Source organism: Pinus tabuliformis, chromosome Q, assembly GCF_031772625.1.
Source record: "Pinus tabuliformis cultivar Carrire ecotype Pingquan chromosome Q, CPIR1, whole genome shotgun sequence".
NCBI classification, from domain to species: Eukaryota; Viridiplantae; Streptophyta; class Pinopsida; order Pinales; family Pinaceae; genus Pinus; species Pinus tabuliformis.
Window position 1 is genome coordinate 1153557807 of NC_142296.1, and position 72089 is coordinate 1153629895.

The window sequence follows — 72089 nt, forward strand, 5'->3', positions numbered from 1 at the left end:
CAAATATATGTTCCATTTATAGTATTTATTTTAATCATAGCTATGATGACTAGGTTTTGAATCTTAATACATTTATTGTTACTATAACTAGGTTGCTTACTATTCAAGGCCTATGATTTGTGCTCTATATTACACCATACATACATCTGCCAAAAATACATAATGTAATTGTGAATTTTTTAATTTTGGTAGCTCTATTTACTATGAATTTCAAAATATGTTAGATGTTTTAATCTTTAAATTTGTGTTGAGTGTGGATGTGCGGAAAAAGATTTCATTACACTTCTCTTATATATCTCTACTCTACATAATGAAAGCTTCTTCCACACCTCAGAATGAAATTGATGTACTGATATATATAGCTTGGTGTTTGTTTTACTTTCATTTAATCGTAATTATTTATTAGTAGATAATGCACAATAACTTTTATTATTTTGATTATCAAACTAAATGTTTTAATCTTAAGCACAATGAAATATTCTTGTACTTTGTTTTTGTTTTCAATGAACATGTGAACGAGAACAATTGCATAGAGCTATGAATCTATGTGGAATGAAGGATGTGTAGAAGAAGGGGTATGTGCGAGAGAACGAGATTGGAAAGGGAACTTTACTCCGCAAACACTAAATTATTTTAATTGTAAATAGAAACTTAGCATCTAATGCAGTCTCTTTTTAATGCATGTGAGAAAGGAACGTTGTGCGGGAAAATGTGTGTGCGGAGCTAGAAACATAAAATTTAATCCATAATGTTCTCTATCTCTGGATACATTTTAGATTAACCCACAACTATTAATTGTGTTCAGTGGCTCTAAGTACAGAGGTGCAGAAGAAGCACAATGAAATATTCTTCTGCATCTCAACACTTCACATAACTTTAACCTTTTAAAACATATAACATGTTTTGAACTTTATAGTAAAAAGAACTAGAAAGTTTGAGGTTTAGTATCTAATATTAAATGGAGTCTCTTTTTAATGCATTCGAGAAAGGAATGTTGTGTGGGACAATGGGTTTATTGTGCTAGCAATAGAAACTTTAGTTCATAATGTTCTACATCTCTGGATATATTTTAGATTAACCAATAACTACTAACTGTGTTCAGTGGCTCTGATTATGGAGATGCAAAAGAAGCATAGTGGAATTTTATTCTGCACATCCACACTTTACATAAATTTAAATGACTGAAACATATAACATATTTTGAAATTTATAGTAAATATAACTACAAAAATTTGAGCCATGAAAAGTTTTGGTTACATGTATATTGGATGCGATTTAAGGGTAGGCGATTAATTATCCCTATTGTGTTTACATGGAGTCATTATAATTGAGCTTCTTGAATACTAAGTGTAATTTCACATTTGTGAACTAAGTGCTTATTATCCAATATTAAATTAAGTGTGACTTGCCCCCTTAGGATGAGTTAGTTAGTTTCATTGTGTGAAATATGAACGTCAGAAGAAAGATTTCATTCTACACACAGCATAAATGCAACATTCTCAAATAATGAAAAAAAATTAATATTGCTTGGTGGTTATATTTCTTCCATTATTTAAATTTAATTAAGATAACGAAATAATCTATTTATGCATTCATTCACACATTTTAGAATTCCTTTCAATTCACCAAAATCGAGGGATTTTGTATAATGAAATGTGAAAACAGACTAATAGGAGAAAATTGAATAGGTTAAACTATGCATGTTATACAGTTATTTGGAGTTTCTTTTCATTCAAGTGATTTCTAGATACATTTAGATAGTGCAAATTCATCTTTGATGGGACTCAAAGAATGCACCATGAACTCTCTTACTTTTGGCATATTTGTCGTTAAATTTAAGGAATGTTTTCTTCATGCTTCATTTGATTATCATTCTCTAGAGAACTGGTAAGACGAACGGAGGAGGAGACACACATTCTTTGCACACACTTTCTTCTACACTCCCCGCATATAGTTTCTACCGCATTATCCACATAACTTGACTTTTCACATGCACTGCATCGAGTCAAGATTTTTTCTTTTGCACTCAACACAATGTGTATTTTAATATTGTAATAAATTACTCTACACATCAGATGGAAAATGATCTATATCAGTATTTAATAAGCTTGATTAGAAAAATTGATAGTTTCATTTGCAAATTATTCTAACATTGTAGATTCTTCAAGGTTTCCCTTTTCCTAAAAAGGAATAGGAACCTTTCCCCTCCCACATTCTTCTACTATACACCTACCTCTTTGATTGTTCAATGGAAATGTAAGCGATAATAAAATTAAAAATTAATTAAAAATTAGCAATGTAAGACAATAGAAGTTCAAGTAATTATCAAATTTAGTTGAACAACATTATTTTTTAAATAATTAATGAAGAGGTGTGGACACAGTTTCCATTGTGCTTCGTCCATACCCACAGCCAACTATACCTCAACACTTAGAGTGATTAAACATAGTTTTGGGAGCTAGACATCAAACCATTAGCAAAGCAATTTTCAAAACTATGTTCATCCACTTTCATCCTTCACTAGATTATAAAATTATATGTTTCAATATTTACTTTTAATTAAGTTAATTTCATTGGGCTTCCTTCGCACTTCGCACTGCACACAATAAAATCTTCCTCCTTACCTCTACACTTCGTACAATGAAAAGATTCACTGCCCCTATGCACTCCGCAAGATATTCAATAGTTGAAATTAAATTGATATATTAATTTTGTTGGACTATTCATGGAAACAAATAATTCATATATGAGTTTAATAACTCTAATATAATTTTATCGAAGTGTAGACGAAGATATCATTTTGCGGAGTACGGAGGTGTGGAGGAAATTTATACGAAGGTTTCTTCCATTATGTGGGATACAGAGGTGCAGATGTAGAAATAATGATAGATTGTGGAAATGCAAGAATTCTTGAATAACCAAAAAATGCAGGCCCCACACAAAGAGGCATAGCCTTAGTTAGGCAAGGACTATGCTTGCGAAGTAAGCAACAAAAACTTTAACTCATAATGTTCTGCGTCTTTGGATACATTCCAAATTAACCCTCAACTATTAACTATGTTTCGTGGCTCTAAGTGTAGATTTGATAATAAAGAGGTAGGTGTATGGTAGAAGTATATGGGAAGTAGAGTGGAAGCTCCACGAAATTGAAAGTCTTTGGTTCATCATGCTTGAAAATAAAGTTCTCACATGGGATAACATATGGAAGAGGGGTTTTAAAGAGCCTGGGAGATGCACCATTTGTAAAATAAAGGAAAAGATAGTTACATATTTGATGTTACATTGTTCCTTTACTATTGGGATATGGTTATAGTTATGAATTTATTAAAAAATTATTTAGCATGGAATTTGACAAATTTACAAGATTGAATCGAGGAATGGAAGCATACCAACCCAAGTTATGTCTCCCTTCCATTTTATATTATGTGGGGTATTTGGAAAATGAGGAGCTCAATTGTTTTTAAAGATATGTCCCCAGATATAATGAGAACAAGCATACAAATTGTGGGTTATTTTAAAAAGACGGGTCATATAGATAAAAGCATAAGAAAAAGAATTATTTCTTTTCCGGATAGCCATCTACAATTTCCTACAGGCTACTTTAATGAGGTAGCAGATTCAAACAAATGTAGTTGTGGTGGACTTGTATTACTAGAGAGAACTCATTAATTTAAACTGTATTGAGCTGGAGGAAGAGGAACAAATATGAAATCTGAGTTAATTTCACTTTGGGGAACTTAAACTTTCACTATGAATGTCAGTGTCTTTTCTAAATGCATTTGGGGATTCAAAGAATATAGTAGAATGGGAAAATGAGTAGGGTGCTTTAAATGCCTCCTCATTGAAACATTGGAAGGACAAGGTTTTTGATCTTATTAATTGCTTCAACTTTATTTCCTTTACACCTATCTATAGGGAGATCAATCATGTGGGGGACAATCTATCCAAGAAGGGTTTGGAGATACAACCATGAATTGTATACATTGAAGAATAAGAAGTAGATGCACTAGTAGTTATTGGGAGATTTTGTATTTTCTAATATTATGGGGAAAATTCTTTTTTTTGTTGTTTTATATTTAGTAGTTTTTGTAAAGAGGGATATGGTGGCTATCTTTTGAAAGATTTGCTAAATCTATAACTATGATCCATAGGTAGTAATTTTGAAGTCTACTCATATGATGTAATAGATTAGAGAAAATAATGTTGTTTGTGCACAAATTGTGTATAATGCTTAAGAATAGTCCACATATACCCTTAATGTAAACTATTATAAATTAAGATAAGGTGTTCATTTTTTTCTTTTTGAAAAAAAACATGCACCTTTACTATCAAATGCTTGGGCGCAATGTTGAGCCTTACAATTTCACATTACTTTGCCTCGGAGTATGGGAATTCTAAAACAAAGAAAGCATGTTGACAAGTAATAACGAAGAACAATCAGTTTAGATTCATGTTAATTTTAGTTCTATCATGTTTGACATGATCGAATGCATAGACATGATCAAATCTTTAGAGATGTAAGTTTTTTCTTAGATTTTAATTCTTAAGTATGATAGATTGGGTTTTAAGAAAGATTTACATTGGTACTTGATATGCACACATCTCCCTCGTATTGAAAAAATATCATTCAAATTTTTTAATCATAAGCGATATTTTACTTTCAATTACTTGATATAAAATAGATTTGATAATAAAATATTTTGCTTAATATACACATTGAAATTTTTTATTTATGGTCGAAATACTTTTTTAATTATTAATCATTTTTTACATATAATTCCATAATTAATGAATTACACCACTATGGGTTAATCGACAGTGGTGGGGGTTTATCACAACAGATGCTTCAGATGAAAATGTGAACCCCAAGGTCAGGCCAGTCGTGTGCCACAAGGATGTTAAGAACATGGGAAAGTTGTCATGTGAAGGTCGAATGGTTGATGGGTTATCTACATATATATAATATATTTTTATAATTCTATTTTCTGAAGAACATGAACCCATTTTAGGTTACTTTAAATTTTTTATATATATATATAGATATATATATATATAGATATATATATATATATATATATATATATATATATATATATATATATATATATATATATATATATATATATATATATATATATATATATATATATTCACTTTGTATATGGGTTGCGAAGCGAGGTTTTTATATATTTGTTTTATATGTGGGCATGTTCGTGCGTGAAGGACCCCACACATATTTATAATAATTATTTTGTTTATTTTTGCGCTAAGTGACAAACACTGGGGTGTCAAGGTGGCTGGCCCACATAGACAACATATGTATCAACTGATAATGATATGGCTAGTGAGGTAAAGTACCACATCAGCCATGTGGTAGCAAACTTGGAAGTTAAGAAATTTGAGGGCACGTGAGCACCATATTTCATAATGATGTGGGCTTAGAATAAATGAAGGATTAGGGAAAGAGTGAGTAGATTTTGTAGGGCCATATCCTTTTGTCTGAAAGTTAGAGTTTGGACCATGACTATTCAAAAGAAAGGTAATTCTGAGAAAAACATAGCCATCAACCCAAATATTGTGTTGAAGTCAAAGTTTTATAGAAATTTTAGAAGGAAGCTATAAGAGCGTAAAGGGAAATCGTGCTTAACATGCTCAACCTCTGGAAGGCATAAATTTTTGCCACGGTATTGGAATTATGCAAATGAATAACCAATAGAAAGTTGTTGACATGGAAAACATTTTTTTCAAACCTATAATTTGAAATAAGATAAGATTTGTGAAGAAAAGATCACAAAACGTTATAAGATTTTGGAAAATAAGCATTTGAGTCTAGTTAAAAATTTCAAAGGGCATAAATTTTATCCCAATTATTGGAATTGAATGAATGAGTAGTCAATACAAATCTATTCATAGGAAAAATACATTAGTGACCCAAAAATTTGAATTTGGGAAAAAAATATTGTGAAGACATTTTCCTAGAAGGCTACAGGATTACAATAGAGGCGTTAAGTGTATTTAGCAGCATTATGATCACTCAAAGCATGAGTACATGGGTTAATTGAGAACCAACAATGACTAATATAAAGTTCTGTAATGCAAACATTGTATTAAGCTTTCAATAATGAATTGGAGAGTTCTAGTTTCCTGCATTTCCATGGTGTATATGTTTGTCTAAGTAACAATGATAGAGTTTTGTATAGTAAAGGATTGGATAAAGTGATAGCCATTATAACATTCTAGTGATGCAAGTATTGTTGTAATGGCAATATTAATATAAGATACAGGTGGATAGTAAGACATATATAAATAATGAGAAAAGCCATTAAACAAGACAACTATGGGAATTGAGTTATATGATATGCAAGGAAATAAGAAAGAAAATTTTCTAAACCTTCTCTAGTTGATGAATTATAAAATATTACACGTGATGTATATACATATATGAATTTTATGTATGAGTATGTGCTTCGTGACTGCATGTTTATTGAAAACTATATGTTGTAGTATCTATGTAATATCTGATATAAGGATTAATCAGGGTTATTGTATTGTTGATGATGCATTTTTTCAAGATAGCAACCTTATGGAGAACAAAGTTCATAATTCTACACTTTTATTTTACATGAAGGCCTTAGAAAAATTAACCAACTAAGGGGTTGTTAATTAGTGAAAATTATGCCTAAACTTGGAAGGGAAAGTGTGATTAGAAAAGATGATTTAACTAAATCTTTTATATGTACAATGCAAAGTGGATCACTCGAGGGCCTGAAGGGTACCTGGAGGCCCCAGAAAGCAACAAAAACTCCTAGAGCCACATACTTTTAAATTTTCTTAACTCAAAATAAGCCACCCTGGAGGTTGTGGCACGAAACCTGAGTCGCTATTGAGAGAAGTGAATGGGTGCACGACTTGGGAGCACACTGATGGGGGGCACGAGTTCATAGGTTAGGGGGTGTTTGGGTTTGGCACATTAACCAGTGGAAGGTAATGAGTATGTACATGGTGGTGGGAAAGTAAATGCCCTATGAAGCCAACATCATAACTACTCTTAGAGATAAGTATCTATTCAGTTTGCATATCTTATTCATTTGTATTATGAATATTTGAATTATAAATTGGAATAATTAGGAAAAAAATGTTACAGATAAACTATTGGTTTTCTGGACATGCTTAGAGAAATGCTAATCCGTTGTCATAAATTTAGGATCTAATATTCTAAGGAATTCTTAGAACAAAGTTTCCAAGCTTGGTAAATATAACATTAAGGAAGTTGTTTGGTGCTTTGAGGTGGAAGGTAAGGATCATGGAAAATTATTGTAGCTTTGCAATAACACAATGTAGACATTGGAGAAACAACACCCTTGGCTGAAAAATAGATTCATGCACATGGTTTCATAGGATTGTGACAATATATGAGAATTTTGTAGCAAGAATTGTAGACAAGAACAACAGTTAGCGAGGTTGTATTGGATTGAATGTAGGAATTTTATGTAGAGAATTTATATAGGTTTTATTATAGAGATTAAGTTAATCTAAAATATGTTTATCTTTTTTGAAGAAGACAAACCTACCCCTATTGTATTTTTAGCAAGTTTGTAACAACATTATATCAATATTTTTCCATGGGGGATTCACTCAATGAACCTATGACCTATCACGTGCATTACTGGCATATTAAACAATACCCTTAATTTGACTAAATATTGGAAAATGCCCCTAAAAATCACATTATTTAGCCTCCTACCAATACAAACCCAATACACCTTCCCAATTAAAAAAACCCCTACTTCCACTAGATATTGTAAGTATCAATTTTTCAATTAACATTTTGTATACCCCTTTATATTTTATCATTAATTTTGAGCTCCATTTTTTATAACTACTAATATAAAAACCCTTTACCCCCTATATCCCCAATATATTATGTCTTTTTCCCTAAATATAAATCCTCCAATATGAACCCACATGGTATATTATTGCTCCCCACGTGAAGCCCCTTTTTATTTTCAACACAATGGTATTTTGATAGGCTACAAAGCCTTGATTGGACTAATATAGTATCAAAAATTAAATGTTTTATTAGTGTACAAGGGTTTCATATTTTGTTTCCTAGAAATAGTGAGAAGGGGGAAACCCATGGTCGTAGCCACAATTGTTGGGTGGTACCCTTGCCATTGATGTATGGTTGTTTTTGGTTTACTATTATTTGTGAAGATGCAGTCCTGGCTAGGGGGTGACTTGTGGTTGAAATTCATGAACCACGTGGTCTATGGCTGCCACTAGCTGGAACATGGAGAGCCTACACCCAATTGAAGATTTTATGCAGATAATTGTACATATGTTATACTGTGCTAAATTATGGATTTATGTTGAAACCCTAATTTCAGGGTTTTGTGCTTAAATGTCTGTAATTAAGTTGTATTCCGTTGTGCCACGTATTTGTGTGTCATCTTTTACAAATATGTGCAGTTCTATTATAAACCCTAGTTTGCTTTGGTAATCATGTGTATATAAAAATTATTCTATCGTGTGTGAGTTTAATATGCAGCAAATAAGCCCTAGTTGTTGCGAATAAATTTGAATGGTAAATACTAATGCATGAAACACTAATTATTAATTTCCCGTTAATTATACTTATTCTTAATGGAATCAATGTTGAGGTTAATTATACTTATTCTTAATGGAATCAATGTTGAGGTTAATTATACTTATTCTTAATGGAATCAATGTTGAGATTAATACCCGAAATTTACAATAAAGTATATACCTCAGCCAAAATTTAATAACTAAAAATCAAAATTATATGTTTCTCAACACTTTTCACATATATTTTTTAAACTTTTTATATATTAGTATTTTTATATATTATTATCCTATTTAGTATAAATATTTTATTTATCCCTTATACTAAACATTTTTTAAACATCCCAATGAAAAATTCATACTGCAAAAATTGCATATCTCTGGAAAATAATTATGTATGCTAGTAATACCGACCTATATGACTACAATAGTAGTGTAGGAGTTTCCTATTATCATTAGAAAACTTAAAGAGTGCTGACTGCATACAAAAACAGTGTTTCAGTAAAGAAAACATTTTAAACGTACCTCGCTCAGAAATGCAGCAGAAACAGCACTCTTCGCTAGCAAGCTGTTACGCAGGATGCTTGGAAGATAGACTTAAAGCAACATAAGAGGACACTTCATGGAGAAGATACGAAAAGGGAGTAGGTCAGATGGAAGTAGTCACATGAAAATAATATACCACCGACAATACTGACAAGGTGCTCAATCCAAAATAATGTTCCCTGGAACACCACCGTCATTTCACAAACAAATCCAACAAAATTTAAGCAATTTTTTTCCGTTAGTTAAGTTGGTTTTTAAGTGAGAATTTGCTTAAAATTTTGCATAATAAACTCGAAAAAGTAATGGATAGATTGGCTGTTTTGGTGAACGCAATGATCCATAGCCCGCAATATGGATAATGATGAACTCAAAGTTCTTACAACACTGCTGAAAAGCAGAACTATGGGACGCACAAGTACATGTATGTCCAAATATTATGTTAGTGTGTAAATAATGGCAGAAATACTTAAGCACATCTGTTTGTTGTTCGTTTAGAAGTCATAGCTTTAAATAAGGGGTAAAATATATATATAGTTTTGTATATTTTTTTTTAATAAAAGAAATTAATTGCAATATTAGAATCAATTAGGGTGTTTTTTGTTTCTTAGTTTTTTTTTGGTATATACACTGTCAATTTAGAAAAGCATTTAGAGGAAGCTTGGTAAGGAGTTTTTATAATTTTAGTAAGAATTTAAGAATCCTTTAAAATTTCTATTCCAAAATGGGTATACAACTAAGATTTCTTTAACATTTATGTTTCAAGATGGGCATGCAAGTAAGAATCATTCAATATTTTCTTTCAAAGATAAGTATGCAACTAAAGATGGGTATGCAACTAAGAATTCTATAAAACATATATTCTAAGATGGGAATGATGGTTGATACCAACAAAATAAAATTCATAATAATTAAATAGAGAAAGATCACATATAAATTTTTTATATGACAACTACAACTTGGAGGAAGTGTATTCCTTCAAATGATGTCGATATTCATTAGAGGCTCAACTTAACAATTAGAAAATTATTAATGAAGGGTGCAAAGCTTATTATGAACTTGAAAACAATTGTCAACTAGCAAATGTTTAAATATGTGATTAAAGAAAAAGCTTATGTTTGAGACTCTAGTAGCTTCTAGTATTTTATATGGATGTGAGGTTTGAGGATATGGTATCTTCAAAGAGAAACATAGAACATAGTGAAATCAAATTATCACCAATAATTTGAAAATTAAAGGAAATAATCCATATTCTATCATCTCCATCGAAATAAGTTTTTCACCCACTGAGAGCATGGCTATGACCAGGCATGTGATATATAAGAAGATGTTAAAGAACATGGAGGCAAAGATGGGAGGTTAAATAATATGTAAGACAAGAGGCTTCCCAAATGGGATGAAAGATTTTGTCACACTTTTGGCACTAAGAGGGTTGAAAGTGAAAACACTTTCTCTTAAATTATCCATTTTATACTCAAATAAAATTTAAATTTCAAAATATTTATCACATTACCAACCATCTTAACCTTTTAACTAAATAAAATTATTATAACTTTGAAACACTTCTCTTAATATTTTTTAACATTAAAATAAAATTCTAAATTTTTTAAATAATATTTTACCTTTTTAAATTTCCTCATTTTAATTTTAAAAAAATATTAATATTCCCTATCCCTCTTCATCATTAAAATACATAAAGGAAAATAATAACTCAATCTAACCTAGATTCAAGCTATCACACCATCATGGAAAATTTTTGTTTTACTCAATAATTAAATATAAACATATCTAACTATTGAGGATGTTTACTCAACATCCCCCACTATAGGCCAACCTTACAAAATGTAATGACAGTATATGTTTCTCCTCAAACCAGTGAGTCATGTGACACGGGGTCTACGTGTCTTGGTTGTCACAATCCCATCATCTCAAAATATATCCCTATGCTTACAATTCTAGGGTTCATTCACGGGTATCGTACTCCCACAAGAGGTGTGAAACGAGAGATTGAGAGTGTAAAAGAGGAGGGCATCGTCTACCTGACAAAAACTGGAAGAAAGAGAAGGGCTCACGGTCTTCCATGGAGGAAGCGGCCAATCACATCGCATTGCTAAATCGAATCACTCACTCCAAAACTTTAGCGTACCACACAACTATTTAAAATATGTGAGACTTGAGTATTAATTAAATCGTATTTTATTGTGTATAAATTTTATTTAATGGACTTTTATATAATGATAAAGTTGTGTTTTTTTAATGATGTATTTTAAATATATTAATTTCTAATATTTTATTATATATTTTATTAATTTTATTAAAAATTTAGTTCTATACTTAAAAAGAATAATTGAAATTATTATAAATATCAATATTGAAAATACATAATAAAAAAGTTTTTTTAATTATTTTGCGGCGTTGTATATATATATAGTAGCAATAATATTATTAAAATTTATGGTAATTTTAAAATGTTAAAAATTTAGAATAAGTCTGGTTATCTTAAGGAAAATCTGAAAAATATTAAAAGGAAAATCTGAAAAGTATTGAAAGTATATAAAGATAAATAAAAAACTATTATAACTGAATTATGAAATAGAATTTAAAGAATAATTTTTTTTTATTATAATTAATTTGAATAATTTGCATTTAATATAATAATATTCATAAAAATATTTTTATTTTGTTATTTTAATGATGAGAATATTTTAACAATGATAATGATGGTTAATGTCTACTAAAACCAATGTGGTTTATCAGACCTTAAGAAAAGAGAGTCTAATTGTCATTCTTCAAAATCTTGTTTATGTGATAAAAAAGTAGGGAAAGAAGCATTCCAAGATCTCTATAGTTGGGTTGGCTTAATAAGTCAAGAAAATTAGAGGTGTGACTAATGATAGGGAATTGAGAGCGGATGTGGCCAAGAGTCGGTTAGTCTAAAAGGAAATGTTTTTCATCTTCCACCTTCTTAGTATCACAAAATTGACAAATTCTATCGTCCCAAGGAATCTTGGGAGTAGACCATTGCCCGGTCTCACTTCGAAGCTCATGAGAGTTAGTTCTGATCCTAGCGATGTTCATTTTCTTCTTAGTGCTAGTGAACATAGAGAGATAATTCTGGTTATTGAGGGTGGGGTTGATCACCTCCTTATAGTACCTTAGCTTCCTTTTACCCCCTAGCTCCTTAGCATCCCACATCTTGTCCATAAAATTGGAGGTAAGAAGATATTTGATATTGTCCTTGCTTCCCATGATGATCTCCTCCTTAATCCCCTAAAGGTTGAGCCAAGACTGAGCATCCTAATGCCACCCACGCTTAAGGCGTAGGTGGGGGTTTTGACTAAAGCTAGAAGCAATTTTTGGGAGCCTCTTGGATTGCATATTGTGAAGCTTCTTTGTATACATCAGACATCTAAACATGGCTGCACTTTCAATGGTGGACATGCCAACTTCGATCAAGAGGATAGGATAGGGAGTATTTCCCTTGATCTTGGGGTTATAGGTTATGAATTGCTTCTAGATCATCTCAATATTTTTCCATGACTCCCTAGATATACTGCACCCCCAAAATTCACATCCGTATAAGATAACAGGGGTGACGAGAGTCTTAAAGAGAACATGATTTTACTCCAAATGTAAACATCGGTTGACTTATAGTTGTTTTGAAGCTCATAATAAGCTTTCCAACCTCCAATAATTCTTTTCTTGATGCTTTAATTCCAGTTGAGGTGATGAGGAAAGTCAATACCCAAATATTTATAAGAAGAAACATGCTCAAGGAAATGGTTATCGTAGATGAAACTACCATGAGTGATATTTTTGGATTTAATGATCATCACTTTAGCCTTGGCAGTATTAACTGTCATACCCATCTTGGAGAAGTAGACATGAAGAGTCTTAAGCTACTTGTCTAGGTCATCATGGCTTCTTGCAAGAAGAATGATATCATGAGCATAAAGGAGAAGAGCAATGATAATACCAGCGAGCTTGGTGCCTTTGCAGCCATTCCTCTAGCTTATCGATGTAAATACCAAAAAGGATAGGGAAAGGGGACAACCTTTCTTAACCCTGATATTACATTTAATATATTTAGACCACCCCTCATTGGTCTTAAGCTTAGCAATGGCAGTCTCGTAGAGCTGGATCACACCAATCATCAATTCAGGAGGAACCACGATCTCTTCAAGCCTCTCCCAGAGCTTATCTCGATGGACAATGTTGAAAGCTTTTCTAAAATCCACTAAACAACAAAAGAGATCGATTTTACTATTGCGACATTCCTCTGTGATGATCCTAATGGTGACAAGGTGGTCGATGATCGAGTGATGCCTCCTAAAACCAGCTTGCCCATTAGCTCTTTTACTCGGGTTCTCAAGCCAAAGGCTAAGATTTTTTTCCAGAATGAGCCCATAAAGCTTGGCTAGGATGTGGCTAATCATAATGGTCCTATAGTTAGAGGGAATGTTGTTGTCCCCATTTTTCAAGATAGGCACAATAAGGTTTTGAGTCCAAAGCTTATTGAAGCCATGCTTTACAACCAAATTAAGAAGCTTGTGGAGATGAGGAATGAAGATAGATTTTTCCATTTTAAATATCTCAGCTTGTTAGCCTTCAATATCTTTGTATTTCCCATTAGTGAACTTATTAATCCCAAACTCAATGTCTTCCAGAGAAAAAATATCATCCTTAATAGGAGTGTTTAAGAATGTGCCCATGGTGTCCGGAGAGTCATACAACTTCTTAAGATAGTTATCCCAAATTTCTAGGAGGATAGAATGATTATCTCTAGTTTTACAAACAAGCACATTCCGCCAAAACTTTCTGGGCGCAATTTTAGAAAGGTGGAGAAGATGCTCTTGTCTCTTATTAATATATAACCTCTTCTTCCTCTTAATGAGAGCTTTGTATATACTTATAGTCTGGAGCTTAATTCTTTCATTAGGGGTGTCTCTGATAGCTTCCTTGGAAATTTTACAGTCTTTGTCATACCAAGGATTGGAAGTTCTACTATTGTTCTTATACAAAGTCTTATTAGAGAATTTGTTAATGGTGGTGCAAAGGGTAGTAGTAAAATGGGAATAGATTTGACCAATGTTGTTATTGTAAGTCAGGGAGCCTAAATTCCTTTCCAAATCCCTTAAGAAAAGATCGACCTTACTTCTATCGAAGTAAATGTGACTTTTTCTTTCACTATTTTCTTGCATGTGGATGGTATGCATAGCAATAACGAGGGATAAATACAAAGGTGTGTGGTCAGATTCATGCTCATACTCGTTAAGAAACTCAAAGTTTGTAATATGGTTGAGGACATGGATGTCAGAGATTGCATAATCCATGACGCTGCTATCCAACCCATGGGAAGAGAGGCCATTTTTTAATACCATTGCAAATGATTAGGTCTTGGGAACTACAAATTTTGAGGAGCTCGGTGCCAAATAGGTTCTCGATTATGTCTTCATGTTTTCTCGTGAATCTATTAGCTAAGTGACCATCCTCATCAAGCCACAACGGGTCAGGGTTAGATTTGTTACTTAACATAATAGCTTGGTTAGTAGCAGTACAAGCATTAAAGTCCCCAAGAAAAAGGATATTGCCTTCATTCCTTAGATTGTAGATATCTTTTTCTGAGGTATTGAAAGGACAATTCTTATCCAGGTTGTTTTTCTTATAGGATGTAGAGTTGATAGGGGTGAAATAGAAAATTGCAAGGAAGATCATATTGGTTTTAAAATCAGAGATCTCGATCCAAATGTATTGATTGAAGGGGTTGGTTTTATGAAGATGGATGTGAGAGGAAACAATGTTCCTAATATAACAGGCTATACCACCAAAACCTTTCCTAGAGGATTTCTTATTCTAGGCAAACCAAAGAGTGAACCCATAAATGTGAGGGACCCTAGATTCATCATGTTCCCAAGTTTCAACTAAAATAATAAGATCAATATCACTCAGGATCCAACTTAACATAGGACCTTTACACCATGGAAAACCACGACATTTTAGAAGAGGATCCAAAGTAATGTTATTCCGTATTTATCATTCGTGTTTGGGACTTTGTCTCTAATAATAACTTTTCTATTCCTAACAATTTCTCACTTCCCTTCTTTTCTTGCCTCCTTGTCCTTTTGTACTTCTTTCCTAAGCTCATCTTAGTCTTCCGGAATGAGGTCTTCATTTATAAAAATTCTTGTTCCTTTTAGGCTTGGGGATTTCCTAAGTATATCTAATTTATGGTCATTACAATTGACCTTGACACAGATAAGTCTATGTTTATGCTCAAGTATCTTTCCTACTCTTATAGCTTTGGTGGGATAAATTGTTTGAATTTGAGATTTTGTCTTTAATTGTTCTTTAACTAATTCTAATGTGTCTTCATTATTTTGTTCTTCTATACCAACAATTATAAGGTGTAAGGCTCTTTTGTGGCACCCATGGTCGAGTACAATTAGTTTAATTATTTCTTATTTTATGGATTTAATATCTAATTTATTCTTTGTGTTATTTAGGGTTGAGTTATTATGGAGTTGTTCTTTTAGATGTTTAATTTAGTTTTTCAAAGTTTCATTTTCTTTGATCATTGCTTGTTTTCTATGTTCAATTTCTTGAATTCTACCTTTCATTCCTTGGAGTTTAGTCTCGAGTGAGAGTATGTTATTTTCTAATGACTTATGGTTATTGTCAAGCATTGTAGTTAATTATAGTTTAAAATGGTTTTCTCTTTCTTCTCTTCGTCTTTCTAAAGATTCAATGTACTTATAAAGAGTTTTTAGAGTAATTTTACTTGGTCTCCCTTTGCTAGAGGGGGGTTTAGAAAGATGAGGGGATGTACTCATAGTGGAAATAAGAAAAACTTAAACAAGAGAAGAATAGAAAAATAGGTGGGAACGTAGTTGACTTGTTGTTTGCCTCGCTCCGATTGTGCATTCTTGAATAGCTATAGGCCTTTTGATACCAAGTGTTATGCTACAAGAATTCCACCCTTCTTCGAACTTGATTATCCACGTCTAAGCCCAGAGTCTCTGTTTAACTTCTGATTTGATTTAGGGTACGCTTGGCAACAATTCTTTAGTTTTGCGATATGCTTTCAAGTTCGATTGGCTATTTTGGATATTCTGTTATCTTACCATATGTCACTTGTTCAAGGTTTTAGAATTACGGTTGTAGCCCACTTCCACTACTACGGGACTTCAACGAATAGCTATATATTAAGTTCGTGGACTGTTATATATTAGGTTCGTGGACAACCAGTAATTTTCCTTTGTCAAAACCTTATCTACAGACATATGAAACCCCTACAGAAAATATTGAATAGTCAAGAAAGCTCCAATCACAAATGATTGTAGCATGAACAAACAGAGGATGCGACACTATTCTCTATCTATGCAGACTTGATGGCTTAGTTTCACATTAGCATGATCCTAGCACCAGTATACAAAGAAACATCAAACTTTGATAGGTATTATTAAACACACCTTTTCTAACCACGTATTCCCGCCTTCTTCAAGTGTCTTCGTGCTGGGACATATAGTTTTTTCTACCGCCACGAGTTTTTGATACTTCAGTGTTTTCACTAAATTGACTACATGTGGCCTGCACTAATGAAAGACTGTTCATTTTTCTGCAACGGGATTTTGATACTTCCGAGTTCTATTGAATTTACCTTCGAATAGCCTCAAATAATTCGATCATTAATCACTGAGGCAAATGAATAATAAACTGAAATGCATGCTCAATAATAGTCAATTCGTTTTTTAAATTGTATTTTAATAATAATAACTTAAAAATAAAAAATATTTTATATTTTATTATTACTATTTGAATAATAAAAAAATTAAAGGGGGAGGATGGTGAAGCGAATGTAGGAAAGGTTGGTGTGCCCATGACCTGACACGAGGTGGCCCTTCCGGATGTACAACTGGGGCCTAGGCACAGGCGTTGTCTATATTCCGTCGCAGTCTTGGTTGTCACCTGCCTGGGAACCCCGTTTACCCTCCCCTCCTACTTACCCCCGGCAACTTTGAACTTGTGAATGCGGTTTGCAGTATTGCAGTTGTAAGGTTTCAATTCAGCCTGTGTCGGTTACTCCAGTTCTCAACGGCAGCTGGTGTAAGCCCCAGAGCAACATGGAGGGAGACCTAATAGACTACTCTAAGGACCCCCTCGAAGGCATCTCCATCTTCGACAGACCGGCTAATAGATACGTGCGCTTTCCATTCAGTAGTGAACCCTCGGAGGTAATTTCCCCTCTTCAGTCACTTTCGGGACAGCCAGACTCTGTGATCAATCTTCTGGAGCTACCTATGACTTGGCCATCTCTTTCCATGCCTTGATGTCATTCTCCCATCTCACTGACCCCAACCCCTTCGCATCTGTACGAGCAGCCGAATCCTCTGGCCTAACCTCCCTCCATCCCCCTGAGGCTATTCACTACCCTCCCTGTTCCACGCTCAATGAAGCCCTCCCTTCACACTCCTTCCCTCCCCTGGAACAAGCACAACCGTCTAGAAGCCACATCGCCATTCCCCCCCTCCCAGACACTTACTCGCCTGAATCAGAATAGTTGCCTCCAAACCCTAACCCTAACCCTAACCCTAATGGTAACCCTATCTCTCATCCTCCAAATCCTCGCCCTAAAGAGCACCCTGAGCAAGAAAAGACTACAGAGACCCGGGGGAAGAAGCAAAGGTGTGTAAAGTTGAAGCCACGAGACATTTTCATTGACTAAGAAGAGGATTTCTAGTGGCAAGACACTATGGACATGGCGTCCTGGTAGGTAGAGTCAGAGGAAGGACCTATTCCACAGCCAGATTGAAGCAATGGATAACCAAAATATGGGGCCATCATTTGGCAGATCTACCTATTGTACAAACTTTTGTTTGTGGTTGGTTTTCCCTCAGATTTGTGTGAGTTGACCACACAAATTGGGTTCTATCATCCTATTGGCACATCGAACAAGCTCCGGTCATGCTAAGGAGATGGAGCCCACTCTTCGACCCTGACAGAGAACAGCTTGGGTTAAGGCCAATCTGGGTTAGACTACCCGATTTTCCCTTACATTTCTGGACCAAGGAAATCTTCATAAGAATTGGAAACACCCTACGAAATTACCTGGCTTATGACAAATCTTACCTTTCCACTAGTTTCATGGCCCATGCGAGACTGTTGGTGCACCTAGATATCAAAGGAGGCTTGCAAGAAAACGTTACCCTTCGCTAGAGGAACTATGATCAGACGCAGATCCTAGACTATGAAGGGGTTCCCTTCCATTGCAGGCGATGTCATAAAGTTGGACATCTCTATAAGGACTGCCCTCTCCTCGCAAAAAATAAATTAGGGTCTAGAGGGAAGCCCACAACTGTTGAGGGAACACAGACATGGAAGGAACAATCGGATGAAGTTGACATGATCAACACTGAGCCGGATGAATCCAGGCCTAACCTGGAGATGACGAAGAAGCGAGGGACTGCACCCCTTCAGCCACCTTCACCACCACTGACCAGGTCCAAGGCGGCCGCTAGCGAAGCGCTCTCTTCGGGTATGTCTTGTCCTCCCTTACTCTCTGCTTCCATTAAATTTTCATCTGCTCTATCATCTAGTCCTCTACAATTTGGGGCTATCTCTGTTTCTACCCCTTCCACAAACCACAGGATCAGTCCCCTCATCTCTCAATTGGACCCCCATCCCTTTGTTGAGCCTCCGTTCATTCCCCTAGCACAAGAGATCCCCATCCCTAGGACTGCCCCTGAACCTCATCGCTACCATCTCCACTCCCACACCCAAGCAACTATGACGGATGCCATTGGACTTTGCATCTCTCCATTCCCCTCTATCCTGAAGCCCACTCAGGGTAGACCGTCCTCTCTGTCCAGAGCAAAATAGAAGGCGAGATTAGAGGTGGTTTCTGGGAAATAACTTTCACTAGATAGGGTCCTTAGAGCACAGAGCCCTCCTCTGGTGTTCTCCCCATGAAGGCCATCTCCTTGAATTTCAAAGTGTAGTATACATAGGGGGGATAACATGGATATTTTTTTGGGATATCCTTGGATGGAATCCGTGGGTACTATCAATATTAATGTGCAGAAGAAATTCTTGAAGCTCTAGTATAAAAAGAAGAAAATTACATTACAAGATATTTCCATCAATAAACAGGTAGAGTCCAAGGCGTTTGAAGGAGAAGATGTTCCAGGGACTGAAATATCAGATGATGAGCCATTAATGGTCGAAAACCACACACAAACATCAAACCAGGTACCAAAAAAACAGGTAGAGGCGAAAGCAGAAAATGTTACATCAGAGGGGGACTCTGTGGTTGAAGTAATATTGAAAAATAAGAAACAACAACAGACACCACAACACGTACCAGATACCCATCAGGCTCCATTAGGTGGTGAATTAAAGAAAGATACATCGTTGGTTAACACTTCAGCATATCGCCACCCACATCACCCCACAAGAAAACAACCAACAAGATGGCAACGAATTAGCCATAAGGACAGCAACCCCTACATGACAGATAGAGAAGAGCGAAGATCCACCTACTACACATCAACACAAAAGAGCTACCACGGTCAACTTCCATCTCAAGCGAGAAAGGCACCAGTAAGATCGAGGGTTCACCTTTCTCTTGGATGGCTAGATGCACGTGTATGGTACCAGTGGACTACTCTTTTGAGTAGATCTTATTATTTATGTTCTTCCCATGTTTCGGGGATGAAACATGTTAAGGGGGGTGGAATGTAGTATACCTAGGGGGGATAATATGGGGTACAAAGGGAGGTACCCAAGGGAATAATGTAATAATGGGATGGACCATAGTAATAAATAAGGTGGTTAACCCGTATCATGTAAGGGACCACAAGTAGTTAGCAATAATGTAATAAGCCCATGGTATTAGATAGATGGTATTGAGGGAACCATGGTATTGTCCCATGGTATTGAATGTATAAGACCTATATAGAGGCTAGAGACTCCCCATTGAGAGATGTCAAAGATTATTGTATGAACATGCATATGGCTTGTGGAGTGCTCTCCTTCCTTAAGGAGTGAATGTATGGTGTTGCCCTACCTTAAGGGTTTGATCAATAAAGAGAAGCATTTCTATATTCAAATATTGTTATTTTTGGTGATTATTTGCAGTTATTGGGTATATTGGTATTATTTTCATATATTTTCAGATCAGATCTATAACACAAAGGGATAGCTAGTCCTGACAAAAAACTAGCACTGAGGAGACTCCTTCGAAAAGAGCCTGGTGATTTAGTTCTTCTTCAGGAAACCTTGGGTACAGCAGCCATCATAATACCTCTTATGGAGTCCATGCTCCCTGGTTGGCATTTCCATGCCTTGGATGTAAATGGTCAATCAGGAGGCATAGCCCTAAGCTAAACATCTATGGACCCTGCCACCATAGAAAGATCTTCTAGGAAAAGCTATTGGGAACCAGCATTTTATAGGCAGACAATCTTATCATAGGGGGAGATCTAAATTTTTCCCTATGTTTCTCGGAATCCTGGGGTCTTCAGGCACAAGTCAACCCCCTTGCGAGATTTTTTGAGCAACTCCTCAACTCTCATAAGCTCATTGATATTCCAGTGGAAAAAATAACCCCAACTTGGAGCAACAAATGAATTGGGGAGGCCAGTCTTGCAAGGAGACTAGATCATTTCCTCATCAAGTAACATCTATTGGAGCAAGGGTACACTTATCGCCAATGGGTGGGATCTGGCGGGCTCTCATATCATTTTCCTATTCATCTGGAAATCTATTGCACCGTCAACAAACCTAGAGCCCCTTTCAAATTCAACTCCTCATGGTTGAAAGATATCTCTTACACCATTATTGTGACAAAATTTTGGAAGACCCACCCTCCAGATAGGAACAGACACATCACTGAAGGATTTGTGGCAAGCTAAAGGAATTAAAGAAAATTTCCAAGATCTGGGCTCACAATAAGAGATGTGAAGAAGAACGTCAGGGGATCGAAATTGAGAATGAGATAGCCATCCTTGAGGAAAATAGCAAAGGCACCTTCCTTTCGCCCGAGCTCAGGAACAAGCTTATGGAGCAAATAGCTCTAAGAGGGAAAATTCTCGAGGACAAAGAGGAAACGTGGCGACTAAGAAGTTGGGTTATTTGGCTGAGAGAAGGGGATGAAAATACAAAGTTTTACCATAAATTCGCAAATAGAAGAAGGGCTTATAATACCATCTAGAACCTAACTAATGAACATGGAGCTGTGGTTGGCACTTTCCCCCATCTGGTCTCATTAGCCACCTCACACTTCAATCAAGTCTACTAGAACCCTCCTAATGCTACCCTGGCTGAGGTCATCAAAGTAGCGCAATTGTTTCCTCATTTTACTAATATGGAGGAACCCGAGCATCTCAATATAGAAGTTACCATGGGGAAGATTGAGGCCACTCTAAAAGGGTTCAAAAGGGATAAAAGTCCGAGCCCAGATGGGTGGACAGTCGAATTCTACCTGGATTTCTTTGAGTTTCTAGGGAATGAACTACTCAAGGTCATTGAGGAATGCAGGATATACGGGAGCATGCATGGGACCATTAATACCACTTTAATTGCCCTCATTCCCAAGACTGAAAACCCCTCATCTTATAATGACTTCCATCCTATCTCCCTTTGTAATTGTCTTTATAAAATCATTTCCAAAATCATAGCCAATCAAATTTGCCCCATTCTATCTCCCCACATTTCCCCTAAACAATTTGCTTTCCTAAAAGATAGACAGATTCACGAAGCTATTGGATCAGCTCAAGAGGTTATGAACTCAATACATTCCAAAAGGATCAAAGGCATGATTCTCAAAGCCGACCTCTCCAAAGCCTTTGACAGAGTAAGCTGGTTATATCTTAGAATGCTCCTTACGCATCTAGGTTTTCCTGTTGGATTTATCAAATGGATTATATGTTGCATCACTAATGTATCCTTCAGTGTATTGGTTAATGGGGCAGCCTCTCCCTTCTTTGGCTCTGAAAGAGGCCTTAGACAAGGATGCCCCCTGTCGCCTTTGCTCTTTCTTCTTGTTATGGAAGGACATGCATCACAAGGGTAGACTCTCTGGTATCAAAATAACTAAGGACTATACTATAACCCACCTTCTCTTTATGGATGATGTTCTTATATTTCTAAACGGGGGATTAGGGGATCTCACTACCATCCAAAACACTATCAACCTCTTCAAAAAAGCTACAGGCATGGCCATCAACAATTCCAAATCCACTATTATTGTCTCTGAATGCTCCCCCCATGAAATAAACTTTGCATTACGAATTGTATCCTCATGGATATAAGCTCACAGACTAGATATGGTTAATTACCAAGATGGAGAAAATACTTCATATTTGGTACCACAAATATCTCTCCAGAGCCGGTCGGCTGGTGCTCATCAAAGCAATTCTTGAGGCCACCCTGGTCTACTGGATGTCCCTTGCATGGATTCCTAGAGGCATCCTCAATAGAATACAAAACCTCTATAGAAAATTCCTTTGGAAAGCTAATCAACCTAGGAGAATATTTACTTAGGCAAGATGGACCTCCTATCTATACCCAAGAAGTGGGGTGGATGGGGCATAAAAAAATTGGAGGACTTTTCCACTGCATTGGCGGCTAAGCTTGGGTGGCATCTTCTTGCCTCCACCAGTCTATGAACCAATATTGTTGTTGCAAAATATATCACACTGCTCAGGCCATTGGAGTGGTTGAGACAACCTAGCTGGAACAAAACAGGAATATCTAATATATGGAAAGCAGTTTTGAATGCACTTCCCCTTATACGGGATGGACTTACTTGGAGAATATCTGATGGGGCTTCTGTCCAAATTGGTCGAGACCCTTGTATAGGATGCAATAAATCACATCAACTCCCCCTGGACTTACTACAAATCCTCTCTGAGAAAGGAATCACACATATTAATCATGCAGTGGACCCAGAGCAATCATCCTTTCTCCATCAAGCATGGAAGACATCTCGTAGCCTGCTCCTCCCTTAACAATGGCATCAAGCATGGAATTCCTACAATTCTGCCGTACTGGAATCCCACATTAGACTCAGAGAAGGGGAGGATGAGATAATATGGGCCATAGCCAAGAGTGGTCAGCACTCCCCTAAAGAGGGGTACCTTCTACTGGCTAGCAATCACAAGCCACAACTCATTGAACCATGGTAGAAAGACAAGTGGAAATTGGAAGCACCTCCCTGCACAAGAGTACTCCTGTGGTCAATCCTAAAAAACAAGGTGCCGACTGGGGAAAACTTGAATAAGAGAGGTCAATATGGGCCATTTTGGTGTTGCTTCTGCAAAAACAATTCTGAATCTCTGGATCATCTTTTTCTATCCTGTTCAATCACTATTAGCCTATGGACCTCCACTCTTACCCACCTTCACCTGCCTATCATCTAGGGGGGTCTGACTACCAAGGAAGTGTGGGAAACTTTGTGGGCATCTTCTACATCGGCCAAAACCAGAAACCTCCCCCTCCTCTTCTGTTGGGAAATATGGATCGCCAGAAATCACTACATCTTCTGTGAAACTGCCCCTCATTGGACTTCCATCTCAGCCATAATTATAGTCGATTTCAACTCTCTCACTGAGTACTTGACAACCACACTTCCCAGGAATATCATTCTTGAATCCATAGATCACTCAAAACCCTAGGCATATTTTGATGGCTCCGCTCAAGATACTGGATGTGCTAGTGGGGCTATACTACACATTTCGGCAAGCAACTATTATCATATTCAAATGGGACTTGGGATTGGCACCAATAACTTTGTTGAACTCTCCACGACACACGACCTAATCAAATTTACTATAGAGAAAGACTGTCATAATTTCCAAATCTTTGGTGACTCCAAAATTGTTTGTGACTGGATAAACAAAACCACAACCTGCCACATATACACTTTGGGACATATATTGGCGGAAATTCATAGATGCATCTCACATTTTAACAGTTTTGTTTGTCATCACATCTACAGGGAACGAAACACCATCGTTGACCAACCTTCCAAAACGACAGTGATCAGGCCACGCAATGTCTGGTTGATACAGGAGCAGTGGGGAGTGGAACATTTGTAGTACTACCACTGGTCGTATATGGACCATGCAGACTAGGCTCAATAAGAGCTTGAACTTATGAAAAACAAGTCTCTTTTAATTTGTCTATTTTGAATTATGTATATACATAACAACTCATGTTTTTAGCAATACTCTCTACGTAGAGTATGTTTAAATTTTGACTCAATTATGTAATACTATTTAAAGACTATCTCCCTGCGTGGAGATCTTATTTTGGAGATCATTTTTGGGATCTAAATATTTTTTGAACTGACACACAACCACACCTTATGCATATGCACTCACATCTACAACATGTAATTTTCTTATATTAATGAAAATTATGATTTTTCCAAGGGAAAAAAATAAAAAAAAAAATAATAAAATAATATATATATATATATATATATATATATATATATATATATATATATATATATATATAATATTACAATTCTATAAAAAAAAATATTCAATTTTAAAATTAAATGAAAATTAATTTGATTTATAAAATTTATTTAAAAATCCATATATAAATATTCATATATACCATTATTATATCATTTTAGATATTTAAAAAATTATAATTAATAAAATAATAAAAAATAATATTTAAAAAAACATGAATTATAAAAACCTATGTACTAAAGTTAATTAATGTGACGTGTATATGACGAAGCTTTGAATATGTAAATATATATTAATATTATAAACTAAGTTAAAGTATAGTTGATTTTATGAAATATAAATTAATAGTATAATTCAAAAAATTGTTTTTTTATTTTTTTTATTTTTTAACTTTTTTTTTTTTTAATCTTAACTAATATTTTGGTAGATATTTTTGAAATTTGTAGAATTCTAGTGCTTTAGAGATGTGTCAGAAACTTGAATCTATTTATGCATTCAAATATATATTTTAAATAATAAAAAATCACATAACTTGACATCATATCACTAAATTCCAATAAAAAACTATTTCATTTATAGATTAAACTAAATCCAAATTAATTAATTTTTATAAAAAAATTACATTAAAAAATAAATAATTAAAATAAATATCATCTTTATAAATTAAATAATTAAAATAAAAATAATTATTTCATACTTATACATTACACGCGTATCATATTAATTTAATATGCATTAAATTTTAGAATCCAATCTTATAAAAAGAATGAAACCAAATATGAGGAGAAAATTATTACAAAATGATATATATATATACATATATATATAAAACTCAAAAACACAAAATAAATTAAATATTTAAGACACCCACATAAACATAAATTTGTTTTAAAAAATGTATTTATTTCTTTTCATATTTAATAAATAAAAAATTAAAATGATTTTATATTAATTAATCTGAAAGAGCTTAAATTTAACACAAAATAAATTAAATATTTAAGACACCCACATAAACATAAATTTGTTTTAAAAAATGTATTTATTTCTTTTCATATTTAATAAATAAAAAATTAAAATAATTTTATATTAATTAACCTGAAAGAGCTTAAATTTACACTTTGTAAATGAGGAAACACCAACTATCAAGTGGAAATTTTGAAGCTTCATATTTATATTAAAAAAACAAGTCCCCTATTTTGTACTAAGGTGTTATGGTTTATTTTGAAGTAAATGGAAAAATTAAAAATGGATAAATATTATTTTAGTATTGGAAGTAATGTTTCCATTTGTTGTTATAAGTTATTATTGGGAATTTCCAAGAGTCAATTTAGAATTTGTTGTTTAGTAAATATGAATTGTAATCATGATATAAATGTGTCGAAGTCAGTGTTTTATATCATACATATTTGCAACTATTGTGATCAATACAGATATCAAGAGTGTGATTCGTTGTTATGATTCGTTATATGCCGTTGCACTCTCTGCTCTCGATCTCAATTTGTAACATGGTACCCAAGCATATTTCGGCTTATTTCCCTCGCGGAAAAAGTCCAGGAAGATGAAAAAATTTTGTTGATTAAATTCCTATTGTGTACATAAAGTAGGCTTAGCTTAGATATTATTTGTGTTGAGTTTGATATGTGTCTGTGTTTATGTTGAATGTATTGTCCCAAGAAATTCATTGTAATTTGCAAATAACATTTTCTAGCTTTCTAGCACTGCCATAGCCAACGGGCTTGACAAAGCCTGCCAGACAATGATAGTTGTGCTAACCTCTTCTTCACTACTGGGAATCGTGGCCATGAGATTTGCATTCAATATACATTACAGATGGGTTGGATTGTTCATGCAAGACTCAAACATTTTAATGCTCACATCGGTAGCGTTAGCCATTTTAAGGCTTTGCGAATTGGGCAACTGTCCGCAGACGACGGGGTGCGATCATGAATCTGAGCTTCTTCTACGTCATCGGAATGCCTTGGATTGTTCGGGAAAAATTCCACCTGTGGTGCCACTACTGGTCTCTCTGCTCTCCATGGCAGATTCCATGCATAAACCCATCAATGCCCAGGAACTTTCAGTTACCGATGATTGGCTTGGTAGTGTTGCTCACAATACCACGGTAGTGAAGAGTCCGGTCTCAAATCTTAGATGTGAGGTGCGTCCCCTTGGATTCATGTTTTCCGTGTTTCTTATGCTCACGGAAGTTCATCAACTATACACACCCAATTAGAAAGCCATACAACGTGAAGTTCTCGTCGATGGATTATTCTCCTGTAACAAATGTGTGCAAGGCCCCATATTATGATAAAAAGTAAAGTTGTTATGCTTTCAAGGCCTTGACCTAAATATGACCAACATACAACACCATTCTCCCATAGAATTCATACCTCAACTTAGTTGGATCCTATCCAATGGGTGTGTTTGTGGGTCGTTGTAATGAGGTTTCAGTTTCACTTTTTTATAAGCTACGTGCTAGATCTTTAATGATTCCGACAACTAAGTTCGTTGAGAAGACAATGTGATTTGTGTGAGAAACTTGTTGATGTTTTTGGTATGATTTGAAGTAGTTTTTCATTTTTTTCAATTTTGGTTATAAAAAAGGTTGGTGGTTCTTAAACTAGAAGCTCCAGTGTCTAGAACATCATTCTTGTGTGTTAGTAAAGTCAAGTTGTTTGAGCAACATTTGAACACATTCAGTGTCCAAACCTCCCTCCTAGCAATTGACAGATAGCCAAAAGTGAAATATCTGACAGATGGTGGTTGATCCATAGGATGGTTCATTATTTGATGACTCTTATCAAAGTCTCAACGAGCCGAGGTGTCAATATTGTTGATCTTGCAATGTTCATCAATGATAGGCAAAGACAATTACTTTTTAAATGGAATCCAAGAGACAACTGGAAGATGTGGTGGTGAAAGAGTGGTATTTGTGAGATTCCAAAGTGGATATGAAGACTACACTAGCCAAACATAGATTATCCTTATTGTTGTAATATGTGTTTTAAATGTTTTCCATGTAAGCATTAAGGGAGAGTATTACAAGTAATATTTCCATATGTTATTATTAAGAGTTCTCAAGAGTTAATCTAAAAATTAATTGTTGTTTCCTATGTATAAGTTGTAGTTGTGATCTAAATGTGTGAATGAGTGTTTTATGTCATATATATTTGTAATTGTTGTGAACAATAAACATATCAATAATGTGATGAGTTATGTGCCATTTCTCTAAATCTCAATTTCTAACATTTAGGAGTTATGTTTCTATAATTGTAATATATATATATAGAGGTGTACTTTCATTTAAAAAGAAAAAGAAAAATATTTTATAAAAGGTATTTGTTATATTACTATAAAAAATTATTTTAAGTGATTTCAATTTTTTAAATAACAATTAATTTTAAATAATTAAAAAAAGTAATTTAATTTAAAATAGTATAAATTAAAAATAACAATATAAATTATAAAATCAACATTTATACGAAAATTAATTATATAAAAAAATGCTTAGAAGGTAAAAAAATGAATTAAATATATATAAATAAATAAATGTATTTTCATTTAAAAAGAAAAAAAAATATTTTATAAAGGGTATTTGTTATATTACTAAAAATATTTTATAAAGGGTATTTGTTATATTACTATGAAATTTTATTTTAAGTGATTTCAAATTTTTAAATAATAATTAAAAAATAATAATTTAATTTAAAATAGTATAAATTAAAAATAACAATAAATTATAAAATCAACATTTTTACGAAAACTAATTATAAAGAAAAAATGCTTATAAGGTAAAAAAAATGAATTAAATAAGAGAAACATAAGAAACTAATTTAAATGAATGAAATATGACAAAGAAAAAGAAAAAGCGTAAAAAGGAAAAAAGATAAAAAGGAAAAGAAAAGATACCAGAGTAAAACTAAAAGGAATTGTAAAGGAAAAGATAATAAAAATAAGAATGAAAGGAAACTTTATTCATGGAGAGAGCTAAGAGAGGGGAACATTTCAAAAGGGAGGCACAAATTAAGTGTTATATGCAATGACCAAGATGATGAATACTAAGGTCTTAAGGTTGGCTTAATTTCTTTGTATTTTGTTTAAGTAATGTTATTGGGGTACGTTTTATGTTAATAGCTCCTCTTACAAGTGTGGTATAATATTTGTGTTTCAGTAAGATTTGCAATTTAGTAAAAGGATTATGATTTTGGTTAGATTAGAATGTTTAAGTTGTAACACATGTGGTAGTTTGTTTATGGTGTGTGATATGTTTTTTAAGATTAGTTTTTATGGACAGTTAAATTTAACTATTATGTAACATATGGGGTATATGGGGTAGTTTGTTTATGGTTGTGTTAATAATATGTATTTTAAGTCAAGTTTTTATGGAAAGTTAAATTTGGCTTAAATTTGGCTTAATAAGGGTATTATAAATTTCTTAATTTAATAACAAGTCATATTTGTCATTAATATCCTTAAATATGTTTTTAAAAAATGAACAGTTTGAAAATAATGTTTTGTTTTTCTAAGGAGGATATAAATATTTTCTAGGTGAGATCTTGAATGTAGAGAAGATATTACATTGGTATAATGTTTGAAAATAATGTTGTGTTTTTATGAGGATATAATCATTTTCTAGGTGAGATCTTGAATGGAGAGAAGATATTACATTGGGTACTTATCGTATCAGTCTTAGGGAAAGACATGTCTGTTAGGGTTGTTAGCTTTTAAAAATATATTTATTTATCTAAGAGTTCAAATCTATAATACTATGTAGAGATCTCTTCTAAGGTGGATTATTTCTTATTCAAAGTGGTTTTATCAAATATAATGAAGGCTTTGGTGACTAAAGTGTTAATTAACACATTGAATTCTATAATATGATGTCACTAAACAAAGTTACCGATCAAACGAAACGAGAGCTCTAACAAAAAAAAAATGAAAAAACACCATGAAAAATGAAAACTTTTGATGGTGGAATAACCTTTTTTTTTTAGGGTTAATTTTCAACATTTTTAAAAAATGGAAGTAAAATTCATTTTAAGTGTTGACGCTAGAATATTTTCTTTTTTTTCGGCATAAATTCTCAACATGTTTTAATAATAACGTTAAAGATAAAATATCATGACTTAAAAAGACCTTAAAATTCCAATGATAGGCATGACATTAAAGATAAAATATCATGTCTCTAAAAAATCTTAAATTTCCAATGATTTTCAGGCATGGTATTAAAGATAAAATATCATGTCTCTGAAAAACCTTAAAATTCCAAGGATTTTCAGGCGCAACATTAAAGATAAAATATTAGCTCTATGAAAAGTCTTAAAATTCCAACAATTTTCAGCCATGGTATTAATATTATTTTAAAAAATGATTACCATTTAATTTCTATTAATTTATTTTTATTTTAAGTTTATCATTTTATAACAATTTACGAAATATATTGTTTTTTTTATATAATATATTAAAGTCACTGGATAGGAAACACTTCATTTATTATGAATGAACAACTTTAGAAAAAAAATGAATTTATATGTGATTTGGGGGTTGTTTATACTCGTTGCATTAAAACATTTATTTTTTTGGAAATTTGTGTAAATATTTTATTTTGAAATAAGGATCAAGGAACACTACAAGTAGTATCGAAGCTCTTTCCTAAGGTAGCACACCATCAAAATTTAGAATATTTCTTTTAAGACAATAAATATATTTTGACCTTTAAAAGCATAGTGATATATTATGTAATAGGTAAAACTATAGTTGAGGAAAAATATATATAGGAAATACAACTTAATAATTTTATTTGAAACCCTTGTAACTTTTGTTCATACCACTTACAATAGTATTGCATCAGACAACACCTGTATATAGAATCCCACTTCCGTGTACCTATACCAAAAACCACCTATTCAACTAATCATCAATTTGTTTCTATAGTGCACCAAGAACAACATTCAATGTAATGACTCTCTATTACTTGCGAAATTGGTTCAAATGACTAAGGGCATACTTGAGCATTCTTAGTTAGTGCCTTGAGATATCAAGATGAGTACTAGTGATGGACCCCACAAGAATATCAGAGAGATATAGTGGTTAGCACTCCCTTGTCTCTAGGAGCATACAAACCTTAGTTTTTGCAACCAACTAGTAAAATTCTTGTATTTTTCCGTTCAAGGGAATTTAGAAATTGTGTCATATCGTAGTTATAATCAAGAGTAGTATTTGAGGTTAAAGAAGATTCGTAGACCTAATAGTATAATTATTCAAGTTATATATAAATAGAATATTTTCAAGCCATAAATCATAAGGAGATAAGTGGAAAATAAAACTTCCAAGAATTCCTTGGTTGTCCCATGGTTAATGCCTACAACATGGCCAACTTAGAGAACCAACCCAACCTACTTAGTGCCATGGTGTAGATAGAAAGGTTGCTAGCATTAAGGCTACACTCCATGTTATAAATCAAATAATGAAATCACATGGCCACAAATTTAAAATATTAGATGCCCACTTCAATATTAGTTTTCAAATGTTGACCCCAGCAAGGAGAAATCCCAATCCAAGAATGTGGTCCATAACATGATGTTTCCATATAACCACCATCCACACTTTTAGGATCATAATTCATGGAATTGTTTCCTAAAGGTGAACATGAATAAAATTGTTGGGTTTCATCCCTAGTTTTGGGCCACTAAATTGGAACACTATCTCTTTCTCCACGACATTATTGATGCTCTACAAGAACTAAAAGTGGGGGCATTATATTTAGATGCTAAATGTTGGCAGTGTTGGCAACAATGTAAGTAGTTATGTCAAGGTTACATTACCAAGACCCACTTTGTTTAAGTACAATATGATTGTTTTGAATCAAATACTCCTCATTTGGGATGCATAACAAAATTACACCAAACCAACATTTTTATGGACTATAACCTTTTAACAAGTATAAATATATATAGAAGGCCAAAATGATTCATTTTTAGATAATGTTTCACCATTGGTCTCAAAAAATAAATTTGAGCACATCTCATGATGAAATAAACACATAAGACAAGATATATTTATTAATAACTCATGTTAACCCTCCTACGGTGAATACCCTCAACTCATCCAACTCATAGATAATCATCACGGATAATACATCTCCAAAATAAATGGAAAAATGAAAATTCTTTCTTGTTTTCTATAATTGTGATGAGCAATATTTGAAAGGGAACAAATGTAAAGAACATAAATCTTTTCAAATGGATGTATCTTTATCAAGAATGTCCTTGGAGTAGTCATTCCAAATGGATGTATCTCCACATGACTACTCCAAGGACATTTGTTGGGTCCCTATAATACTAGTGATTACCCCATTACTATTGTAGTTATACCCCTTATTTACATTTTTGTGCCCCCATTACCCCCATATTGTTATTAATGTGCCCATAGAATCCCTCTATTGTTATTTTTGTGGCTTTATATTATTATTGTTAGGTCGGCTCGATTATATTGTGACTCCATAGACTCCTATATATAGAAAGGAGGTTTTGTCATTTGAATCATCCAAGAATTGTTCATTTATGTAACGTAAAGGAGGTTGCCCCCTCGAAGAGGCTGAATTATAAGGCGTTGATCTATCTTTTCTATCTTTTCTTGAGCTGGTTTCATAACATTTGGTATGAGAGCTTTGGATTCTAGGGTTTCGCTGCTCCAAACAGGTCATCGTGGAATTTTCGCTATAACATTTTTCTGTGATGTTTCAGAAGTCGCAAAAAAAACCCATTTGAGAAGAAATCATGTTGAACCTTGTGTCCAAATTTCAAAGCTTTTCGCGCGATATTTTCGGAGATATGATCTCAGGAAGTTGGCCTTTTTGTAGACTCCTGAATTACACTCAAAACAGGTGACCTGGGGAAAATCGTCATACCTTCTTTCTGAGCATCGGATTGAAATTTCGTAAGAAGGTACAGAAAGAGGACGGACTGCAGTTTTATTTTTATATATTTTTCAGAGTCAAAGGTTGAAACAGTGACACTTGGCACTTCATACAAATTCGCTCTACTGAACTAGTATATAATCAGGTCATTGCGGGAGATTGTGCATAACTCTTTCTTGGAGAATCCAATTTGGTTCAGACTAGTGGCATTGGAAAGAGAACATAGAAGGCTACTACAAGTCACAATTTTAGAACTGGATGATTCGAAATTACAGAGATACATCAGATTCAATATCAGGCTTCTACAAAGTAAAAAAAGGTGTGTAGTTTTTATTTTTATTTTTGCATAAGCTTGGTTTGAAGGAATTCAAAGGGCATAGTAAAGCATTATTATCGGTAACTGATGCCCCGAGTAAAGAAAATGAAAACACCTAGTAAGGAACCTGAAAGCTCTAACATGACTCATGAAGAAGAGGAAGAAATGCTACATGATATATCAAAATTACAAGAACAAGTGCAACAAATGTCACGCTCACAAAAGCTAACAGATGCTAAGATAAATGGCGTGGAATCTAAGATAAAGGGCATGGAAGCTAAGATGGATGATCTGAAGACAGATTTGAAGACAGACATGGCAGATTTGAAGACAGATTTGACAAATTTTCTACAAGAAATACTTACTAATGGTGAAAAGGTTGTAAAGGAAACTCATGATGTGAACAAAAGAAATGTTAATCATGATTCCATAGACTCTAATGTTGGATCGAAGACCCACCATATTCCAAAAATCGATATGAGGAAGTTTGATGGCAAGGATCCTGCCACATGGATATTACAGATGGAGCAGTTCTTCGATCTCAATAATGTGCAAAACACACAAAAGGTACTTATGGCAACTTTATATTTGGAACCAAATCAATTTGTATGGTATCAATGGCTTTGCTCTCGTAAACAATTTATCACTTGGGCAATTTTTACGGAAGAATTGATAGCACATTATGAGGATACAAAAAGAAACATTTTTTTTAGCCAATTGATAAGTCTCAAACAAAAAGGTTCAATAATGGAGCACATTGAGGAGTTCCAAAAATTGAACATAAGGGTAAAAGATATTCCAGAGGAGCATAGGATTGATGTGTTCATAGGGTCTTTAAAGGATAATATCCAACATGATGTTCGACTTTGGGAACCTGATTCATTAGAGAAGGCATTCAGGTTAGCAAGAAAAATGGAAAGAAAAATTATGGCAACCAGGAAGCATACCACTCACAACTATAAAGACGGAAGTGTTGTTGCCCCTAGTCTTCCACAACCTATAAGGTTGACACCACAACAATTGGAAGAAAAAAGAGCAAAAGGGTTTTGTTATAGTTGTGATAGCAAATACACTAAAGGTCATAAGTGTGCTGAGAAGAAATTATTCTACATAGATTGTGAAGAGGAAGAAGAAAAGGAGCAAGAAAGGTCAAAAGAAGAGGATATGCTCCAGGAACAAAGCCTAGATGAAGAACAAATAAATCCGACCATATCTTGTAATGCATTGGCAGGAATTACCACTCCTCAAACCATCAAGATAGAAGGACAAATCAAGAAGAAAAAGGTAATAGTGTTGATTGATTCAGGAAGCACCCACAATTTTATTCATTGTAGGGTAGCAAAAGAATTGAATTGCTTCCTATATCCAGCACCAGAGTGTCAAGTGATGATTGCAAATGGAGGAACAATAAATTTCTCTGGAAAGTGCCATAATATCAAGCTATCCATGGGAGAATATGTATTGACTAGCCCAATGCTTTCCATTCCAATGGGAGGTGTTGATGTTGTACTAGGAGTCCAATGGCTACAATCCTTGGGTACAATAGCTTTTAATTTTCAAGAACTTTTCATCAAATTTTCTGTGGAAGGAAAGGAAGTTGAATTAAGGGGTATTGCAGGGAAACCAGGAAAGATAATCAGCTCTAATGGTATGACAAAGCTTCTAAAAAAGGAGCAAAGGGGTGTAATTGCACAATTATGTTCGCTAGATGTTTCCACATTAGAATCATCTATTTCTCCAGATCTCCAAAAAGTCCTGGACAATCATTCCAAGGTATTTGAGACTCCCAAAGGTCTCCCACCTATGCGTGATCATGATCATGCTATTCATCTGATTCCAGGAAGTGTTCCTCCAAACATCAGGCCGTACAGATATCCCTATGTCCAAAAAAGTGAAATTGAACGTATGGTTGCAGAAATGCTAGAGGCTGGTATAATTCAACCGAGTCAAAGTTCTTTCTCTGCTCCAGTAGTATTGGTGCACAAGAAGGATGGATCATGGCGCATGTGTCCAGATTATAGGGAGCTCAACAAGCTCACTATTAAAGATAAGTTCCCCATTCCTGTCATTGATGAATTACTGGATGAATTGCATGGATCAATTTACTTCACCAAGTTGGATCTTCGTTCAAGATATCATCAAATCAGAATGAAGATTGAAGACATTCCGAAAACGGCATTTAGAACTCATGAGGGTCATTATGAATTTTTGGTCATGCCTTTTGGCCTTACCAATGCACCTTCAACATTTCAAGGTTTGATGAATTCAATTTTCAAACCATTCCTTAGAAAATTTGTGTTAGTATTTTTTGATGATATACTAATCTACAACAAGTCTTGGAAGGATCATGTTGAACATGTTGACAGGGTGCTACAACTATTGGAGGAGAAACAATTATATGCCAAAAGATCCAAATGTTTCTTTGGAGTCCAGGAGGTGGAATATTTGGGTCATATTGTATCTCATGAAGGAGTTAAGGTAGACCCTAGCAAAATTAAAGCCATTAAGGAATGGAAAATCCCCACATCCATAAAGCATTTGCGCGGATTTCTTGGGTTGACAGGGTATTATCGCAAGTTTGTTAAGAATTATGGGAGAATAGCAGCACCTCTAACAACATTATTGAAGAAAGATGCATTTTCATGGACTCCGGAAGCAACAAAGGCCTTTGAACATCTTAAAGAGGCAATGTGCCAAGCACCGGTCTTAGCTACACCAGACTTCACAAAAACCTTTATTGTGGAATGTGATGCTTCAGGAAATGGAATTGGTGCTGTTCTAATGCAAGATGAAAGACCCATTGCTTTTGAAAGTCGTCCAATCAAGGGAAAGTTTTTAAGCAAAGCTATTTATGAGAAGGAAATGTTGGCAATACTCCATGCACTTAAGAAATGGCGACCCTACCTAATGGGAAGACACTTCAAGGTAAAAACGGATCATGATAGCCTTAAATACTTTTTAGAACAAAGATTATCCTCTGAAGAGCAACAAAAGTGGGTCACAAAGATGTTGGGTTATGACTTTGAAATCATCTACAAAAAAGGGAAGCAAAATGTGGTGGCAGATGCACTCTCAAGAAAGGATGAGGATGTGGAAGCATTGTTGTGCGCCATTTCTATTATCCAACCAGATTGGATAAATGAAGCAAGGGAGGAATGGAAGAATGACGAAGAAGTGTGGGCACTTATTCGAAAGCTACAACAAGATTCCAGTACGTCTGATACATTTAGCTGGAAAAATGATTCGTTATGGTACAAAGATCGCTTATACCTCTGTAAGAATTCCCAGCTAAAACAAAAGATTCTTATGGAATTGCACACTTCTCCCTTAGGAGGGCACTCAGGATTTTTAAAAACTTACCACAGGGTTAAGAAGGAATTTTTTTGGGATGGCCTTAAATCAGATATTCAAAAGTTTGTGGCAGAATGTTTGGTTTGCCAACAAAATAAAGTTGAAACAATTAAGACACCGGGTCTATTACAACCTTTATCCATTCCAAGCCAACGTTGGGAGGAGGTTTCAATGGATTTTATCACAGGTTTACCCAAGTCTGAGGGAAAGAGTGTCATCATGGTGGTAGTTGACAGACTTACCAAGTATGCACACTTTTGTGCATTATCACATCCATTTAAAGCCAGTACAGTTTCTACTGCATTTATGGAAACAATTCAAAAGCTACATGGAAACCCAAAGATTATTGTAAGTGACAGAGATCCCATTTTCACTGGAAATTTTTGGACAGAATTATTTTCTTGTCTTGGTACTCAGTTAGCTCATAGCTCATCTTATCATCCTCAATCTGATGGGCAAACTGAGATAGTAAACAAATGTTTGGAAGGATATCTTCGTTGCTTTGTATCTGATAAACAGACACAATGGGTCAAATGGTTGCCTCTGGCTGAATGGTGGTATAACACTTCCTTTCATACAGCAACAAAAATGACCCCATTTATGGCACTTTATGGGTATCAACCACCATCCATCACATCATATTTAAGAGAAAATTCTAAGGTTCAGGCAGTGGAACATCACATCGAACATCAACAACAAGTCCTCCAACTCTTAAAGGATAACCTCGTGTTGGCACAGAATAGAATGAAACAACAGGCAGATCAACATCGCAGTGAAAGAAGTTTTGATGTAGGTGATTGGGTATTCCTACGGCTACAACCATATAAGCAAATGTCCCTCAAGCAAGCTAAGAAGGATAATAAATTATCACCAAAGTATTATGGTCCGTACAAGGTGTTGCAAAAGATTGGTACTATGGCATACAAATTGGAGCTTCCTGCAGCTTCTCGATTGCACCCAGTTTTCCATGTTTCATGCTTAAAGAAGGTTATAGGCGACAAGCTCCCAGTTCAAACAATATTGCCAGAACTTGACGAGGAAGGAAAAATTATATTGGAACCGGAAGCAGTTATAGAAACAAGAACTCGACAGCTACGAAATCGATCAATTTCAGAGTACCTTATCAAGTGGAAGAACTTATCTGCTGAAGATTCCACATGGGAGGATGAGAATTTTATGCAGAAGTATCCAGAACTACTCAAGCGTTGAGGACAACACTTTTTTGAAGGAGAGGGGCATGTTGGGTCCCTATAATACTAGTGATTACCCCATTACTATTGTAGTTATACCCCTTATTTATATTGTTGTGCCCCCATTACCCCCATATTGTTATTAATGTGCCCATAAATTCCCTCTATTGTTATTTTTGTGGCTTTATATTATTATTGTTAGGTCGGCTGGATTATATTGTGACTCCATAGACTCCTATATATAGAAAGGAGGTTTTGTCATTTGAATCATCCAAGAATTGTTCATTTATGTAATGTAAAGGAGGTTGCCCCCTCGAAGAGGCTGAATTCTAAGGCATTGATCTATCTTTTCTATCTTTTCTTGAGCTGGTTTCTTTTCTATCTTTTCTTGAGCTGGTTTCATAACAACATTCGTATTGAAGATACTCCTTAAATAGCCTTGGAATACATTGCCCCATGGAAGATAAAGACCCCATGCAAGGTCCCTATGAGGAACCCAATTTTTTTCTCCATGCCCTATCAAGTTTATTAACACTCATATCCTTAAAATTGATTAACTACATCAAGCAATTCAAAGTGATTGTTTTGATTGATAGTGGTAAAACCTACAATTTATCAAAAAGTAGCACAAGAAATACATTGTTATGTACATCCCACATCTAATTTTCAAATTATAATAGCAAATACTGGTATAATTAAATGTGCGGGCCAATATGAAAATGTGAAACTATAAAGTGGCAAGTATCATCTCAAAATTCACATGTCATGAGAATTATCCACACTCGACAACTTGAAACAACGACCATACAAGCTTCAACATCAGTGATCAGGAAATTCTAGAACAAAACTCACATGCTTGTTATTAAGATGGTTGTGATATAGTCCTTGGGTGATGGTTAAACACTTTAGGACATATCATCTTGGATTTCGAATAAATTATAAATGAGTTTCACTTAGGAATGGTAGAAACATAACCACAAGAGGATTATATGATCTTGTTCTCTTGAAATTATCGTATCTCGTCACATTGAGAAGTTGAAAAGGAAAGGTTTCTCTTGTATTATTACATAGTGTAATGCCATATAAATAGTCAGCACCACCCCACAATATTATATTCACCCTGATTTTCAGATGGTTCTCTATAAGCATCAACAAGTATTTGAAACACCATAAGGTTTACTACCTTCATGGGGGGAATTTGACCATGGTAATGTTCTCATTCCAGGTAGGAAACCAAGTAATGTACATACTTATCAACACCATTTTTCATTTAAAAAAATAAAAATAAAAATAAAAATGAAAAGATCATTTAGGAATTGTTAGAGGCAATATCATGCATCCCAATACTAGCCCTTACTCATATCTAGTGATCATGGTCTTAAATAAGGAAGGTACCTAACACATTTTTCTACTTTTCAGTTACTCAACAAGTGGACCATCAAGGACAAATTTCCTATACCAATTGCTAATGACCTCTAAAATAAGCTTCATTGTGCCAAGTTATTCACTAACCATTGTCTTTTTCCTTTGCAATGCTTCAACAACCTTCAAGAGCCTCATGAATAACATCTTTCAACCATTCCCTCACAAATTTGTGCTAGTATTATCTGATGATATTCCAATCTATAACAAAGAATGGGAATACTACATAGAGCATCCTAGAATAATAATACAACTCCTCTAGGACCACTAGTTATTAATGAAATGATCTAAATATTATATTGAGGTCTTCAGGGTTGAATAGATGGGTCACATTGGAAGTTGGGATGTAGTACAAGTCGATCCCCAGAAATTCACAAATACGAAATATTGGCTTTATCCCAAGACCCTGAAGAACTTGCATGGATTCTTATAACTTATAATATATTACAGGAACTTTGTGAAAAATGGAAAAATTATTTCTCCCTTAACTTCGCTAGTAAAAAAGAATGCCTTTGTTTGTTGTGAGGTTGTTAACTAATAATTCTATTTGTGGGGTAAGATGTCCCACCAATCAGCCAAGGGATCCCACAAAATATTGAGACACAATCAGTCTATCCCATACTTAGGACGTTTGAATCCTATAAATTAGTGGACCAACAACTAGTTTCAATGTGATTTAACCTTGAAAATAAATAGTCACTAAATTTAACCCATTAAACACTAACCTATTGAAATATAAAATAAAACATGATAAAATTTTGTAAACTAGATAAGCCCAATTCTACTAGAATGTAACATCACAAATTACTTTAACTATAGAAAGGGAACACTACACTAATTTAGTAGAAATTGAAATATTTTAACAATATTTCATTAATGAAATGAAATGAGTAGTTATTCTAATTATGCATCAGAACAAATGCATACATGGAATGGTCCATTCATGCACATAAACTTGCTACACAAGTCCATGAGATCACAATTTGGAAGAATAATTGTGCAAGGACATTAAGCAAACTAGCATATAAATGCAGTAATTGAAAGTATATATATATATATATATATATATATATATATATATATATATATATATATATATATATATATATAGAGAGAGAGAGAGAGAGAGAGAGAGAGAGAGAGAGAGAGAGAGAGAGATTTCAAAAAAATCAATGCTCATAGATTAGTTTAATAAACATATTAATTTATGTTGCAAAGTATTGACCTGGAATGGCTTCTTAGCATTAAGTATCAAGCAAAAGATAGTTCTTATAGAATTTTTTTCTCCCTTTTCAATACAAAATTTCCCAACCCCTTATCTCTAAGACACCACCCATATTTATAGCATTCCCCTCACACCTACCCTTCCCCCCCACCAATAAGGTGAAGTGGGTTTCCAATCATGAAACCATATGGATTTTTACACTAATAATAAATTGATCAAGTTTTAGGTAGTTGGAGGTGGCCTTAATAACATACTATATTTATTGGTTATGTGGGTTTCCCATTAGATATGAATACGTTTGAATTGTTGAATCCACAAAAGGAACATTTATTCCATTACCAATTCATGTTCTTGTAATAGCTTGGTTGAAAACCTTGAGTTCTTTCTCAGAAAATCTTTGGCCATAGCTCAAGTAGAGGACCTCTTTGGAAGGAGAGACAAGGAAGTACAAGAGTGACTCTTGGCTCAAGTTATTTAATTATTCTCAAATATTTAATTGGATTCCTCAAACACCTATTAGGGTTTTGTTTGATCCAATGCAACCATGTCCTCCGTATCAATTTTAGAAGGAATTTTCTAACACCTTCCCACAACCTAGAACACTTCCTACATAATACATTTAAACTCGCATCTAGACAAAACATGGTTTGTTTGAATGAGTTGATAAAGGACCAAACATGGTTTGTTTGCATGAGTTGATGAAGGCTTTATATTTCATCATATATCTTCTATTTAACCTAGGGATTCCATGTGGGTTATCATCAAATAATGGAATTTTGTGTATTTTGTGGAGAGTGTAAACTTGTGTCCTTTGTTCGCTAACTTATTTCCCAATCATCCTTTTTCAACCAATTCCCTCCACATTTCATCCCAGAATATGTCCATCTAGTTGCCTCATGTCATGGAAACATATGACAAACAAACTTAGGATAGAAATGATATGAGAAATGTTAATAATGCATAGGTGAGATGTGAAAATTTGGAAAATAATTTGTGTGAAGAAGTAAAATTAAATAGGGGTAAAATTAACTGAGTAATAAAACAGGAAGTATGAAATGTGAGGAGAATGGGTTGTGTGGAGGGAAGGATATTCGTTGGTGATGGGAGTGTTGCAGCTCAATCTGCAAGTAGTTGTTGCTCTATGACATTGTGTCCAAATTCAACCACTAGATAGAGAAGAACAAAATCAATGGAATAATAAACTAATCCAAAGCCCAAATTCCCAATTGTGCAACAAGCAGTCAGATCTATGTTATAAAGATAAGATATCACACCTAAAATCCTTGCATGTTGGGGAAGGGTTTTAAGTTTGATGCAGATATTGCTCTCCACTTGAGGGATCCAACACATCCGCATAAGATATCTATCCCTGCACATAATCAAAAATAAACAAGGACAAAAGTTGATCTTCCTTGGAGGATCGCTAGATCAAAACTAATAGATACATTCATATAACATGTTGAACAAAAATTCGTGTAAGGAAGGGAACATAGATTTCAAATAATTATGAAAGGAAACAATACAATACTAAACTTTCACCTCAAAGCCTCTTCTCCACAATCCACAACTTTTCCCCACTATATCTAATGAATGAACATGAAGAGTAGTAAACCAATGCAAAAATACCTCACAAGCTATAGAAGCATAATATCAAGATCTGAGTCTCAATCCCAGCTCTCCAAAACTAGTTGACCCTCTCAGATGGTCCAATATAAATAGGCAAAGGAGAGGTCTCGGGAGGATGTATCTAGACACTTAGGACAAAGAGAAGTCATAGAAACTTCTTAGATATAAGTCTTGGCCAGCTCGAATAGATGAGAAATCAAATTGATCTCCTAGGGACTAAGGCACTCCAGATGACAACCCTAGTCGTTGGCACTAAAAGTGGAAAAATATTCCCTAGTCGCTCTCGTAGAGGAGGCCCGAAACAACTGGGAGTTTATAGTCGCTCCCATAGGCTGTTGTGCAATTGAATTTGGGTCAAACTATAAGAACAAGAGTCCTCAGTCTGGAAAAAGTCAGTTAGATTCAAGTACTGAGGGTCACTAACCTAGAGGGGTAAAATAGGATAATAACATATGCCCCCTAATGTATTAGGTCCGAAGAAAAGTTGATGGCCAAAATACATTATGATAAAACTTATAGGTAAAAATGGGAGTAAGGAAACAAATCCAGGATTGCGAATGACACAAATTTTGAGCTGAAGTCTCATATGTGTTGATAACATCCCTGAGGAGGGAATACCCATGTTCGGTCATAAGAAAACATTGAACATGACCACCATAAAATACATTGTGGATCCATGAAATGAAATACGAGAACATGGCCACGAAACTTCGAAATCTAGAAATACTAGACCCATGGTTAAGTCACATAATGAAAGACATAAACGTGGATTCGGTAAAAACACGACCATAATTTTTTTATTTTATATTTTTTTGGATTTTTAACATAACTAAGGTATGAAAAATACGCACATCACACGCCAAAACGAAAAGAAGATAAGGAATCACACTCTGATGTACAATATGTACAATAGAAACACAGTCCAATAGGTCACACTAAAGTGTGCACAAGGCCAGGCACAAACCAAGGGTTTCTATACGAGAACTCATGGGAGGAAAATACCATATGGTTTTCCAATGTGTGGCCATGCCAAAGGAATTCAAATTTCCCAATCAAGAAAGGTTGACCATGCTAGGGATAGTCTAACATAGTCACACTCTTGAAATAAACCTCAGGACATAATGGAGGATCAAGACATAAAGGAGGTACAAGACTGTCATCAACAGTTGGTAAGAATTTGGACAATTTATCGACAAGTTTAGTAGTAGAATCCAAAGACTTTACTTGGTCCATGGTGGGAAATTCCAAGGAACACTGAGAAGGTGACCCATGATTTGATTCAAGATTTACCAGACACTACTTGTTCCACATCGAAGAGATTAGAGGAATGAAGAGGCGTAACCTCACAATAGAAGTTCAAGTAATTATCAAATTCAGTCGAACAACATTATTTTTTAAACAATTAATGAAGAGGTGTGGAAGCAGATTCCATTGTTCTTCGTCCATACCCACAGACAACTATACCTCAACACTCAGTGTGATTAAACATAGTTTTGGGAGCTAGACATCAAGCCATTAGCAAAGTAATTTTAAAAACTATGTTCATTCACTTTGATCCTTCACTAGATTATAAAATTATATGTTTCAATCTTTTACTTTTAATTAAGTTAATTTCATTGGGATTCCTTTGCACTTCGCACTGCACACAATAAAATCTTCCTCCTCACCTCTAAACTTCACCCAATTAAAAGTTTCACTACCCCTATGCACTCTGCACGATATTCAATAGTTGAAATTAAATTGATATATTAATTTTGTTGGACTATTCATGGAAACACATAATTCATATATGAGTTTAATAACTCTAGTATAAGTTTATCGAAGTGTAGACGAAGATATCATTGTGCGCAGTATGAAGGTGTGGAGGAAAGCTATACGAAGGTTGCTTCCATTATGCAGGATACGAATATGCAGACGTAGACATAACGATAGATTGTGGAAATGCAAGAATTCTTGAATAACCAAAAAATGTAGGCCCCACACAAAGAGGCATAACCTTAGTTAGACATGGATTATGCTTGCGGAGTAGGCAACAAAAACTTTAACTCATAATGTTCTCCGTCTCTGGATACATTCCAAATTAACCCTCAACTATTAACTATGATTCGTGGCTCTAAGTGCAGAGGTGTGGAAGAAGTAGAATAAAATCTTCTTTTGCATCTTCGCAGTTCACATAACTTTAAACAATTAAAACATATAACATATTTCAAACTTTATAGTAACATGAAATACAAAAATTTAAGGACATAAACCAATATAACCCATTATCTAAGAAACTTTTTCAAAATAACTGATAGTTAGTTTCATTTGCAAACTTTTCCCTTCCCATATACTTCTACCATACACCTACCTCTTTAACTGTTCAACGTAAGTGCAAGCAATGGTAAAGTTAAAAATCGATTAAAAAAATAGCAATATAAGGGAATATAGGTTCAAGTGACTATCAAATTTAGCCAAACAACATTATTTTTTAAAATAATTGATGTGAAGGTATGAAAGAAGCTTTCGTTTTGCTCCTTCCAAACCTAGAAACAACTAGACCTCTGCACTTTAGTGCCATCGAACATAGTTTTGAGAAACATACATCAGATCACCTGCAAAGAAATATTCAAAACTATTGTCATTGGCTTTGATCTGTCACTAAATTATCAAATTACATGTTTTAATGTTTTACTTTTAATTGAGTTAATTTCATTATATGCAATGCTTTCTCTATGCTCAACATAATAAAAGCACCCTCCACACTTCACATTGCATAGAATAAAAGCTTCCTCTCTACTTATGCACTTCATATAATGAAAATGTTTTCTTCCCCTCCACACTCTACAGAATTTTATCCTCGAAATTAAGTTGATATATAATTTTGTGGGATTTAAATTTACGGGTATAAACTTGCTCCTAATATGAATTTTAATTGATTTAATTTCCTTTATTTTTAATTGAGTTAATTTCATTGGGAAGAATGCAGAGAATGCACAACGAAAATTATAAAAACACAATGTTCTAAAATAACGACACAATGTGTAGAATCCACAGACGTGGATAAATCTTTCATTTTGTGCACTATGAAAATTTTGTGTAGTGCAGAAGTGCAAATGAAGCTATGCGAAGATGGATTTCATTGTGTGAAGTATAGAGGTGTGGAGGATTTAAGCTATGTGAAGGTGACTTTCATTCTATGGGATGCAGAGATGCGAGCATGGAAATAACGAAAAATTGCATAAATGTGGGCATTCTTGAATAACGGAAAAATGTGGGCCCCACATAAAGAAGCATAACCTTAATAACACACTATGTGGAATGTAGATATGCATATAAAGCTTTGATTATGTTCACTACAAAAATTATGTGGAGTGCGGAAGTGTAGAAGAGTGAGGATGGATTTAATTATTCATAGTACAAATGTACAGAGGAAATCTATGTGAAGAAAGATTTGATTGAGTGAGATATGGACGAGTAGATGCATAAATAATGACATATTGCATAAATGCAGGCATTCTTGAAAAATGACAAAATGTGGGCCCCACACAAAGAGTCATAGTCTTAATCAATTAATTAGGTGTAGAGATAGGGACTATGATGTGTTATAGCCATTAATATTGTTTCTTGTAGTTATGGTCATTAAAAAGCTATATAAAATTATTTTTTATACGGAAATAATATTGTCTACACAATGGGAACTACACACAACATTCTTAATGAGGAATCAAATGAAGTGGAAAAAGGATTATATTTTATTTTTCATTGCCTCTAATAAGGTTAAATTGAATTATCAATGTTACTAAAATGCGACCCAAAAACTTATCAATAAATCAGAATAACGAAAGCACAACTACTTCTATAAGTACACAAAAAGTTATCAATATCAGGATATGGAAGGTGCATCCAATATTTAAGCGCACATCTATTATCTATGTGAACTTATTTTTCTACCACCAACTAATCGTTGTGAAATGGATTGACTAATGCGTACATGGATTGTTCATTTTCCACAAAAACAATCAATAAATCCTGTAGCTTTGGAGAGGATGCCTTTTTGGGCTCTGTCGGTAACTCATGTCTTTCACAACAGCTGATTAAATTCATCCACCAAAAAGGGATCAATTATTTGAATAAGATAAGAAATATGTTCATCTTCCCAGTTCATGCATGGTTTGGTTTCCCCCCAGAGACCTGGGCTTGGAAAGGGAATGGGTAATACATTGGTATTTATATATTATTGAACTTTATCACAAAGGGGTAAGCCTTTAATATGACGAGGACTTGTTAAATTGAAATGGGAATGTAGGGGATGGGAATTTTATAGTGAGGTAGGATTATATGGACATTTTAAATTCCCTAGTGGTCACAAACCAATTGTGGTGGTCTAATAAACTTTGGAGTGAAAGCTCCACGAAATTGAAAGTATTTGGTTCTCATGCTTGAAAAATAAAGTTCTCACATGGGATAACATATGGAAAAGGGGTTTTAAAGGACCTAGGAGATGCCCCATTTGTAAAATAAAGGAAGAGATAGTTACACATTTGATGTTACACTGTTCCTTTGCTATTGGGATATGATTATAGTTATGAATTTATTAAAAAATTATTTAGCATGGAATTTGACAAATTTATAAGATTGAATCGAAGAATGGAAGGATACCAACCAAAATTATGTCTCCCTTCCATTTTATATCATGTGGGGTATTTCGAAAACGAGGAGCTCGGTTTTTTTTTAAGATATTTCCCTAGATATAATGAGAACAAGCATACAAATTGTGGGTTATTTTAAAAACATGGGTCATATAGATAAAAGCATAAGAAAAAGAATTATTTCTTTGCCAGATAGCCATCTACAATTTCCTACAGCCTACTTTAATGAGGTAGCACATTCACACAAATGTGGTTGTAGTGGCCTTGTATTACTAGAGAGAACTCATTATTTTAAATTATATTAGGTTGGAGGAAGAGGAACAAATATGAAATCTGAGCTAATTTCACTTTGGGGAAATTTAACTTTCACTATGAATGTGTGGGTGGCTTTTCTAAATGCATTTGGGGATTCAAAGACTATGGTAGAATGGGAAAATAAGTAGGTTGCTTTAAATGCCTCCTCATTGAAACATTGGTAGGAAAAGGTTTTTGATCTTATTAATTCCTTCAACTTTATTTCCTTTACACATATCTATAGGGAGATCAACCATTTGGGGGATGATCTGTCCAAGAAGGGTTTGCAGATACAACCATGAATTGTCTACATTGAAGAATAAGGAGAAGATGCACTAGTAGTTATTAGGAGATTTCGTATTTTCTAATATTATGGGGAAAATTATTTTTGTTTGTTGTTTTATGTTTAGTAGTTTGTGTAAAGAGGGATATGGTGGCTATATTTTGAAAGATTTGCTAAATCTATAATTATGATCCACAAGTAGTAATTTTGAAGTCTACTCATATGATGTAATATATTACAGAAAATAATGTTGTTTGTGCACAAATTGTGTATAATGCTTAAGAATAGTCCACATATACCCTTAATGTAAACTCTTATAAATTAAGATAAGATGTTCATTTTTTTCTTTTTGAAAAAAAAACATGCAGCTTTACCATCAAATTCTTGGGCGCAATGTCGAGCCTTACAATTTCACATTACTTTGTCTCAGAGTATGGGAATTCTGAAAAAGAAAAAAGAAAAAAAAGAAAGCATGTTGACAAGTAATAACGAAGAATGATCAATTTAGATTCATGTCAATTTTAGTTTTATCATGTTTGACATGATCAAATGCATAGACATGATCAAATCTTTAGAGATGTAATTTTTTTCTTGGATTTTAATTCTTAAGTATGATAGATTGGATTTTAAGAAAGATTTACATTGGTACTTAATATGCACACATCTCCCTCATATTGAAAAACTTATCATTCAAATTTTTTAATCATAAGATAATTTTTACTTTCAATTACTTGATATAAAATAGATTTGACAATAAAATATTTTGCTTAATATACCGATTGAAATTTCTTATTTATGGTCTAAATTGAAATACTTTTTTAATTATTAATCATTTGTAAATATAATTCCATAATTAAGGAATTACACCACTATGGGTTAATCGACAGTGGTGGGGGTTTATCACAACAGATGCTCTAGATTAAAATGTGGACCCCAATGTTAGGCCACTCGTGTGCCACAAGGATGTTAGGAACGTGGGAAATTTGTCATGTGAAGGTCGAATGGTCGATGAGTTATCTACATATATATAATATATTTTTATAATTCTATTTTCTGAATACCATGAACCCATTTTAGGTTACTTTAAATGTTATATATATATATATATATATATTTATTTATTTATTGATTTTTACTTGTATTCAATTTGTATATGGGCTTTGAAGCGACCTTTTTATATATTTGTTTTATATATGGGCATGTTCGTGCGTGAAGGACCCCACACATATTTACAATAATTATTTTGTTTATTTTTGTGCTAAGTGACAAGGACTGGGTGTCAAGGTGGCTGGTCTATATAGACAATATATGTATCAAACTGATAATGATATGGCTAGTGAGGTAAAGTACCACATCAGCCGTGTGTCAGAAAACTTGGAAGTTAAGAAATTTGAGGGCACACGAGCACCATATTTCATAAGGATGTGGGCTCAGAATAAATGAAAGAGTGACTAGATTTTGCACCGCCATATCCTTTTGTTTGAAAGTCAGAGTTTGGACCGTGACTATTTAAAAGAAAGGTAATTCTGAGAAAAACATAGCTATCAACCCAAATATCTTGTTGAAGTCAAAATTTTATAGAAATTTCAGAAGGAAGTTACAAGAACATAAAGGGAAATTGTTCTTAACATGCTCAACTTCTGGAGGGCATAAATTTTTGCCTCAGTATTGGAATTATGCAAACGAATAGCCAATAAAAGTTGTTGACATGGAAAACATTTTTTCAAACCTATAATTTGAAATAAGATAAGATTTGTGAAGAAAAGATCACAAAACGTTATAAGATTTTGGAAAAGAAGCATTTGAGTCCAGTTGGAAATTTCAAAGGGCATAACTTTTAGCCCAATTATTGGAATTGAATGAATGAGTAGTCAATACAAATCTATTCATAGGAAAAATACATTGGTGATCCCAAAATTTGAATTTGGGAAAAAAATATTGTGAAGAAATTTTCTTGGAAGGCTACAGGATTACAATAGAGTCGTGAAGTGTATTTAGCAGCATTATTATCACTCAAAGCATGAGTACATTGGTTAATTGAGAACCAACAATGACTAATATAAATTTCCCTAATGCAAACATTATATTAAGATTGCAATAATGAATTGGAGAGTTCTAGTTTCTTGCATTTCCATGGTGGATATGTTTGTCTAGGTAACAATGATAGAGTTTTGTATAGTAAAGGATTGGATAAAATGATAGCCATTATATCATTCTAGTGATGCAAGTATTGTTGTAATGGAAATATCAATATAAGATACAAGCGGGTAGTAAGACATATATAAATACTGAGAAAGGCCATTAAACAAGACAACTATGGGAATTGAGTTCTATGATATGAAACGAAACAAGAAAGAAAAATTTCTAAAGCTTCTATTGTTGATGAATTATAAAATATTATATGTGATGTCTGAGTATGTGCTTGGTGACTGCATATTGATTGAAAACTATATGTTGTAGTATCTATACAATATCTGATATAAGGATTAATCAGGGTTATTGTATTGTTGATGTTGCATTTTTTCAGGATAGAAACCTTATGGAAAACAAAGTTCATAATTCTACACTTTTCTTTTACATGAAGGCCTTAGAAAAATTAACTAGCTAAGGGGTTGTTAATCAGTGAAAATAATGACTGAACTTGGAAGAGAAAGTGTGATTAGAAAAGATGATTTAACTGAATCTTTTATATGTACAATGCAAAGTGGATCACTCGAGAGCCTGAAGGGTACTTGGAGGCCTCGGAAAGCAACAAAAACTCCTAGAGCCACATACTTTTAAATTTTTTTAACTCGAAATAAGCCACCTTGGAGGTTGTGGCACGAAACCTGAGTCACTATTGAGAATAGTGAATGGGTGCACCACTTGGGCGCACGCTGATGGGGGGCGTGAGTCTGTAAGTTGGAGGGTGTTTGGGTCTGGCACATTAATCAGTGGAAGGTAATGAGTATGTACATGGTGGTGGGAAAGTAAATGCCCTATGAAGCCAACATCATAACTACTCTCAAAGATAAGTATCTATTCAATTTGCATATCTTATTCATTTGTATTAGGAATATTTGAATTATGAATTGGAATAATTAGGAACAAAATGTTAGAGATAAACTATTGGTTTTATGGGCATGCTTAGAGAAATGATAATTCGTTGTCATAAATTTAGAATCTAATATTCTAAGGAATTCTTAGAACAAAGTTTCCAAGCTTGGTAAATATAACATTAAGGAAGTTGTTTGGTGCTTTGAGGTGGAAGGTAAGGATCATGGAAAATTAATGTAGCTTTGCAATAACACAATCTAGACATTGGAGAAACAACACCCTTGGCTGAAAATTAAATTCATGCACATGGTTTCATAGGATTGTGACAATATATGACAATTTTGCAACAAGAATTGTATACAAGAACAACAATTAGTGAGGTTGTATTGGATTGAATGTAGGAATTTTATGTAGAGAATGTATATAGGTTTTATTATAGAGATTAAGGTGATCTAAAATATGTTTATCTATTTTGAAGAAGACAAATCTACCCCTATTGTATTTTTAAGAAGTTTGTAACAACATTATATCAGTATTTTTCCATGGGGGATTCACTCAATGAACCCATGACCTATCACGTGCGTTCGTGGCATATTAAACAATACCCTTAATTTGACTAAATATTGGAAAATGCCCCTAAAAATCACATTATTTAACCCCCTACCAATACGAACACAATACACCTTCTCAATGAAAAAAACCCCTACTTCCACTAGATATTGTAGGTATCCATTTTTCAAGTAACATTTTGTATTTGGGCCTTTATATTTTATCATTAATTTTGAGCTCCATTTTTTATAACTACCAATATAAAAACCCGTTACCCCCTACATATCCCCCAATATATTATGTCTTTTTCCCTCAATATAAATCCCCCAATATGAACCCACGTGGTATATTATTGCTCCCCACGTGAAGCCTCGTGTATTTTTCAATACAATGGTATTTTGATAGGCTAAAAAGCCTTGGTTTGACTAATATAGTATCAAAGATTAAATCCTTTATTCGTGTACAACGGTTTCATATTTTGTTTCCTAGAAATAGTGAGAAGGGGGAAAGCCCATGGTTGTAGCCATGATTGTTGGGTGGGTACCTTCGCCATTGACGTATGGTTGTTTTTGGTTTACTATTCTCTGTGAAGATGCAGTCCTGTCTAGGGGGTGACTTGTGGTCGAAATTCATGAACCACGTGGTCTATGGTTGGCTGGAACATGGAGAGCCCACACCCAATCGAAGATTTTATGGAGATAAGTGTACATATGTTATACTGTGCTAAATTATGGATTTATGTTGAAACCCTAATTTCAGGTTCTGTGCTTAAATGTCAATAATTATGTTGTTTTCTGTTGTGCCACGTATTTGTGTGTCATGTTTTACAAATATGTGCAGTTCTATTATAAACCCTAGTTTGGTTTGGTAATCATGTGTATATAAAGATTATTCTATCTTGTATGGGTTTAATATGCAGAAAATAAGCCCAGTTGTTGCAAATAACTTTGAATAGTAAAGTGGAAATCCTAATTACTACATAAATGTTAATGCATGAAACACTAATTACTAATTTCCTATTAATTATACTTATTCTTAATGGAATCAATGTTGAGATTAATACCCAAAATTTACAATAAAATATATATCTCAGACAATCAGCCAAAAATTAATAACTAAAAACCAGGATTATATGTTTCTCAACACTTTTCAAATATATATTTTTAAACTTTTTATATATTATTATCCTATTTAATATAAATATTTTATTTATACCTTATACTAAATATTTTTTTAAACATCCCAATGAAAATTCATACTGCAAAAATTACACATCTCTAGAAAATAATTATGTATGCTAGTAATACCGACCTATATGACTACAATAGTATCGTAGGAGTTTCCTATTATCATTAGAAAACTTAAAGTGTGCCGACTGCATACAAAAACAGTGTTTCAGTAAAGAAAACATAAAAAACGTACCTCGCTCAGAAATGCAGCAGAAACAGCACTCTTCGCTAGCAGTTGAAGTTTCTAAAACTACCCGAAGCTCTGCAAGCTGCTACGCAGGATGCTTGGAAGATAGACTTAAAGCAACATAAGAGGACACTTCATGGAGAAGATACGAAAAGGGAGTAAGTCAGATGGAAGTAGTCACATGAAAAGGTGCTCAATACTGACAAGGTGCTCAATCCAAAATAATATTCCCTGGAACACCACCATCATTTCACAAACAAATCCCGAACACTTGAAACCAACAAAATTTAAGTAATTTTTTTCCGTTAGTTAAGTTGGTTTTTAAGTGAGAATTTGCTTAAAATTTTGCATAATAAACTCGAAAAAGTAATGGATAGATTGGCTGTTTTGGTGAACGCAATGATCCATAGCCCGCGATATGGATAACGATGAAAGCAAAGTTCTTTCACTTCTGAAAAAGGAACTGAAATCAAAGTTCTTACAACACCGCTGAAAAGCAGAACTATGGGACGCACCACTACATGTATGTCCAAATATTATGTTAGTGTGTAAATAATGGCTGAAATACTTAAGCACATGTGTTTCTTGTTGGTTTAGAAGTCATAGGTTTAAATAAGGGGTAAAATATATATAGTTTTGTAAATTTTCGTAATAAAAGAAATTAATTGTAATATTATAATCAATTACGGTGTTTTTTTGTTTCCTAGTTTTTTTTTTTCTTTTTCGGTAGGCTGACAATTTAGAAAAGCATATAGAGGAAGCTTCGTGAGGAGTTCTTATAATTTTAGTAAAAATTTAAGAATCCTCTGAAATTTCTATTCTAAGATGGGTATACAACTAAGATATCTTTAAAATTTATGTTTCAACATGAGTATGGAAGTAAGAATTATTCAATATTTTTTTTAAAAGATGAGTATGCAACTAAGAATCATTCAAAATTTTCTTTCAAAGATGTGCCGCTCAGTTATAGGCTACTTGTACTGAGTCTGAACCTCAATCCATTCCCATTTGATGAATGCTGCCACAGTTCTGATGTTGATTGCAGAGGTAGATTGGGTTTCTAAAAAGAAAACAAAACAGGCTCTGCTCCTTCCACACAAAGTTAGGTAAAGAATCCATGGAGCGGCGTCTTTCTTCGGCAGTTCCACCTCATGTTTTAAGTTTCCAAGGTCAACGCGATTTACCACCGCAGACTCGTGAAGTTCTTCGCGATTGTACACAGGTTAGCTGTGACAAAACTTAAAATGAAAATTGGAAGAGTTATAGTGGATCGGCGCGATTGGCCCTCCAAACCACGCGACCACTTCGCCTTAGTCACGCATTTCAAATCCTCCACTCAGCATACAGGTCCCTTTGTCTTGTAGCTCTGATACCATGATAACAATCGATGTTCTATTAATTAAATGACTCTCCAGGTGAGATATCTGGAGAGTGCCCAAGCACTACAAACAATACACAATATCTCAATCACGAGAACAACCTAGTACATATAGGCTTTCACACAATTATGGTGGTTTCAACCACTCCCTAGTTAGTAGGATCTGAGATCTAAGATTAGAGTCTCAATCCTATCATCACCATAACAGTAATCTAAGTTTAGCTTTCTCCGTTAATTTCAACAGGTATGCCACTAAGAATCCTATAAAACATATATTCCAAGATGGGAATGATGGTTGATACCAACAAAATGGAAGTCATGATAATTAAATAGATAAAGATCACATATAATATTTTTTATATGACAACTACAACTTGGAGGAAGTGTATTCCTTCAAATGATGTTGATATTCATAAGAAGCTCAACTTAACAATTAGAAAACTATTAATGAAGGGTGGAGAGCTTATTATGAACTTGAAAACAATTGTAAACTAGCAAATCTTTAAATATGTGATTAAAGAAAAAGCTTATGTTTGAGACTCTAGTAGCTTCGAGTCTTTTATATGGATATGAGGTTTGGGGAAATAGTATCTTCAAAGTGAAAGATAGAACATAGTGAAATCAAATTATCACCTATAATTTGAAAATTAAAGGAAATAATCCATATTCTATCATCTCCATCGAAACAAGTCTTTCACCCGCTGAGAGCATGGCTATGACTAGGTATGTGATGTATAAGAAGATGTTAAAGAACATGGAGGCAAAGAGGGAGGTTAAATAATATGTAAGACAAGAGGCTTCCCAAATGGGATGAAAGATTTTGTCGGACTTTTGGCACTAAGAGGGTTGAAAATGAAAAACACTTTCTCTTAAATTGTCCATTTTATACTCAAATAAAATTTAAATTTCAAAATGTTTATCACATTACCAACCATTTTAACCTTTTAGCTAAATAAAATTATTGTAACTTTGAAATACTTCTCTTAATATTTTTTAACATTATAATAAAATTCTAATTTTTAAAAATATTATCTTACATTCTTAAAATTCGTTATTTTAATCTAAATAAATGTTAATATTCCTTATCCATCTTCATCATTAAAATACATAAAAGAGAATAACAATTCAATCTAACCTGAAAATAATAACTCAATCTAACCTAAGTAGGCTTCAAGCTATCACACCATCATGGAAAAATAAATTTAACTCAATAATTAAATATAAAGATATCTAAGGATGTTTATTCAACAACCCCCACTATGGGCCAACCTTAAAAAAATTTAATGACAAGATATGTTTCTCTTCAAACTAGTGAGTCATGTGACATGGGGTCTACGTGTCTTGGTTGTCACAATCCCATCATCTCAAAATATATCCCTATGCTTATAATTATAGGCTTCATTCACGGGTAGCGTTCTCCCACGAGAGGCGTGAAATGAAAGATTGAGAGTGTAAAAGAGGACGGCATCGTCTACCTGACAAAAACTGGAAGAAACAGAAGGGCTCACTGTCTTTCATGGAGGAGGCGTTAAAGTGACTTTACAAAAGATAAACACAACATATTATGCATTGACCAGTCTCAATCTGGTTGGCAGCAGTAGAAGCGGCCAATCATATCGCATTGCTAGATCGAATCACTCACTCCAAAACTTTAGCGTACCACACAACTTATAGAATTTTATTAAAGTATTTAAAACATATATATTATATTTTAATATTTAAAATATCTTAGATTTGAGTATTAATTAAAGCAGTTGTCTATTATGGGATTTTTTGGAACTTTTTCTGGTGGGTTTTTCCGGTCAAAATCTGACAGCGATTTATTGGAATCGCAAATTTCTATTTTCTGCACAATCAAAGTGTCCCAGGGTTTTTCAGGGTGTTGAATCCAAATATGCAGTTAAAAAACCATTTTAATTGCAACAAATCAAGATTTAACCTCAATTTCTTCCGCGGGATTCCGTCACCGAAATCTCCAAAAAGTCGCATTATAGACAACTCCTTAATTAAATCGTATTTTACAATGTATAAATTTTATTAAATGGATTTATATATAATGATAAAGTTGTGTTTTTTATTATGTATTTAAAGATGTAAATTTATATATAAATTTCTAATATTTATTAATTATATTTTTTATTAGTTTTATACAGAAATGTAGGTACAAGTTCATTGCGGAGGAATTACCAGGACGGTCATTTTTACCAGATTTTGGGTATAAAAAAATCAACAAATCTTGCGGAGGCAGTGTTTAAATTATGTTTTTGAAAGTGGCAATAGATTCAGCAGCATCAAAAACTTTTAGAACACCCAAAATCTTGAAATTTAGCAACTTTAACCAGGGTTTACAAAAATCCCTGCCTCAATTTTCATGATTTTCAGGGAACCATTCTTAATTCTAAATTTAAAAAAATATTTGAAATTATTATAAATATTAATTATTGAAAATAAATAATAATAAAAAAAATTTGTGATGTTAAATATATTTATGAATTTTAGACTACGCTTCTTAGAAATCGATTTAAAAAATAATTAAAATTATTATAAATATTAATTATTGAAAATATATATTAACAAAGATTTTTTTGGATTTTTTTGAATATATTTGTACAATTTTTTTTATAAATGATGATGATGATGATGATGGTTAACGTCCACTGAGACCAAATAATGATCTCAGTGGAAGGTCAGTATTGTAACAAAGGTTGTGAAATTGAGATCTAATGTGGTTGTATGCAGGGCACTCTAAGAGGAAGTGGTTTTCATCCTCGATGCTCCTATTCTCACAAATATGGCAGATCGTTTCTATCCATGGCATTTTAGGAACTGTCCAACGGCGAGTTTCACTATGGAGCTCATGAGAATTCGTTCTAATCTTTGCTATATTAATTTTCTTCTTTGAGCTAGTTAAAATAGAGAGATACTTTTGATCTTCAAGGGTGGGGTTGATGACCCTCTTATAATAGCTTAATTTTCTTTTAGACGCTAAATCTTTCTCACACCACAATTTTTCTTTGAACTTAGAAGTAACAATATCTTTAATGTTATTTATGTTTTGCAAAGCATCATTCTCATTGATCTCCCAATAGTTTAACCAGGCCCTTGTGTACAATTGCATTTTTATTAACCATTACATTATTAAAATTTATAATAATTTAAAAAATATATAAAGATAAATAGAAAATTATTATTAAAATTTATAATAATTTAAAAAGTCAAAATTTTATTATCTTAATGAAAGGAAATTTTGGAAAACATTAGAAGTATATAAAGATAAATAAAAAAATATTATAACTAAAATAAAAATTTTAAAGAATAATTTTTTTTACTATAATTAATTTAATATATTTCATTTAATATTCATAAAAATATTTAAATTTTGTTATTTTTTTTTTCTGAATATGACTAAATCTATTATTATACAAAACAGAGATACATAAAGATTACAATGGGCAAGGCTTTGAAGTTTTGACTATCAGCCCTTTCCTTGCCCTGCTTTCATTTCCAAAATTGAGCAGATTCAAAATTGGAATTTGTTGCTTGACCACTGAAGACATATTGACAGAACACATAGTAACAGAACAGACACCAGGGCCATGGACTGACCCATACAAAGACCGACAGACACCTGGACTATTACAGCCGACACTTGAACAATTACATTCGACACTTGAACAATTAAAGCCGACACATTGACAGAGATGTGGATAACGCTTGGCAGAGTCATACATTGAGAACCCAAGAAAAACAGCAGAGGTTACCGGGGCGAGTTTATTCGTCATCGGTAGTTTGGGGCGCTTCTTCAATCCGGCAGCCGAAACGGAGCGTATCTTCAGAGTCGGAGAGCTGGATGACCGCGTCCGGGCTCCCTTCTGGTGCTGGCTTGCTTGGACCAGCCAGCGTTGAAGGGCCGGCATCATGTTCACAATTAGAGGCTGGGCGCACAAGTTCAGGACCGAGCACACGTCCCGGGGCCAACCCACGGGTGCCTACCCCAACCGGAAGGCAAGCGACCGGAGATTCCTCTCTGCTGGAGCGAGGCCATTCTGGGAGAGGCTCTGCCTCTATGTTCTGAGAGATGCCCGGCTCAACCGAAATAGACACTATCAGAGTGGAATTAGCTTGAGGGCAAGGGAGTCGATACCTGAGCATAGGGAGCTCCTGCTGACCCTCCTCTAAACTTGGATTTCTACCATCAAAACCATTGTCCTCCTCATTGTTGCCTTGGTACCTCCGCGGCATTGATGTTACTTCGATGGAGGAGGAGGGCGAATTGAAATTTTGCTGCTGCGAGAGGGCCCTGCCTCTGGTTCCCCCTCTTCGGCTGCCCATCCGCGGCCTCTCCCTCGGCATTGCTGAATGCGGCCTTACCCAAGCACCCCGAGCTCCTCCCACAATGAAAATCAACACAGTCTCAGCACCGTTGCAGGGTGTGTTTTCTCCTGGCTTAAAAACCAGTGTTACGCCTCTCAAATTCTTATGCTCATTGCCTTCTGAGCGAAGCAAGGCACCTGCGCAATGCTTACCCATATTCCCCTGTACACTGCACATTCCTTCCTTAAAACATTCCATTGCATCGATCTCCATTCCCCTCCCTCGAGCCGAGATGACCGGCATTAATGCCTTCCTCTGTCCGAGCTTATGCATATTAATAAACCGTTTAACGTGGTACCCTTGGACACCGCAGGCGTGCCACTTGCCCACGTGATGGCACATGCCATTACCACGTTGCAATTGCACCTGCATCCGGGAAAATTTTGTTATTTTAATGATGAGGAAAAAATTAAAATATAAAAGGTATAAATATGGAAAAAATATTTTAATTAAATTATGAAATTAATAATAATAATAAATATTATTATTATATTTTAATTTTGAATAAATTTCACTTGTGAATTATAATTTTCAATAAATTTTATTAAATAGAGTAATATTGTTGAATTGAGGTTTTTGTGATCTATATCAAGTTTATGAGAGGAGTCTTCCCTGAAAATCACATCATATTTCATTTGTCGACGGGTTTCAAACCCAGATTGGATGATATTTAAAATTAATTGTATTTTAATAATAGTATTTTTTTAATTGTATTTTAATAATAGTCAATTAGAAAAACAATTGAAAAAAAAATAATTTATATTTTATTATTACCATTTGAATATTTGATTTTCAAATTAAATGAAAATTAATTTGATTTAAAAATCTATATATAAAATATCCATATATACAATTATTATATCATTTTAGATATTTAAAAAAATTATAATTAATATAATATGATGATGGTGGTGGTTAACGTCCACTGAGACCAAATTTTGGTCTATTGGATCTAAAAAAACGAATTATTTAGTTTGATTTAAGATTTTATTCCTATGCTCAAAAAGCTTGAAGAGAAGCTTCTCGAGTTCACTATAATTTTGGCATCGTAAAAGGCTAGGAGGTCAGTATTGCAACAAAGATTATGAAAGTGAAATCTAATTTGGTTATAGGCGGGGCACTCTAAGAGGAAGAGATTTTCATCCTCGATGTTCATATTCTCACAAACATCGCAGATCCTTTCCATCCATGGTGTTTTAGGAACTACCCAACTACTTGTTTCACTATGGAGCTCATGGGAGTTCCTTGTAATCTCGGCTATATTAATTTTCTTCTTTGAGCTAGTTAAAACAAAGAGATACTTTTGATCTTCTAGGGTGGGGTTTATGACTCCTTATAATATCTTAATTTTCTTTTAGCTGCTAAATCTTTCTCAGACCACATTCTTTCTTTGAACTTATAAGTAACAATATTTTTAATGTTATCAATGTTTTGCAATGCAACATTCTCGTCAATCTCCCAATGGTTTAACCAGGCCCTAGTGTCTTTATACCAACCTCGTTTGAGCCTTAGGTAGTTTTGGTTGGAATTTAAAGCTAGCTTAGGAATTCTATGGTCTCCTATGTTATTGAGTTTGTGCTTGTACAAATAGAAGCCTAGTCATAGCTAGCCTCTGGATAGGGGAAAGACCCACTTCGATAAGAAGAATAGGATAGGGTGTATTGCCTTTAATTTTGAGGTTATATGTTATAAAACACTTCTAGATTTGCTCAATATTTCTCCAAGATTCTCTAGAGATGCTACAACCCCAAACCTCACATCCATTCTCTAGAGATTTTGCAACCCCAAACCTCACATCCATATTAGATAATAGGAGTGAATAAAGTTTCAAAGAGGAACTTATTTCTATCCCACATTATGAGGTTTGTCGTTTTACAATTATTTTCAAGACCAAAATAAGCTTTCCACCCCATTAATCCTTTTCTCAATGCTATAGTTCCACTTGTGATGAATATCAATTCCTATGTACTTGTAAGAAGACACTTCCTTATATTTAAAACCATTCTAAATATTTAAAATATATATAATTAATAAAATAATAAAAATAACATTTTAAAAAAATGAATCATATAAACACATAAACATATATGAAGTGTTGTACTGAATTTAATTAATGTGACTTGTATATAATGAATCTTTGAATATGTAAATATATATTAATATTATAAATTAAGTTAAAATAAAGTTGGTTTTATGAAATATACATTAATAGTATAGTTGATGAAATTGCTTTCTTTCATATTTTTTTTGTTATTTTAAATTAATATTTGATAGATTAAGTAATTTAATTTGTAGAATTTGAATGGTATTGAATTCATTTATGCATTCAAATATATATTTTAAACAATAAAAACTCATATTACTTGACATTGTATCACTATACTCTGATAAAAAAGATTATTTCCTCTATAAATTAGATTACACATAAATTAATTAGTGTTTATAAAAACTTTTACATTAAAAATTAAATGATTAAAATGAATATCATCTTTTATGTATGTAAATTATCATAAATTAAATAATTAAAATAAAAATGATCATTTCATACTTATACATTAATTGCATATCATATTAGTTTAGTATCCATTAAATTTTAGAATCCAATATTATAAAAATGAAACCAAATATTACAAAAAAATTGTTGCAAAATGATATATATATATATATATATATATATATATATATATATATATATATATATATATATATATAAAACCCAAACACAAAATAAATAAATTAAATTTGTATGACACCAATATAAATATAAAATTGTTTTAACTCATGTTCAAAATATATATTTAATTCTTTTGATATTTAATAAATAAATAAATTAAAATGATTTTAAATTATTTAACCCGAGAGAGTTTAAATTTATTGTATATAAATTGATGAAATAGCAACTATCAAGTGGAAATTTTGAAGCTCCATATTTATATTCAAAAAACAAGTCCTCCAGTTATGGTTTATTTCGAAGTAAATGGAATAACTAAAAGTGGATAAATATTGTTTTAGTATTGGAAGTAATGCTTCTATGTGTTTTCATGAATTATTATTGAGAGTTCTCAAGCATCAATTTAGAATTTGTTGTTTACTAAGTATGAGTTGTAGTCGTGATGTAAATGTGTTGAAGTCAGTATTTTATGTCATATATTTGTAACTATTGTGATCAATAAATATATCAACAGTGTGATTGATTGTATGCAATTTCCCTCTCTATTTGGGATCTCAATTTTTAATATGGTATCAAAGCATATTTTGACTTAATTCCCTTGCTGCAAAAGGCCAAAAAGATGGAAGAATTTTGAAGATTAAATTCTTGATGTGTACATAGAGCTGTGTCTATGTCAATGTTGAGTGTATTGTCCCGCGAAATTCATTGTAATCTGCAGAGAACATATTCTGGCCTTTCAGCATTGTCAGAGCCAACGGGCTTTACAAAGCCTGCGAGGCAATGATAGTTATGCCAGCCTCATCTTCAGTACTGAGAATAGTTTCCATGAGATTCGCATTCAGTATACATTATATATGGGTTGGAGTGTTTATGCAAGACCCCGACATTTTAATGCTCACATCGATAACGCTACCCATTTTAGGGCTTTGCAAATTGGGCAATTGTCCATAAACGACGAGGTGCAATGTTGTAATAGGGAGTGCTCAGTCTACCCTGTGCGATCATGAATCTGAGCTTCTTCTACATCATCAGAATGCCTTGGAGCATTCGGGAAAAATTCAACCTGTGGCGCCACTACTTGTCTCTCTGCCCTCCATGGTGGATTCTCTGCATAAACCCATCAATGCCAAGGAACTTTCAGTTACTGATAAGTAACTTGGTAGGCTTGCTCAGAATACCACGGTAGCGAAGATTCGGGTATCGAATCCTGGATGTGAGGTGCGTCCCCTTAGATTCACGTTTTTCGTGTTTCTTATGCTCACGAGAGGTCATCAACTATACACACCCAATTAGCCAACCCTGTAGCGTGAATTTCTCGACAGTGGATTATTCTCCTATAACCAATGTGTGCAAGGCCCCATATTACATTAAAAAGTAATGTTGCTATGCTTTCAAGGCCTTGGCCTACAAATATGGTCAACATACAACACCATTTTCCCATAGAATTCATACCTCAACTTAGTTGGATCCTATAATGCCCACAGGTTATAGCAATGTTCGGGTGGCATGGGCGCACCCACCGGGTGCGTTTAAACGATGGAAACAAGAGGTGAGCGACGGGCGACTCGTTGGGTGGCGGCAAGTTAGGAGGCCACTCGGTGAGCAGGCGTGCGCCCGACAAAGGCGACAAGCTGGCAAAGGGAAACATGAAGTCAAAACCCAAAAATGCGACTAAGTGTTGGGCCACATGTTATAGGCAGGTGGGTGGTCCCGAGTGCGAATGCCCCTACCTCGAGTCAATGGTGGAAGATGCGTCGACTTGGCTCATCGCTGAAGCCCCCACCCAAACAAGTTAACACTCATATATAAAGGCGAAGATGGAGCATGGATAAAAGGCAAGCAAGGGGCGAGCATCCACAAGACTTAGCTCTGCAGTAGCAAGGTCTTGGTGAGGCAGATAAGCCCGCACGATGGGTGGACTTAACGCAAGTTTCAGTTGACAACTGCGGGTAGGGCGACATGGGGTGTGCGCACCTGCCGGGTGCGGAAACAGTGTGTGGTTGGTGGTAGGGCAGCCCAGGGCAAGGGTGTCCGCCGGTTGAACGATTGTGCGAAGGTGCAGTCAGGGCAACTCATGGAGCGAGCGCCCGCTGAATGAAGGGTCGACACGACGGAGGGCTAAAACGGGTGATTTCGCACGACGAAGTGTGGGGAAAAACATAGGTAGCGTCCAAGGTGCGAACAGAGGGCGTTCAGGTGAGGTTGAACAGTGCAGCGGCTGGAGGCCGAGCTGCACGACAGCTGAACGGTGAAAATTGTATAACGCCAGTTGAAGGTTTCCTCCCGGTGAATGTAAAACAAATTTTATAATATAAATCTTACTTGCATAAGATTAAGTGTCTTCTTTTGGTGAATGTTTATTTAATGTTATTTTGCACAATAAATGTTTAATATGGTTAATGAAGTCAAAGTTAGGCGTAGTTCAGGAAACATGTTAACATATGAAAAAGTTTAGTGTTTGGCCGATGCTGCACGTAGGCCAATTTATGAAAAAAGAATTAGGGGCATGACAAGTGGTATCAGAGAAAATTGCAGAGACTAAGAATGTATGCAGTCTGAAGTTATGGAGAAATCATGGATTCATAATTTGGGTTTTGTAGACTTAGTGGTTCATCGCAAGACCATTCAAGTGTTGGTGGACATGGGGACCACACATAACTTCATGACGACACGGCTAGAAAAAGTAGTTGGACTGAAGATTTTCGCATCGAATGTGGAAGTCAAGGCAGTGAACTCAAGAGCTAGAGTGGCGGGTTTGGCACATGAAGTGCCTATGCAGATTAAACACTGGCAAGGTCAGTTGGACTTCACGGTGATGGAGATGAACGATTTTGACATGATATTGGGGCAGGATTTCTTGAAGGGAAATAGAGCAGTTATTGTCCCCTTTTGCAATGAGGTTGTGTTGATTGGAGGATCATAGACTTGGAATTTTCCTACTCATAAGCAAAGAAAGGAATTCAAGGTGCAACATGTTTCTGCACTGAGTTTGGAGAAGGCTATGTGGGAGTCATATGTGGAGACATACGTGACTGTAATCAAAGAATTCAATGGCGATGATGGAGTGGGGATGCCTATTCCAGCTGAGATTTCCAAGGTGTTGGCCAAGTATGCAGATTTGATGCCCGATGAGCTACCAAAGAAACTTCCACCAAGGTGTGCGGTGGACCATAGCATCGAGCTTGAGCCAGGGAAACAACCTCCGGCTAAAGCTCCTTATTAGTTTTAGGACCTAAGTTGGAGGAGTTGAAACGACAGTTAAAGGCGTTAACTGATGCAAGTTTCATTCAGCCTTCAAGGTCCCCCTATGGAGCTCCAGTATTGTTCCAGTGAAAGAAAGATATGAATGAGCTACGGATGTGTTGTGATTGTCGTGCTCTCAATAAGCAGACGATAAAGAACATGTATATTTTGCCATTAGTTGTAGATTGCTTCGATAAGCTTGCGAAAGCCTTAGTGTTTTCCAAGCTGGACTTGTGGTATGGGTATTATTAGGTGCGGATAGCTGAAGGAGATGAGAGGAAGACCGCGATAGTAAAAAGGTATGGACGTTTTGAATTCCTTGTTATGCCATTCGGGTTGTGTAATGCTCCTGCTACGTTTTGCACTTTGATGAATGATGTACTACATCCATACTTGGATTTGTTCTTACTAGTGTACTTTGACGATATCATCGTACAAAGTGATAACATGGAGGATCATAAGAAGCACTTGGCATTGGTGTTCGAGGCGCTGAAGAAGAGTCAACTGTACTTGAAAAAGTCGAAGTGTGTGTTTGCCCAGACTGAGATTCCATTCCTTGGATACATTGTGGGTCAAGGGTACATACGGATGGAGCCAAATAGGGTGAAGGCAATCGGGGATTGGGTTGAACCGAATAATGTCCATCATATGAGGGTATTTTTGGGCATGACCAACTACCAACGGAAATTTGTAGAGGGGTATTCCAAGGTAACATCATCACTGACAGACCTTCTGAAGAAGGACAAGTGATGGAGTTGGACGAACAAATGCCAGATGGCATTTGATGATTTTAAGAAGAGGATGGTTTCAGCACCAATACTGAAGTAGCCAGACTTCAAGCGACTGTTTGAGGTACACACAAATGCTTTAGATTTTTCCATAGGAAGGGTTCTTATGCAGGATGGGCATCTAGTGGCGTACGAGAGTCGGAAGTTGTAGGATAGAGAATGGAGGTATCTGGTCCATGAGAAGGAGATGACTGTGATCATCCACTGTTTATAGGTATGGAGGCATTACTTGATTGGGAAGCCTTTTTTTGTCAAGACTAACAACGTTGCAACAAGTTATTTTGCATCACAACCAAAGCTGTCAGTGAAGCAAGCTCGTTGGCAGGACTTCTTGGCAGAGTTTGACATGACTATTGAGTACAGGCTGGGTAGACTCAATGCGGTGGCAGATGCCCTTAGCAGGAAGGGACAACTAGCAGCATTGGAGGAGGAGGAAGACCGGGTAGCATGAAGTAGGAGTCGAGTATAAATGACAGAAGAGATGCAGAATAAGCTCAAGGAAAGCATTGAGACTGATACTTAGGTGTAGAATATAGTGAAGCAGATAAAGGAGGGGAAGACACGGAAGTTTTTTCTTTGAGATGGATTCTTGTTCTTTGGAAACTGACTCTATGTTCCAAAGTCATCTGGGCTTAGGAGGCACCTTTTGAAGGAATTCCACGATTCTCCGTGGGCTGGCCACCCAGGGCAGCATCATTCTTTGGCATTATTGGAGAGAGGGTTCTTTTGGGAGAAGATGAGAGAGGATGTGGAGGAGTATGTACATATGTGCATCATTTGTCAGCAGGACAAATCAGATACTCAGAGGCAAGGAGGTCTGTTGTAGCCTTTACCGATTCCTGAGAGACCATGGATGAGTGTCTCAATGGACTTCATCACTCAGTTACCGGAGGTAGAGGGTATAACGAGATCATGGTCGTGGTTGATCGTTTTTCCAAGTATGTTGTCTTTGTTCCAACAAAGATACCTTGTGGAGCCGAGAGGACTGCGGAGTTGTTCTTCAAGAACATAGTGAAGTATTAGGGAATGCCATTGAGCATTGTGTCGAACTGAGATCCATGATTTACAAGCAGATTCTGGACCACATTGTTTATGCTAGTCGAGACAAATTTGTTGATGAGTTAGAGTTACCATCCATAAACAGATGGGCAGACCGAGAGGATCAATGCATTGCTGGAGGACTACTTGAGACATTATGTGACATCTGATCGGAAAAATTGGCCTAAAATCCCGGATATAGCTCATTTCAACTACAACATATAGAAGAGTTACGCGACAGGGTATAGTCCATTTGAGTTGGTGAATGGACAGATGGCAATCACACCGCATACCATAGTGACGGGAGGTTTTTTGAGAAGTCCTCATGCGAAGAAGTTCATGAAGGCTTGGGATGAGACCTTGGAGTTAGCATGGGTGTGCTTGCACGAAGCTGCAAGGAGAATGAAGAAATGGGCAAATAAGGACAGATGGGATGCACACTTCAGTGTGGGAGATATGGTGTTCCTAAGGATTACCGGAGATCAGTTTCAACCACTTAAGGGGACTTCGAGATCATTGACGAGGAAGTATGAGGGGCCATTCTAGGTTAAAAAGTGAGTGGGGGAGGTTGCCTACGAGTTGGAGCTTTCGCACCATGTGCATATGAAACATCCTGTTTTTCATATCAGTCTTTTGAAGAAATGTCGACTTGATGCAGAACATCCAGAGAGAGTGGAACCACCAAGGGGACCAACCATGATTGTCGACAGACCAAACCTTGTGATGGAGAATATTTTTAATCTTTGGACAACAGGAATTGGGAGTCACATAAAATGAGAATTTCTTGTTAGATGGAAGGATGCACCGGAGGAGGATAGCTGGGAAATGGAGGACTTAATTTGGAGATGGAAGTGAAAGAGTGTGAAGTACAACAAAAAGCTATGGAGGATAGCCAAACTGTCGAGGACGACAATGACCTTAGGTGGGGGAGAATGTAATGCCCACGGGTTATTGCAATGTTCGGGTGGCATGGGCACACCCACTGGGCATGTTTAAACGATGGAAACAAGAGGCGAGCGATGGGCAACTTGTTGGGTGGCAACGAGCTGGGAGGTGAATCCGCGAGGGGGCACGCGCTTGACGAAGACAACAAGTTGGCGAAGGGAAACGCAAAGTCAAAACCCAAAAATGTGACCAAGTGTTGGGCCACATGTTATAGGCATGTGGGCGGTCCCAAGTGCGGACGCCCCTACCCCGAGCCAATGGTGGAAAACTCGTATGATGGGTCAGCTTAGCTCATGGCCAAAGCCCCCACCCAAACAAGTTAACACTCATATATAAAGGCAGAGATGGAGCATGGATAAAAGGCAAGCAAGGGGAGTGCATCCATAAGACTTAGCTCTGTGGTAGCAAGGTCTTGGTGAGGCAGATGAGCCCGCATGACGGGCAGACTAAACGTAGGTTTTGGTTGACAACCGTGGGTAAGGCAACACGGGGTGTGTGCACTTGCCGGGTGCGGAAACGGTGTGCAGTTGGTGGTAGGGCGCCCGTCGGTTGAACGATCGTGCGAAGGTGTGGTCGGGGCGACTCGCGGAGCGAGCGCCTGCCGAATGAAGGGTCGACACGACGGAGGGCTAAAATGGGTGAAGTCGCACGACGAAGTGTGTGCGCAGAATGTAGGTAGATTCCAAGGTGAAAACGGACGGCGTTCGGGTGAGGCTGAATGGTACAGCGGCCGGAGGCCGAGCTACACGACAACTGAATGGTGAAAATTGTATAACGCTGGTTGAAGGTTTCCTCCCGGTGAACGTAAAACAGATTTTATAATATAAATCTTACTTGCATATGATTAAGTGTCTTCTACTAGTGAATGTTTATTTAATGTTATTCCACACATTAAATGTTTAATATGGTTAATGAAGTGAAAGTTAGGCGTAGTTCGGGAAACATGTTAGCAAATGAAAAAGTTAATTGTTTAGCCAATGCCACACGTAGGCCGATTTATGAAAAAAGAATTGGGGGCATTGTTATCACTCAGGTTGTCCTTAAAGCTCCAGAAAAGGATACAGCCGAGGTAACCACAAACCAACTTTGGACTGCAGGTTCTAGCCAACCTGCAATCAGAGAGGGCTCTCTCTTTATGATTTAGCTTTGTTTGAAAAGGATTTTAGGCTAGGTATCGAGTTCAGAGGGTTTTTGTTTTGTTTTGGTGGGAAAATTGATTTTTTCAGATAGAGAGGCAGAGCATAGTCTAAGGGTTTCGAACCATTGGGCGTGGAGTCGAGGAGAAAAACTGTTGGTGATTTTCCTTAATAACAGTAAGGGAAAATGGAGCAAGATAGCTGGGCATGAAACAATGTTTCAGGTTAAAGGGATGGAAAGAAATGCTAAGTAATGAGAGGCAATTAAGAATCTCTCAATTATGCTTAACAGGGGAAGATCATAGGGTGCTACCTAGGGGCATTTAAGAATCCCTAGATAATTGGCAAACACAGGTGAATCGGGGTAAACATGAGCCAGAAGGAATTCATATTCATAACCAATTCAATCAGAAGAAAACATAAAGAAATAGCAGAAATTGAGCATAGAGAGTATTTAAACTAATTCTAGGCTATTCTTTCTTCCTGCTACTTAGATAGTGGTAAACAATAAACAGAGGTAAGATGCACTTATTGCTTCAGGCTGCAGCACGAGAATTCCATCTTCATATTTCCATAAACATTCATTCACAACAGACAGTTTGCTCTCCAAGCTTTCGGCAATCTTTGATTATGGAAAAACTTAGGTATACACAGCGAGTCCCTAGTGAACTTCTCAATTGACCAACACTTAAAACTATACAGAGAGTGGTATATATAGGGCAAAAACTCTCTGCAGAGTTCATTTATTACATATTGACCTAATTAGGTCGTAAAGAAAAATGACTACTTAACCTAATTCTATCCAGAAATAAATGCAAAAGATATCTCGGGCTGTGCCCACGGCCGCCGTATCAACACTGAATAAATGATTCTGTCCTTGGTGGCTTGCTGCAGTGTTTTCTGAAATAAATGAGTATGGGTTTCTGCACCTTCGCTGTCTGTATGCATTTAAAGTTTTAACTGTGATTTGAGGGCAAGGATGGGCTTATGCCTCCTGATTTGACTTTCTGGGGGGCCTCATCAATGTTCAGGTGCCTCGAGCCCCTAAAAGATCTTGACTGATACTCTTTGGCTCTTCTTCTTCCTCTGATACTCTTTGGCAATAAATTGATGCTCTTCTGACGTGCCGTGGGTTTTATTCACAAATTAATGGCCGCTGCTCGGCCTCTGTTTCTCTCAAAACTATTATCTGCTCCTTCCGGCAAGCTTCGCGAAGAAAAATGGGTCTTTCGGCGCCTTTCGGGCTTGCTGGGGGCCGCAGAATGAAAAGATTCCCTGAAGATTCCCCATTCAGGCCCAAAAAATCTAGTCGCTCATCAAAAACTGCCTCAGAATCGGATTCCGGGGCTCCGAAGTGCGATTTTCGCCTCTGCGCGCAAAAAGGTTGATGATGACGTCAGCATGACGTGACGCTGTACGGTGGGTGACGTCAGCATGATGTCAGCAGGACGACGTGGCGAGATGACGTCAGCATGATGTCATCATGTACGGACGATGATGTGGCAGTGACACGTGGCAGGAGGCCACGCAGGCAGGTGACTCGACATGGTCCGTACATGATGATGTCATGCTGATATCATCTCGCCACGTCGTCCTGCTGACGTCATGCTGAAGTCACTCGCTGTACAGCGTCACGTCATGCTGACATCATCATGAACCTTTTTGCGTGCAGAGGCGAAAATCACACTTCTGAGCCCCGGAATCCGATTCTGAGGCAGTTTTTGATGAGCGATTTGCGCCATCGCTAGATTTTTTGGGCCTGAATGGGGAATCTTCAGGGAATCTTTTCATTCTGCGGCCCCCAGCAAGCCCGAAAGGCGCCGAAAGACCCATTTTTCTTCGCGAAGCTTGCTGGAAGGAGCAGATAACAGTTTTGAGAGAAACAGAGGCCGAGCAGCGGCCATTAATTTGTGAATAAAACCCACGGCACGTCAGAAGAGCATCAATTTATTGCCAAAGAGTATCAGAGGAAGAAGAAGAGCCAAAGAGTATCAGTCAAGATTTTTTAGGGGCTCGAGGCACCTGAACATTGATGAGGCCCCCCAGAAAGTCAAATCAGGAGGCGTAAGCCCATCCTTGCCCTCAAATCACAGTTAAAGCTTTAAATGCATACAGACAGCGAAGGTGCAGAAACCCATACTCATTTATTTCAGAAAACACTGCAGCAAGCCACCAAGGACAGCATCATTTATTCAGTTTTGATACGGCGGCCCTGGGCACAGCCCGAGATATCTTTTGCATTTATTTCTGGATAGAATTAGGTTAAGTAGTCATTTTTCTTTATGACCTAATTAGGTCAAGATGTAATAAATGAACTCTGCAGAGAGTTTTTGCCCTATATATACCACCCTCTGTATAGTTTTAAGTGTTGGTCAATTGAGAAGTTCACTAGGGACTCGTTGTGTATACCTAAGTTTTTCCATAATCAAAGATTTCCGAAAGCTTGGAGAGCAAACTGTCTGTTGTGAATGAATGTTTATGGAAATATGAAGATGTAATTCTCGTGCTGCGGCCTGAAGCAATAAGTGCATCTTACCTCTATTTATTTTTTACCACTATCTAAGTAGCAGGAAGAAAGAATAGCCTAGAATTAGTTTAAATACTCTCTATGCTCAGTTTCTGCTATTTCTTTATGTTTTCTTCTGGTTGAATTGGTTATGAATATGAATTCCTTCTGGCTCATGTTTACCCCGATTCACCTGTGTTTGCCAATTATCTAGGGATTCTTAAATGCCCCTAGGTAGCGCCCTGTTATCTTCCCCTGTTAAGCATAATTGAGAGATTCTTAATTGCCTCTCATTACTTAGCATTTCTTTCCATCCCTTTAACCTGAAACATTGTTTCATGCCCAGCTATCTTGCTCCATTTTCCCTTACTGTTATTAAGGAAAAGCACCAGCAGTTTTTCTCCTCGACTCCACGCCCAATGGTTCGAAACCCTTAGACTATGCTCTGCCTCTCTATCTGAAAAAATCAATTTTCCCACCAAAACAAAACAAAAACCCTCTGAACTCGAGACCTAGCCTAAAATCCTTTTCAAACAAAGCTAAATCATAAAGAGAGAGCCCTCTCTGATTGCAGGTTGGCTAGAACCTGCAGTCCAAAGTTGGTTTGTGGTTACCTCGGCCGTATCCTTTTCTGGAGCTTTAAGGACAACCTGAGTGATAACATAATGGCGACTCCACTGGGGAACTTCCTCAGATAATTTCACAAAGTTTCACGAAGAAGGTAAGAAAGCTCCACTGAGAGAACCAGACCTTCAGAACTGCTTTTTCAAAGTTTAGTTCTGATCTTTGATGGTGGACAGAGATCAGACACTCCAAAGTTGATATTTCACCTGGCGACTCCACATCATCCTCATAATAAAGACTCCATTGGAGAGATGAACCCAAAAGAAATGTATGAGCAGATCAGGCTTTTGACCTAGATTTTGATCCAAGAGGTCATGTTCTTTCTCTTCCATAAAATTTTGCTGTACATATTGTTTAAATTTAACTTTTATGCTTTTCCTTTAGAAAATGTTGAAGAAAGCCCTCCTTGCACATTAGAACAACAACCTCTCAATGCTGCTGATGATCACCTCATGGTCAAGGGGGACTCTTCCGTCAAATCCAATCATCCTATCCCTGTTCATACCGAACCCAATGATTTAGCCCCTGTACACAATCTCGTGCCTCGTAAGGTTCCTGATAGATATAAGCGCTCATTTTGCCTCCCGTGCTTAAACCTTTGCCCAAAAATCATCCCATGTGTCTCCCAAGATTTAATGGAGAGAAATGAGTGACTGCCCAAAAGCACATTCAGGCTTTTGAAGATTATTTGAACATTTTTGAAGTGGAGGATGAGGATGTTAGTGTTAGGCTGTTTGCCCTTTCTTTGCAAAGTGAAGTTAGGACTTGGTTTAAAGCATTGCCTAAGGCAAGCATCTCAAATCTCCAGCAGCTATTCAAACTCTTCCTTGATAGATGGATGACCAAAGTCAATTTTCTCATGCTCATAGAAGAATATAATCAGTTAAAAAGGATTCCATCTCAATCTGTTCAGCAATTTTCTGACCGATTCAATCAAGTTTATCATGTTATACCATTGAATATAAGACCTCCCTCTGATTTGGCTCTATTACATTATCCAACAGCATTTGATCCAGAAATAGAATTTCATCTGAGAGAAAGGAGCCCCTCTACTATGCAACAGATGCAGAACATGGCAGTAGATGTAGAGGTCAATCTGAAAATTAGGGAGAGGAGGTTGAAAGCAGAAAAAGGGGATGAACTTGATATCTTTGTAAAGAAAGCAGAGGAATTAAAGCAGATGTGCACAATAGAAGTTGAATGTTTAGAGCACCAGAACAGATCTATTTTGCAAAAGGAAAGTAATGATATTCATGAACAAACCTGCCACAAAACAGATGACATATTCATACCGCCATACATGATGGAGCAGTCTCCTGATATAATGTATGAATATAATAGCTTCTCTTCTTTCAACGGTCTGCCCAAATATGATCAGTATGATGATGATTATGAAACTAACGACCAAATCAGCTTCGCAGAGGAATCAGAGCCTATTTTGGCAGAAAGCACAGTTCAGGATCAGCTGCCTGAACACAAAGATCAGAATGCCCATCTCAGCTATGAAGAAAAGAAAGAAAA